At 31.6% G+C, this 60948-nt stretch overlaps 3 protein-coding genes across 3 annotated transcripts; 1 reads left to right on the top strand and 2 right to left on the bottom strand.

Annotated features, from left to right (window-relative positions):
- Nucleotides 1-3531: 3531 nt before the first annotated feature.
- LOC780543 (myb-related protein 306) lies at nucleotides 3532-5658 on the top strand. Its single transcript, XM_003534405.5, has 3 exons — nucleotides 3532-4082; nucleotides 4296-4425; nucleotides 4637-5658. Exons 1-3 carry the CDS (start codon nucleotides 3950-3952, stop codon nucleotides 5370-5372), a joined length of 999 nt encoding a protein of 332 aa, XP_003534453.1. The 5' UTR covers nucleotides 3532-3949; the 3' UTR covers nucleotides 5373-5658.
- Nucleotides 5659-37938: 32280 nt separating this feature from the next.
- Nucleotides 37939-39550, bottom strand: LOC100789447 (zinc-finger homeodomain protein 9). Its single transcript, XM_041005146.1, has 2 exons — nucleotides 39356-39550; nucleotides 37939-39240 (listed from the first exon to the last, which is right to left on the bottom strand). Exon 2 carries the CDS (start codon nucleotides 39227-39229, stop codon nucleotides 38231-38233), a length of 999 nt encoding a protein of 332 aa, XP_040861080.1. The 5' UTR covers nucleotides 39230-39240; nucleotides 39356-39550; the 3' UTR covers nucleotides 37939-38230.
- A 17015-nt stretch (nucleotides 39551-56565) lies between these two features.
- On the bottom strand, nucleotides 56566-59672 carry LOC102663767 (uncharacterized). Its single transcript, XM_006588258.1, has 3 exons — nucleotides 58898-59672; nucleotides 56850-58645; nucleotides 56566-56577 (listed from the first exon to the last, which is right to left on the bottom strand). Exons 1-3 carry the CDS (start codon nucleotides 59670-59672, stop codon nucleotides 56566-56568), a joined length of 2583 nt encoding a protein of 860 aa, XP_006588321.1.
- Between the last annotated feature and the right edge of the window lie 1276 nt (nucleotides 59673-60948).

Raw genomic sequence — 60948 nt, 5'->3', positions numbered from 1 at the left:
AAAAGGTTAATCAACATACAGCCGATAATTTAGAAAATAATAAAAAAGTCGACCGTAGTAGTTCTTTACAATTGTTTATAGTATATAATATAATAATAAATCAAATTGCAGGTTTGCAAATTTAAGTTTTCTCAACATATTTGAAGTAACATGTTTAAATCTGCATTTTGGAAGAATGGATCCGCATTTGCCTACTCTCAATAACTTCTGTGTCTACTTCTGTTTGACGTGACATTTTCACAATATGAGTTACGAGCAAGTCTCCAAACATGTACTAATAGTGGGTTGGTTATCATTTCATAATTAGAACTTATATGATTTTTCATTTAAGTCACTATTCGTGACTAGCTAGGATGAAAATAGGTTAAACTATTTAATAGGAGTTTATGACTTAGTCCATTTTGTTTTTGGAATTGAACGGGCCAAACTTGCGTAAGCCCAAAAGTAGAAACTACATAATAATGCGTCTGAAAAAGAAAATTCCCATGACATCAAACCGAATCAACTGGCTTAGAAAAGTTAGGGTTGATCATACATAAAAAATTATCCACTTACATCTCATGCGTCACATTAGCCAAAGAATCAACTCAGAAGTTTGCTTCGGAAAAAATGTGACTTAGCCTATATTAAGCTACTTCATGTTAGATTTTTTATTTATGAAATAAAATAGGTTACAAGTTTTATAAAAGGGTATTTAGTAAAAAGTGTCTATTAAAAAAGTTTATTATGTCTAATAGGACCATCTATTAATTAAATAAATATAAATATTAATTTTTTGTTAGCATTCTTATTATATCATTTTTAATAATATATTATAATTATATATTTATTTACTTTTTAAAATATTAAACATGTTAACATGCATAAAAAGTTAAGTCGATAAACTTGTTAAATGATAAAGTTATACTCTATTTAGAGGCCTTATTACAAAATGAATTTTTAAATAAAACTATAAAAGTCATATTAAACCTTAAAAATAAGTTTATACTATATGGATAAGTTAGATTCAACTCCTATAACGTTTAACCAACTCATTTTTCCCTTATCCCATGTTTTGAGTAGCAATAATTTTAATTCATAGTTTTTAGTTTATTTTACAAATAGTTTTTTCCCTTTAACTATTAGTCCATTAACATAATTCAAAATAAGTCATCTATTTTTAAAAAATTAATATGACTACCTATTTCTTGCATTCCAAAATAATAGTCCCCTAAGATTATGACACATTAATTTCATTTTATTACTATATTATTGGTATGACACTATTAGACTATTGGCAAGTTCATCAAATTATCCCAAGTAGTAAAAATAAAATGGAAGTCCGAATGTCTAATTCATATAAATTTTATTTATACTTAGGTAGGTGAATATATAATTTTCAGGCAATAAATAAATTGATTTGAAAAAATTGTGAAAAAAATAGTAAATTAAATTGACAAAAAATTAAATTAAAATAAACAAGACAAGAAATTAAGCATGAATTTAAATTAATTAATTAAAAACAGAAAAGATGAGAAAAACCAATATTATAGAAGTTAAACTTAGAAGATGAGAATATTGAGAACTTAGTCTATCAGAGTTACTCTTTTATGCAATATTAATGAATTTTCTCTATTTATAATTATTCCAATATATATTTGCATCTACTTATATACTCTAACCAAGATCCATCGAGTGAAAGAGCCTAATTTATCTATTTTTTCTCCAAAATCCTTTTGCAGAGATAAAATAGTAAATTGCATTAAGAATAGAGATGTGTAACAGGCTAATCAAAATCAACTTATCCCTAGTGATGACTTTATTTAGATACAATTTCCCAATTCTACTAGAGAATAACGTTTCTCAACGCTACTCTTAAAATTTATCATGCAAATGGGTGATCAAGCCATAAACAATAATATTAAGCACAAGAAAGAATAATGTAAAAGATAATAATATTAAATAGATAGGAAGAGAATTACATCAAAAGTAATTGGCTGTCAAGTTCCCAACAAAGAGGAGTTTAACTACTCATTGTCATAGGAGGTTTTATAATTGTAAGAGGGGAATGTTTAGTAAAGAGGGAAATTGAGGAAGGAAATGAAGGGGAGGAAGGACCTCTAATGCTTGCTTCTCTTTCTTCTAACCTTTACCTTCTATAAAAAATTGTATTCTCTTGAATTTTGTGTTAATTTTTTTTGTTCTATTTCTTTTATAGGTGCAGATCAACTTAGTTTTCATGTAACCTTCGCGTTAAGCGCGCTTGTACGTTTAGCAAGTATGATGGTATTCACGCTCAACGCGTGTCTCGTACTAAGCGCGCTTTCACTTTCTTGAATTAGTCTGCTTTCTTAAATTAGTCTTGTTTCCTAATGCTAAGCGTGCCATGCTTGCTGAGCCTATGCATCGCGCTGAGAGCTCGAGTCACACTAAGCGCGTGTATTCAGATTACCAATTTGTTCTTTTGGGCTTCACTTTATTTTTCTGCTTCAATTATTCACTAAGCATCATAAATTTATCAATTTTTAATATTTTCAGCACAAAAACTTAAATGATGTTATAATTCTAATTATTTGTACAAAAAGAAAGAAATAAGAGAGAAATATTACTAGTTCCTATATAATTTAATGCTAAAATATACCTATATATAGCAGTTATCAGACACACTGTTTAAGAAATATTATTTAATCGATGTAAGTTTAGAAAAAAAAATCCTATTATTCACTAATAAAAAATACATTCTATTTTTCATTAATTTTTATGATTGGTGTATATTTTGAATGCAAATATTAATTTATCTTAATCATATTTAGAAATATTGTTGGAAAAAATAACTTAAAAAGCTAAAAGAATTGAAAAAAAAAAACCCAAAAGACTACTATTATTTGAAATGAAGAGAATAAACATTTAAGCAAACTTACATATCAAACCCGATATAAGTTAGATGAAATCAGATTTTCAAAAAGGTCAAATCAGATATAAAAAAGGCTATAACAAATAATAGGTGAATCAATTCTTTAAATAAGTTAAACAAATTCTTATTCCATCCAACCTATATTTCCACCCTATTTGTGTAGCTTCTAGGTTTTTCACCGATTTGATGCGATTTTGTGGGTTGTCAACATGATTCAAAACATGCATTAAATTTCACAAACAAAATAATAAACGTAGTAACTTAACATCTAGTAGTACTAGCTTATAATGTTGATTGGCCAAACATAATCCCTTAGTACAAACTCACTTTTCTATCTAAGCAAAGAGATAGTAATATAGGAGTACATCTCTAGTTGGTTATGGTCGCTATCCAAAGTTATCATGGTATAATTGAAATATTAATGCAATCAATTAATTTATAGATAAGTTAGTAAAAGAGGGAAAGGGGTGGTTCATTGAGATCACCAGGAGGGGGAGGAGGCAAAGGAAGGCATACATAATGTCGATAGCTTATTAGGCTTTTGCAAAAGTCAGCTTTATCTCATATTTACATTTAATGATCTGCTGGGGTTTATAGACTTTTAAAGCTGAGAGAGATAATTGAGCTTTTCCCAGTTCAGCTACATTGAATGTCACGCGGTTTTGAGAGAGGTGAATAATTTTGGCCCCTACTCCTTCAGTTAATGCTCTTGCTGTCAACTTTTGACCTTGCTACCTCGTTTACTAGTTTAAGTCAGCTTCTCATCACACACCATACATACCCTTTACCCCTTTCATTTTTAGCTATAAATGTGCATCCAGCAAAGGTTAGGCTTGGACACATGCATTACAACCCTATCAAGTAAAGAGGGTTAGAGAAATAAAAAGAGAAGAAAGAAAACACGATAGTATCATCATATCACCACCACACACATAGATAGAGAGAGGAAAACGACCTATATTTTTTTTCCTTTGAGAGCTTCAGGGGCTAGGAAAATTAGAAGGACAGCCACAAGTATAAAGGCGGTGAAATAAAAGAGAAAGACAAGAAGGAGACATGGGAAGACCACCTTGTTGTGACAAAGAAGGGGTCAAGAAAGGGCCTTGGACTCCTGAAGAAGACATCATATTGGTGTCTTATATTCAGGAACATGGTCCTGGAAATTGGAGGGCAGTTCCTGCCAAAACAGGTTAATTAATTAGCCCTCCACTCACTTTGATGATTTTGTATATATATCAATATATATTAGTTCTTGTTCTTTGTTGTGCTTCTTAGATCATTATTTAGAAAAGTTTCTGATTGAAATAGCACTTTGATCTAAACATTGGTCATTTGGGTTTCATTGTTTTATCTTACTTAACACGGATCTGAATTGATTTTTCCATTTTGGGGTTGTTTTCAGGGTTGTCAAGATGCAGCAAGAGTTGCAGACTTAGATGGACGAATTACCTGAGGCCAGGAATCAAGCGTGGTAACTTCACAGAACAAGAGGAGAAGATGATAATCCATCTTCAAGATCTTTTAGGAAACAGGTACAAGTCAATCTTCCAAGCACCTACTTACTTGGAGTTTTGTGTTCAATTCAAGCAATTAAGTTACTAATGAAATCTTTTAGCTTATAAAAAAGAAAAAAACTTTGTTTTGAAGATTTATTTTTTATAACTGTTTTTGAGTATTTTGATTTGGGAAGTTCTATCTTTTGGATCCACATGCTTAACTGGATCACATTGGTTATTGGTACAGATGGGCTGCAATAGCTTCATACCTTCCACAAAGAACAGACAATGACATAAAGAACTATTGGAATACCCATTTGAGAAAGAAGCTGAAGAAGATGCAAGCAGGCGGTGAAGGTGGTAGCTTTGGAGAAGGGTTTTCAGCCTCAAGGCAAATCCCTAGAGGCCAGTGGGAAAGAAGGCTCCAAACTGATATCCAAATGGCAAAGAGAGCCCTCAGTGAAGCTCTTTCACCAGAGAAAAAGCCATCTTGTTTATCTGCCTCAAACTCAAACCCTTCAGATAGTAGCAGCTCCTTCTCTTCCACAAAACCAACAACAACACAATCTGTGTGCTATGCATCAAGTGCTGACAACATAGCTAGAATGCTCAAGGGTTGGATGAAGAACCCACCAAAGTCCTCAAGAACCAACTCGTCTATGACTCAGAACTCATTCAACAACTTAGCAGGTGCTGATACTGCTTGTAGTAGTGGAGCAAAGGGACCACTAAGCAGTGCCGAATTGTCTGAGAATAATTTTGAATCCTTGTTTGATTTTGATCAGTCTTTGGAGTCTTCAAACTCTGATCAATTCTCTCAGTCCTTGTCTCCTGAGGCCACTGTTTTGCAAGATGAAAGCAAGCCTGATATTAATATTGCTGCAGAAATTATGCCCTTCTCTTTGCTTGAGAAATGGCTCCTTGATGAGGCAGGTTGCCAAGAGAAATTAGTTGGTTGTTGTGGTGATGCCAAGTTTTTCTAAGTTGGGTTCATTTTGTGACATATGAGACTGTGGGATTTTTTTATTTTATTTTATTTTATTTCATAAGTTATAGGTAGGGCCTCATCAATTAATCTCGCTTCGGCCTTATTAGAGAGAGAAGTTTTCCAGCCTTTGGTGCTAGACGTGTATATGTTAATTATTATTGACATTATGATGATTATTATCATACTGTGTTAGTTGCCATACACTGGCAAACTTGCTTCTCTTATGTAAAGTTGATCTTGCGACGAGATCTTGCTTTATGAATTAATTGTTTTTAAAGTAATCTTCCTAGTAATTCAAGTTCTTCCAGTTGTTGAAATGAATAGGAATGGTACGTACCAAGGGACATTTTATTACTCTTTTCAGCAGCAAACTTAGTTATTATTGGGTGAACTTTTTATGTTATTTTTTTAAAATAATTTAAATTTATTCTGGCTCATATGGATTTTTATGTGATACTTTTAGTGTATTAAAAAAATTAAATATTTTCTAGAACATGGTTTTTACTTGTTTGTTCAATCCATCACTTAATGCACGTACGATATATTTTATTAATAAAAAGAATAAGCATTTTTTTTAATATAGTCGTATTTGGGAATTAAGTTAAAAATAATTATATTAAAAATAGACTATTCATATATTCTAATTTAAGCTGTATTCTTTTGCATTATATAGTTATTTAAAATTAATTTCTTCAAAATTATCGACTTTAAACAATAACATGCATATAGGGCTAGTTCAATATGTATAGTAAATTGATAATCATTATTCTTTTAAATTATCGACTTTAAACAATAACATTGCTAAAATTTAAATTTAATTTAAGTACATTATTCTTTTGTACCGTCTAGATCAATATGTATAGTAAATTATATATTGACAATCATAATAATTATGTTAATTATAATTTTTAATTGATTGACAGTGTAAAAAACAAAATTTTATATTTAAATAAGAAAATCATTTCTTAGATGAATTTAATTTATTATATTATTAATATAAAAGTTTTTCGCACAGATATTCAATAAGATTGAAAACATTTTACAGCATGATCATCTCATTCGTTAATATAATGTAACAATAAGTTGAATTCTTGAATATTTATATAAAAAAATTAGACTATCAATGTATATAAAATTAAATTCTTCTCATGCATAAAGAACAATTGTACAAAGGGAAAAAACAAAGAGGTGAAAAAAAAAAAACTAAACAAAAGAAAGTTTGTCCAATATTGATTGAGTTATGTTGGTCGCATCATACCATGCGTGTAGTATTTCTGTTATGTGTAAAAGAATCATCTCTTTTATCTCACAGATATATAAGGAAAGAACGCAGAAAACATCACAAGATACATTTGGGTATAAATGTTTGGGGTCCCTTTGTTTCTCGCTCCCTCTCCCACTCATTCTTGTATAAAAGTTGCAAGTTTTCGACTCCTCATAAATGCTCATTTAAGGCATTTTCTGACACTTTTTTTAAAAGTTATTTTAGAATTCTATGGTGGCATAGCAAGTAACATCCCCACTGTAAAGAGATAGAAAGTAACCTTAAGCCTCTCATGAGTTCCATAATGGCAAGCAAAAAATTGAAGCTGTCCAATTTTTTACTTTAAACTGAATGGGACCATATTGTGCCATTAATCAAATCATCTATACCTATCCTTTCTTACGATATGTTGTTGCCAAGCCTAGCTAAACTTTAGCAAGAGAGATTGGGGTAGGTATTATCAAATAATTTTTTTATGGATTAAAAGTCTTTCACGGAAGACAATTCTATTTGAATCTTATAGGATTACTAAATGTCATAAAAAATTTCTTTTGAGTATTTACACAACTCAATTCTCTATATTTAAACCTGACATTATTGATGAAGTTTAATCAATTTGGTATCAGTTGGTGTCATCATGCCTCTGCAATGTAAATTTCAAGCTTTATACATGGTATCCGGCCGTATCCTCTCACAAACCAAAGTCCAAGTATTAATGGATTTGACCACTGCAAAATAGATTTTTTCCAAACATAACTAGGTATTTGCACTCTGTTACTATAATAGTCACCGACTCTACGGATTGAAAAAGAAAAAATAAAGACAAAACAACTACCAAATCCTGTGCATATTTGCAAGTTGCCAACCTGAGCAAACTTCATAGAGAAGGAATCATGTGCCGACCAAGCATGATCACCCTTCTGAACCAAACTCATTATGCATTTAGTATAGCATGTGAATTCATATATTTCGTTGTCTAACAGCTTGCAATGTCATGCACGTATCTAGATGAAAAAGATATACTCTATCTCAATAGAAAATTTGTTCCACAACGTACATTTCCCGAGCACTAAGCTAGAGCTATAAGAAAGAAAATGTGTCAATTCGGTGGTTAGGCTATGCATGCAATCAACAGACAGTAGAGGCAAGTTTTGTTTGATAAATGTTAATAATTAAAGTAAAATATTGTTGCTAATGTTATTTAATTAATTAATTTTATTTTTTATTAATAGATAGTCAACACAAAGTTGTAATTACTCAAAAAATAAAAGTTACATTGCTAGTCTGTAGAGGTTACAGTTTTTGGCTACTGATTGGCAAATTTTATTTTGATAATTAAATTCAATACACATACCTTTGTCAGGAAAATCGGATTGAACTGGTTGATCCCATATCGGTTGATTTGGGACTGGTCAATTCTATTGGCTGATTTGATCCAATTTTCGAAATCGATAGGACCCAAAATTCTATCATTAACCTATAAAATCGATACAAACTGTTGAATAAGACATAGTTTCACTGGACACTGTTTAGCTTATAGCTCACCGTATTGCAAAGTGACATCACTACATCTTTTCTAACATATAGTTTTGTGCATTTTTTTTATTATATTAGTTCTGAAATTGCTGCATTATATTTTTATTAAAATTATTTGCTTATTAATATTTATTCATTAATTTAAATTTGATTATTATTTTTATATTAAAAAGTATATAATAAGATCTTTTATCCTGGTTTTTTGATGATAAAATTATTTTTTAATAATGAAAAATTTCACCATATGATTGGATTAAATTAAATTAATAATTTTCAAATTTAAACCAAATCTTTAAAAGTTCAATAGTTAGTATGATTTTAAAACTAAATTATATATGCAAACACTTTTAAGGAACTAATTAAACCTATATAACTTTTTGTGTGTACACTCATTTCACTACAAGAAAAGAGGTAATTTGGCGACAGTTTTACTGTTACGATTTTCATAAAACCCTATTAAGCCTAGCTGAATTTTTGCGAGTTTTAGTCAGTGAAGTCATTTTTTTACAAAATTAGCCTACAATCCAAAATAGTAGTGTTTTAAATTAAAGCTAATGTAGAAGAGAAATTAATCTCCATACTTAAATTCATTGTATGAACAATTTGCCTCGTGAACATGCACATCTGAAAGGAGATATCGAGAAAATATGAGTAACATATATAACCTCTAAACCTCTCCCAGACCCCTTCCTCTAATTGTAGTCCTTACATTTCATCTGCATAAGAGTGCTCTGGCCTTCCAAGTAAATAGGTATGGCCAGTATGAAAAATGGAGGTGCTTCCATTTCATAAATGTTGTTTTTATTTCTCCTTTTTTTGTATATATTTTTATTTTGACTTGTTTATATTAATGCATAGATGCTTCAACAGGATAATGCCAATTATTTTTTTTAATCAGAAAATAAAATTATTTATGTGGGTATAAGGGTACCCAAACCTATTACATAAAAGCACATTACATGTATAAACGCCCGTGTGCTTAGCCTATAGTGCGTTCTGCATCCCTCCACTTTGCAGCAAAGTAAAAATACCCATAGAAACTGTCCTTGCCTCACACTGACCGTCCAAAGTAATTGTAATTGACATATATATGTTTACTTGTCATGTGTCTTAAAGTATTTGTTATTAATTAGTTGTTACTTTATTTTGACTGCTGAAATAGTGTTGCAAAATAGTCATTTATGTGTTATATGTGCTATCTTCTGCTTGGAGAGTGCTCTTAATTTGTACGTATACTACGCACTAAGATTCGTTGCTTAACTTTGTGAACAACAGTTTTGTCTTGTATAGTATTACAATTTGCATACCATGTCATTCACCTTTAAATCTTAGCTAGATTAACTTCTATAATCTACATAGTAGTTTTGGACCTGCGAGCTTTAGTTTAATATATTTGGTTCACTTTCTGCTTTTGGAGATATTTTTCCCCACTATATATATGGTCAATTGTTTTAGGTCGTGCATCACTTTCTATTACAAACGAAGCTTTTGTAATAAAATTTTATACTATAGAAATAGTAAATTTATGTATCTATTTGTTCTCTCACTAATTTCATTCCATATATACACTAGTATATCTCATTATAGGGAATTCATTCTGCATGTTTTTTCTACACCTGTAATTCCATATACTTGCAATAAATATATGAATGAAATGTTATTGGTGTTAATCAGAAAGTTGTGACATCAAGCAATGAACAAAGAATAAGTCGTAAGCAGAAGTAGGATATATAGTGTTACAAGGTGTGGCGCCAAGCCCTCAAGGGGCCTACAGTATCGAATAATTAAAGTCTGAAATTCTTCCTTTCATCCATGTCGTCCAAGATGTAAAAGAAATATATATTCTGCATCGTTTCTTCTGAATCAAAAGTTCCACCCCTGAAGACGCATTCATTCCATAAGATCCATATATTCCAAACAACTGCAGCCTAAATCACCCTCCACATGATTAATGTGTAGTAGTGTGTGTTGCCAGAAATGCAATTGTGGATCTTGTCTTTCGTAAGTAACTTGTAAAGATGAATCTCCACAGAAGAAAATTCCCTTTTGGTTGAATTTTTATACTATAGCTTCCAAACTTGTTTCATCTCACCTCAATTTGAGAGGAACCCACTAGATCATCTGCATATACGCTGATTTAACAGTAAAAGCACATGAACTCCTTAACACTCTCCTTTTGATTTGGTGATAAAAGATATAATCTGGGAAATTTTTCAACATGACTAAAATCACCTAACCATGTGTCAAACCAAAAAACCTTGCTTGCTCACCGTCACTAATTTTAGCTACTATCAGACCACTCAGATTCATCATCTCCCCCACAAGACAATGATATATTGATCCCTCCACCAAATTGAGGCTTTTCTGTTCAAGCCTCCCCTTAGAAGACCTTCCCACCCCACATATTCAGATTGTAGCACCTCCACTCAAATTAAGAGCATCTTTTTCATTAAATAAAAGCCCATCTCCATAGCATTTAATTAGCCTATAGAATATGATTTTTTATGCCACCTTTTTTTGTGTGTATATGACAATATAATGATCTTTACTATGCTATTTGAAGTAGTTAGCATATAGAGAATTGTGAAGTTTCATGCTATGACTAATTTGATGGCTGGTTGTTTGGTTATGGTGTTAAAAGTGTTTTGTTGTTAATTATTTTTCATTTTTCTTTTGTAGTATTTAACTTTTATAGAAAAGATAGTGTCTTACTCTTTGCCCCCAACTTTTAGCTACTATTTTGATGTTAGGGATGATTGCAGACAATGCACCTGTAAAGCTCCAAATAAAAACTATTTCAACATTTACTCAAAATATTATTTTATTTATTTTCAGTATATTTAATTTCAGGTTACAAACTTAGGCCTACCAACTGAAGCAAGACCTTCCTCCTCTATACTTATAATGAACCTCAGAGTCATATGCTCCATAAAATTCTTTTTCTCTGACTTCAAAGTTCATGAATTCATGATGCAGTACTTAATTTGTAGCGAACTATGCTATTAAACTTTATATTTCATATAACTACTAATTTGTAAATCTTATTTTTAATGTAGTCTTTATTTGAATCCTCAATAGTAATTTGTGTGTGTGTGATAGTAGGATGAGAAATGCATCCACAAATCAATTGAGGATGAACCTCCCTCTTGTGGAAGTTCCCTGTGGCAGCCACATGCAGCAGAAATCATGGCTGCATCGGTTCCTTATAGTCCACTGGCTATGAACTCTGCAGCCATCCAAAGCATATATACCCTCCAACCTTACATGCATGATTCCTTTTGCACTCAAGGTATCTTACGCGCGTGCCTCACAATTGTCACTAATGAATTGTTTGAGCATCTTGGACGCCCCTCTCTTCTCAAAACCACTATCCTCTTCGTATGCTATCCTTCAAATTCTCTACCTTTCAAACCCTGAAAAGTTGTCAAATGTGATAACGGAGAATCAAAATTGTAGACTTTGTTTAAAAGAAATCATAAATATATAGATAGCGAGAAAGAGAAAAAGAGAGAGATTGAGAGAGGATAAATATATAGCGTAAGGCCATGAGAGAGTACAACTTTTTGTGTAACGGATACGAAGAGTCCTAACCTTGGAAGGTATATTTATAATGGTTAAATCTGATCTGAATCAATTTTGAATTGTAGATAAATGACAAAAGAGCAACTCAGAATCACATTTCAATTCCCACTTAACTCACTACATTTTATTTCTTTCTTTTCAATAACAAGGAAAGGATAAACAAAATCAAACGCATTACAACCCGAGGATACACGGTCCCAACAGAGTTAAACCAAAGAAGAATTTTACATTCTTCAGGAGGACTATAAAAAAAGACTGCAAATAAAGCTTGACCATAGTCATGAAGGTCTGAGAGGAATGAACCCCACGAATCATGAATTAAACATTCAATCATTCATTTTTTTTAAATATTTAATTTAAGATAATAATAATTAATATATATTTTGATTCAAATTATTTGATAAATTTGAATTATATTTTGAATCAAAGTTACAACATATTAAAATTAAGGTACTTAACAATTTTTAAGACATTAATCATAAATTTGAGCACTTAATAATCTTTTAATATTTATTATTATAATAATTTTTAGGAAAGAGTTTGCGAGAAGTTTTTCTTCTATTTGTTATGTGTCTTCTAATCACTGGTCAGGATTATTCATTTGTGTATATATATCTCTTATTAGAGAATTTTTTTAATTAATATTAATATAACATGCATATCAGTGACTACAAAGGGGACTTTGTTCAGATAAAATTCAATGTTTCCCTTTTGTGGATGAAGGTGAGGCTTGGGGACTTCGATCCACAATTGGTTGGCTTCGAAATCTGGATATAGAAGATATCACAATTGATATGGATTGTTAGCATGTTTTCAGCAGTTTACGCAGGCAGGAGTCGAATATGTCTGAGTTTGATGTGATTATTTTTCTCAGTGTCGTAAGCTGCTCATGAATTTACCAAACTTAAAAGTTTGTCTTGTAAAAAGACAAGCCAACTCAGATCCGCATAGCTTAGCTAAAGTTTGTCTTGCAAGCTGGTTTCTGTCATTTTGATAGTGTCCCTGTTCTTATTTTGAAGGAAATAATATAATTCCATTTCTATAAAAAATATTAATATCTTTTATTAAAATTTTGTATATATAAAAATAAGTTTTTACAACATGCATTTATATAAATTAAAATGATTTAAGATATGTGAGCATAACTTAATTGAATATACATTAATATTCATAAACATATAAATTCTGAACTTCTCTTTTGCAAACACATGAAATCAGATATCACACTAGATTTCAAGAACAATAGTCCATTACATCATAATTAAGATAAAATAGAAACCCATAACAACAAAACAAGCATAAGCATATCCATAGAAAACATATATCATAGGGTGGTTTACATATAGTTGTTCAGATATAAAACACATGATAGTCTTCAAGCTTCATTATTGCAACCACAAACTACGTGAGGTAGCTCTTCCCTCCTGTGAAAATTTTTGTGGCAGCCACATGTAGCACAAGTCATAGCAGCAGCTGTGCCCTCCGCACCACTTGCTACGAACTGCCTGCAGCCATCCAAAATATATCCTCCAACCCTACATGCATAATTCCTTCGGCACTCGCGATGTATTGTATTGTGTGGGCATCTCCTCGGCATTGTATCTTATCCTTCAAATTCTCTACCTTCAAACCCTGCAAAGTTGTTGCCAAAATTGTTAGGGGAGAATCAAAACTGCAGCCTGAGTTACAAACAAATCATAAATCATAAATAGACAGATAGAAAGAGAAAGAGATAAAGGCAATGTGTATGTAAAAAGAGAGAGAGAGAGAGAGACTACAGCTTATTGTGTACTTGGTATGAGGGGCCCCAACCCTAAAAGGAGTATTTATAATGACTGGATCCATTGTAAAATTTAAAAGTAACTGACAATTTTTATATTTTAGTCCTAGTCTAATATAATTCACCCATTTTCTTTTCATTCTTTTAACTTTTTAAATTGCAAAATTGTTAACTAAAGTTTAATAATCAAGCAAAAGTTTAATTCTATCAATCACTGTCTTGCATTATAGTTGATGAAATTGAATCTATAAAATTTAATTTTCAAAAATTTCTTTTGACACTGACAATAATTACAAATATTATTAATAATAATTTATAAGTATTACATGCATGTAAAAAATCAATTTTTTAATATTGTTTAATACGTCTAATATATAGGGAATTGAATTTTTTTATGTTAGTATTTTCTGTTAATTAAAGTATATAAATCAAGCAATTTCTTCATCTCACTTAATGGTTATTCATTCGATCACTGTCTTGCAACATAATTGATCTCAAAGTGATTCGAGGAATTTTTAATTTTTTTATACAATGAACACAATTGAATATATTATTAATGAAATTCTGTAAACATTACATGCATGCATGTAAAAAACAATAATTTTTCAAAAAAAAAAAATCACACTTCTAATAGGGCATTAATTTCTTTTGTTTCAAGATTAATCCAATAATATTTCTTTCAATTAGTTATCTTTTTAAATTCTGAAATATTGAGATTCAATATGTTAAAAATGTTCACATATGATGTGAATAGAAGAAAATAAATTGATATTTATTTATTTATAAATCACATTATTTTTATGAAATATAATCCCTATATTATTATTCATTCCAATGCTTTTTAAAAAAAAATTCAAAGTGCATACTAGTATAAAGTAACTTTCTATAACTTTAATTTTAAATGAGTAATAAACTAGCTTGCCTAATGATTTACAACAGTATAATATCTATGTATTTATAAAAAAAATTAAATTGTATAATTTTACCAACAAACTAACTACAAATAATATAATAAAATATCACCTGATAATTTAAATTTAAATTATTGTTTTATGATTTTATAATCAAAATTAAGAGTTCAAATTGGCCCTATGGAAGATGGCAGCCATAGCCACGGCCCTTTGATGTGTTATATATGCTGCCAGCTGCAAAACTGTTTTTTTTTTTTCCTAGCATGTCAGTATAAATACAATTACTGAACAAGTATTTAAATTTACTGGTAAATTGATCAGTTTTTACATAATAAAACGTCTATATGCAAAAGGTGGGAATCATTTTGAATTTGTTACATGCGTTTGGCAAATCTTAGCAGTTACTGTATGATGCTCCCTCACACCACGTTTTAGGTAAAGTTTTCGAACAACCACTTCGGTTTCCTCGGGAGCTACTTGACGGTTTGGCAAAGCTTAGCCGTGAAGCTCACGTTTTTGGTCACAAGACCTTCACATGAAGAGAATATCAGTTTACTTAGTAACTCCTAATATGAAATATATATTAAGTTATATATTTTCCAAAACACGCAAGCAATTGGACCTTACATAATAATCTGTCTATATTCAAGGGACTCATTTCGATGAATTTGTTACGTCGGTTACCTGGAACACTATGATGGTTTTGCAAAAGAAACTTACCAATGAGGCTCACGTTTTAAGGCAAAGAGCTTCACATATAGACAAATCCTCAGTGGCATCCGACGTTATATACGTGAACCCCACAAAAAACTACTATGTTTTACTACCAGTAACGTTTTAGTTCAAAAGCTTCACATACACACAATAGTTAGTGGAATTATATATTTGCACCCCACAGACTGTGTTCTACTACTATAAATTTAGTGTTATGATTAAATATGTGTTCAATTTCCAAGTTAATTCTATCATCACTATTGGCTGACAACCTAAGTCTGGTTTGGCTTATTTATTTCAAGCTAAAGATGAAATTTACTGTACCATTTTAATTTTACTGAGTCCTCTTAATGGATTAGTTTCTTTTTAAAAGTCAAAATTAATTTTTTTTAAAGAAGACTTAAACAAGCAGTAAAAAAGAGAGACTTACACAAGATTTTACTAGTACATGCTTTTGTTTTTATTTTTCAGACTGAAATGGGAAATGATTTAGTTCCGTTAAATTAAAGCACACCAAATTGGGGAGCACGAATATAAAAACTTAGACAAGTTATTCTTGTTATCATGTTTATTAGCATTCCCTATATATGAACATGAAATACTTCATTTTCCACACACACACACAAATAAAAAAACATGAAAAACTTGTTCGAAAATTGTCTTGTTTATCTTTAGTAATTGTATATATATTAATATGGTAGAAACAGTCTTGGTAATTGTATATACTGGGGGTGCTGAATCTTTGTAGCAAATTATAATAAATTATGTTTATTTGTTGTGAGGTCGAAATTTGTTATTAAATGATTTATATTTCTTCTTTGTTAGTAGTTTAATTAACCCCAAATTAATTACAAAAGAAATTTTTTAAAGATGAAACTCAAATTAAGGTGTTTACTTGCAGAAAGGGTAAAGTTTAAAAATAAATTGGAATGGAACTAAATTCCATGACGTCTATTTTGCCAAAAAAAAAATTAAATATCAATTATAATAAAATTAAATTTTAAGGTGTCTATTTGCAAAATAGGAAAAGTTTAAGGTAGCTAAATACTTATTTCTCTTAATTTTATGATTTCCTGCTATGAGTATATCTTGTTTTCACAGCAACAACAAAAGAATAAAATAACTTTCAAAAGCAAAAAAAAAGTTGGGCCAAACTAATGAGCCATTGTTATTAAGCTAATATTCTAAATTTGAACATTTATATCTTATGGAAGCAATTGTTTTGTTTGAAACCGATAAGGATCAACAATTATCGTTTGAAAACACCACACGACAAGTGTGAAGTTGATCAACAAATGCATAAAAAAAGCAACTAGGATCTCACATTCTCAAATATCATTTAGAGATAAATTGTTAGAAAATAAATAGGAGTCTCCATTGTGAGACAAGGAAAATATCATTGTTTAAAATCTTATGGCGACAATCGAACACGAATATGGAATTAGATTATCACAAAAGATATACTTGGATGAGAGTTTTCCAAGAGTTATATAGTAAAATATATACAACATTGATTAAATTACTTGTTACATTGTTTATGTGTAACACCTAGAGGCAAAATTAGAAAAAAAAACTCAAGTTTTATATTGGTTAGAGATAATCTCGAAATAGAAATTATAAGAAGAGGACAACTCTCATTCTATGAATTAACTTTTAAGGTTAAATTAGATCCAGATTTCTTCTGTCAAAAAACTAAATCTTTCATTGCCTAATTGTAACACCCTAAGGGTCATTACTTTAAACTATACATTTACATATCATAAGACTAATTCTCTATAACAAAAATCAGGGGCCCTGTACAAAAAAAATACATTTTTATATATAAAAAAAAACTAACCCGTGAAGATTCAATAACAAAACATAGGTATCTTTCGTCATATTTGTTCAATTTGGAATATGGAAACTAAACCAATATTAAAGCAATGTCTTAATGAGTGCTATAAGCCTGCAATCATGTATTTTTGAACGTAAATGCATAAATCCTTTGAAACTTGACATAAACATACGCATGGGTCATAAATTATAACTATGCATACTTATAATTATTCTTTCCACTTTTTGTTCATTGGCAAAATATTGAGTTCAATTTCATTAAAGATGATACTTGTGGGAAAGAAAAAAATGACACACAAGTATCGTGAATACTATTGTATTTGTAGATCGAATTGGATCCATTTTTTTTAAAAAAAATATTTCAATTATTTTAATTTTCTTAATTTACCATCCAATTGATTTAGTTCAAAATTTTAATTCGATCCAATCAAATTTAAATTTAAAGGGGATTTAATTAGATCAATTTTTAGTTTTAATCTTTTATTTTTTATGTCATCTCAACTAACACTTTTTATCCTATATGTTATTCTTCTTCTTCTTTTTTATCTTTGAGTTATATAATGTCATCTCAACTAATAACCTTTGAACACTCAACCATTTGAATAAGTGTCAAGGTTAATTACCTTAATTTAAATATTTTGTAACTTTGAATAGAAATATATATTGATGATAATTATATATTTTATAGATTAAAGTAAAAAAAATCAATCATATTTTGACAAAAAAAAACAATGAATAAGATGTTGACTTTAATTATTTGCCATAAATTACATTATTTTTCATTACATTTGGTTTAAGGTAATGTAATTAATATAATAATTATCAATATAAATATATTTTCTATAAATAATACATATTTATCATAAATATATTTTTTTTCATACAGCGGACTTAAGAATCCATGTAAATAAATTCTACCGTTCTCATGCCTAAAGAAATAAAATGTAATTCATTATTATAATATAAAACTAGAGTGAATGGAGTGAAAATTTTGTTCTAGGTCGTTCTTCTGCAGTTACTTTTCAATAAAAAAAAAATGGATGTAAATCAGATTTTCCCTTTATAAATATACCTTCAAGGGTTATGACTCTTGACACCCATTCCACAATAAGTCGTACTCTCTCTCTCTCTCTCTCTCTCTCTCTCTCTCTCTCTCTCTCTCTCTCTCTCTCTCTCTCTCTCTCCTCTCGCTATTTGTCTATTTCTGATTTCTATTTGAATTTCTTTGTAAGGCTACAATTTTAATTCTCCACTGACAATCTTGACAACAACTTTGCAGGGTAGAGAAATTGAAGGAGATCGAGCATACAATGAGGAGAGTTATTCTGCGAAGAGATGGAAGTAGAAGGTGCTCCAACAACTCGCCGGTGACGATTGTGAGGCAGGTGAAATATGGGAAGTGCTGCAGGAATCTTGCATGCAGAATTGGAGGACATGTTGTTGATGGTTGCACGGAGTTTGTGGCCAGTGGCGCTGAAGGTACCCGTGAAGCTATGACTTGTGCTACATGTGGCTGCCATAGGAATTTTCATATGAAGGAGGAGATAACTCAAGTCCTTTGTGCCTGCTCTTCTCACCCTACTACCCGTACCGTTGGAGATTGAACAAGACTTTCTATCATGTCTTCTATGTGTTTTCTGAACAATTAATCATCATATCTAGCTAAAACCACCCTTATGTTATTTGTTTACTTTCTTTTGGTTTTCCATTTTCGCTTTATGATATGATGTAATGGACTAGTGTTCTTTCAATCTAGTGTGATCGATGTATGGAATTTCATGAGTTTCAAAAGCTGTTTTTCATGTCATCTCAAATAACTCTTTTTTTATCCTCTATACAAGTTTTTTCCTTTTCGATCTTTCATTAAAATTCACATTTTCTAGATCTTTATCAAAATCTTTACTTTTGAACCTCTAAAAAAAATACCACTAATAAACTAACATCTATCAAAATCATTATTAAAAACAATGAAATCGAAATCAGAAGACACAACGATAGAAGAAAATTCTCGCAAGGTCTTTCCAATATTTTTTTTATAATAATAAATATTAAAAAAAAATGATTGAGTGTTAAAATGTATGCGGGATGTTCAAATAGAAAATATTGTTAATAACCTGCTTAACTTAAATATTTTGTAACTTTGATTCAAAATATATATATTAATGCTATTGATTAACCTGAAAACTAAAACCATTTAAGGTAAGATAGTATGTTGTTTATTTGGATGAAACTAAATTCAAATTTCTTAAATAAGATTTCTCAGACTTGTGAATAAGAAAAACAGAATTGATAAAATAGATCTTATTAAAAATATTAATAAAATTAGTCTTCACACCAATAACCTAATGAATAAAACAAAACATAACAATTCATAATTATTATTATTATAAGAATTTATCGTAATTTATTGTAAAATGATCATGATAATAACAAAAAATATTATCATATTTATAAAAAAATTAATGTTCAACAAAAATTAATAATTAACTACCATATTTTATAAAATTGAAATCTTTAGTTAATTATTTGATTCAGGAACTCTCTTACATTTATCCCATGAATGTTGAAAACTTAATTTATCTTTTCATTAAATGTATTTGATTTTTTTTACCTTTTAAAAAATTTCACACCAACTAAAAATAGATAAAGTTAATGTAGTTAATATTTGTTAGTAAAATTAATTTTACCATTTATTAAACTGTGTAGGTACAAATTAAATTTATTTAAATTCTTTAAATATATTCATGATGAGTTTGATCTTGAAATTCGTGTATGATTATGTTTATGTATTATCTTTAAAAAGTTTTTTTAACTATTCAATAAACAAGTCTTTTTGATAATTTTTATTATTTTTTTAAATCTTACTTCAAGTAGTATTTTTTTAAAATGTTAATTTATCGTTTTTAAATCTTACTTCAAGTAGTATTTTCTTATTATCTTTTTTAAATAAATTATGATTTTATTATTTTTTATCATTTGATATTTTTTAATTATTTCAATAATTATTTTTATTGAACACTTATAATTTAATAAGTTAATTTTTTAGTTGTTAACTTTTAGTATTTAGTTAATTTTGTTAAACATAATCTATATGAAGAAAAAAAAATCACCAAAAAGTTTTTTTTAGTGAATCAAGATATTTCCCACCAAAGCTAAAATGTAATTTCTTGGAATATTAAGATGTATTTTAAAGGTTAACCTGATTCAACTTTTTTTTTTTCATATGCGGACTTAAGAATCAATCCTCTGACTGGTCCAAATGTTTTAATGAAAAATATAAAATAAAAAAATCTGCCATTTCCATGTCCAAAGAAATAAAAATAAAATATAACATTACAGTGAATGATTCTGAGATGTTGTTTTGTCATTTACTTACAATTCAAAATTGACACAGATCAGACTTAACTCGATTTAAATATACCTTCTAGGGTTAGGGCTCTTCATACCCATTACACAATTAGCTGTACTCTCTCACTGTGTTTCTCTCTTAATCGTCTCTCTCTCTCTCTCTCTCTCTCTCTCTCTCTCTCTATCTATCTATCTATTTATGATTTCTCTGTAACTCAGGCTACAATTTTGATTCTCCACTAACAATTTTGACAACTTTGCAGGATTTGAAGGATAGCATACCATGAGGAGGATGACTCTCATGGGAAGAAATGGCCCTCAAAGATGCCCAAACAATGCATTGGTGACAATTGTGAGATATGTGAGATATCGCGACTGCCGAAGGAATCACGTGTGTCATCTTGGAGGACATACTGTGGATGGCTGCACGGAGTTCATACCAAGCGGATCAGAAGGTACTGATACAGCTCTGATTTGTGCTGCATGTGGCTGCCACAGAAACTTTCACCGAAGGGAGGAATATTCTCAATTAGTTTGTGGATGCACTTCTCACCCTTCTACCAGTGGTGCTTGAAGACTATATGATCGGGACAATCATATGTAAACCCCCTTCGATATGCATTTTCTATGTACCTGCTTTAATTTGCGTGTTTTGTTGTTATGGTTTTGGATTTTAGTTTAATGATATGATGTGATGGACTGGTATTCTGGCAATCTAATGTAATATATGGTTGCGTGAAAGATGTTTGAGAAAATCAAAGTTATTAAGATGTTTAGTTTGGTGATCGGAAGTGCAAAGTCGATGAATTATAATTAATTTCTTGTTCTCTTCATATATTTTTATATATATATAAACAATATTTTGAGTATATATATCTCTCCCTCTCCATTTTTTATTTTTTATAAGCAGAATTTTACTAAAAATAAAATAAAATACAATGTTAATTTAACCTGTTACATCAGTCTTACGAAGCCAAATCAAAGGGATAAATAAAGAAATTAATACTATACTTATTAGGAAAAGAAATTTCAACACCTTCCTTTTTTTCTCTTTTTCTCTTTATTTCTGTTTATAAATAATTATAAGTTTTTTTGTGAATTTACAAATTGGCTACTAGTTGACATGATTGTCGAATCTCCTTGTTGCTGCAAAGTGGTATTCTTTTCCTGATACAATGAATCCTTGGTTTCAAAATGGGTTTAATTAGGAGGCTCGTTGTTTTTCTCATGGAGTCTGTAGTTAAAGGAAACATTGATTTTGAGCTTGTGGGGGATGAGGAAGAGGTCTCATGACGGTTTCTTACTTTCTATATGAAACGTTTATTAACAAAGTGGGATCGAGAAAGTGAGTGGAGAGAGGCGACGGAGAGAAGAGAGAGAAAGTGAAGATATCTTTTACTTTCTAACGTATTGTACTTCGTGATTTTCTAATTAATATTTTCAAGTTCTTCATTTAAACCTTTCTTTAAAAAATTTAATAAATCAGACTTTAAGGCTGGGGATGAATTTATGTAATTATCTAAGCATAATATTCCTTTTATTTTTAATTTGGCAGCCGATGATATGCTTCTGTTCATGCTGAATTAATGGTTAATTTGAGAATTTTCGTTCCTACATATCAACAATTCCACTACTGAATTACCTTGCTTTAGAATTTATGAACCTTCTGCCTCCTCTATAAACCATTTCTTTCTGCACCCTTGCCTTAATTTTTAATATACTAATAACATTGTTCATGAGCTTTATCTTTTTTCTTAATAAAATAACATGTTATTTCATTATATAGTCCATTTTAGATCATAAATGTATTTTCTTATGGATCAGTAAAATCACTTACGGAGTGTTTCATTATTGATTCTATTGAGCAGGCTTTAAAGCAGTAACCTAGAGAAAAGATTCAGCTAGCCATGAAATTTGGCATTGCAAGAATGAATTTTCCTAACGTTGAAACTTATTATATACTTTATAGTATATATTCTGTTATCGTCTGCCTCATTTCATGCCATCTCATCTCTTTTGTTTCTATGTACTATTTTTGCTTCTGACTACATGTCCCAATTAATGTTCATGCATGCTTAATGCAGTTATGGTTCGAAAGGGAGGATTTATCTAAAATATGCCACACAATGGCAAGTCACTAAAATCTCTTTGGCACCCTTATGCTGAAGGGAGGAAAGAGGGAATATTCACTAATCAGAACAGCTATTACAGAAGCCTAATGTGGCAAAGGGAGAGAAAGGAAGGCATGAAAGGGGAAAGAGGTGGCCTGTGGGTGTAGAAGAGGAGGATGAGAGAAGTGACGGGCAAGTGAAGAGCTGCAATAACTAAGAGTATCAAGTATGATTGAATATTGTTAGGTTGCCATTCAAACGTAAAATTTTAAGATATCAGGAACTTATTTAAATATAGAATTTATAATTAAATCTTTTCTTCTTATTATTATTATTATAAACTTGTCGGGTTTGGTACGTGTGTGGGAATGAAAGTGGATACGGATTTTTGGCTTAATATAGTATGTTAAATTTAAAGCAACCTTCAAAGTTCATAATTTCATATGCATTTTTTTTTTGTGGCGATAAAGTATAAGCCACAGTATCGGTTTATTTTTTCTGACAAAAATATCAGTGTTTGTTAGGAAATTGCCACAAGCAGCTAGCTTCGGGCGTATGTGGTCCTGACTATTTGGTTTTGATTAACGCTAGGAATTACTTTTGTGGCGGTTTTTAGCCCCTCCAAATCCCATTTTCTTTTGTATTGAGACCAATTTAGTGACCAACTTTTTGTCCTTATAAATTGGGTCACTGAATTGATTTCAAGCTTTTCTGGGTATGATTCGAAGACCTATTTCCCTTGTCCTTGCTTTCTTCCTATTTTGGCCTGGATATTTCAGCTTTGCCGCACCTCTTGAGCCACCAACCATTCTCTCCCTCGATAACACTCTTTCAATTCTCTTCTTCACAGAATGTCATGCTTAATTGTCCCCACATGCAAACTGCAAACAGAAGCTACATAAACTCCCTTTGATCTTACAGACTTCACCAAACAACCACTCACATAACATAACACAGCACACACAAAACCTTTACACATTCTCCTCTCTTGAAATAGAACCAACAACCAGCACTCGCTTCACTCTCACATTCTTCATTTTTCCTTCATACTAAGAAACACCACCTTCCCTCTCGAATCACCAAACCATAACAACACATACCATTTTCTGATTCCCTCGCACACTTTCAGACCCTTTTTTTCTGGCAGAAAAATGGTAGTTATATTTGAACCTCCATGAAACCAGCAGTGACATTTTCTCATCATCTTCCATCACAAAACAAATCCGTGCATGCGTAGTAGTTTCCACCCAAACCAAAAATGGCACACCTCCATCATGCAAGTCATCTTCATGAATCCCTAACAGCAAGTCACCAAGCACACAAATCACAGTGACACACAGCCAACCACAGTGACGCACCATCAACGCGTATCTTGGGAGATATAAAAAGGGTTGGTCGGCTAAGGGAGAAGAGAAGATGGAAAAGATTACAGGTTAGATTTCTCTGCTAACAAAACTAACATTCTTACAGACTAATACATTTGCCATAAAAAAATTAAAAAAAAAGCTTATACCTCGCCACATCGGTTCTGTTTCTGTTTCCTTTTTGTTTTATCAAAATGTTATCGCCTAAACTTAAGAGTGTTGGTTTGTTGGTGATGTATGTTATGGTGCTTGCTGTTGCATATCCTGTTTACTTTTTAGTTCACTATTAGTGATGCATGTTATGGTGTTTACCGTTGCATTCTGGATTTTGGATTCATGTTAGTAAGGTGTATGGTACCACTTGCTGTTACATATTTTGGATTTTAGTGTTGACTGTTAATGTCTTAGTGATGTATATGGTAGTTTCAAGTGAGATAGAAATAAAGTGCAAATAAAAATTCTCATGGATCTTTTTGCCTGCTGCTCTACAAGACAGGCTTTTAATTTTGAGTTTGTGCGTCTGCTGTGGCTATAGCCTATAGGGAGTCTTTTTATATAGGCTAGCTGTCATTTTTTCTTCTTCTTTTTTAGTTTTCTATCTTTTTGTTTAGTTGAGTTATGCATTTTAATTTAAAGTAAATATGTCAAAGAATAAAAAAAAAAGGTGGTACGTTATTTTTAGTGTCATCTAAGACACTTTTTTTTAGTTGTTTTCTTTTATAGGTTATATACTTTATCAGATACTTCCTATTTAATAATAATTTTTTATCTTAATTGCTTTTAATTAATTGGATATGACATCTTCTTAATCATAAGTTGGCAACGGTCTGCATTATTGAGTTGGACTACAAACAAGTTGTGGATATAATTTCTACTTCTTGTGCAAACAATATACTGAATTGGGTCCTATCCTTTCACACGTTCAATACAAACATACAGTTGCTTAATCAGTGGTGCGTTTTATTAGGAAACAAGACAATTGTGTTGTTCACTCATTTGTGAGAACATCAAGATTCTATACTATTCATCATATTTTTAAATTTATTCCACCATGTATTGAATCATTACTTTTGAATGAAATGATATAAGTCACTTTTCTTAAAAAAAAATAAAAAAGTTGGTGACGGTTTCATGTTTTAAGACCTCTCTCTAAATTGATAATGTTAAACCCAAATTAAGTTTATTCAAAAATAAAAATATTAAATCAAAATTTATAATTGTTAAATCCGAACTTTATGCTTCAATATAATAAAACAATCCTAAATTTAAGTATTTTATAATTAGTTTATAATTTAATCAAAATAATTTGTTAATTATAACAAAAAATTTATTAGATAGAGGATTAATTAGATATGACATCTTCTACACCTGAGATTTTGGAACACAAGTCGGGACGGCTTGATGTTTTAAAATTCTCTCTAAATTAACACTATTAAATCAAATTAAATTGCTACAAAAATAAAAAAAAAACATAAATTTAGAAAACAGATAAAACCTAATAACAGAAAAAAAAACACCAACACACAAATATTTTGTATGAAAGAATTCTGTAACTTTAATTTTTCGTTGTACTTTGAGATACATAGGAGCATGAGAACACTGTCAAGCCAAAAATAATAATAAGAATACTAATCCTCTTTTCTTATAACAATTACATTTAATCTTCATCAGAATAAAATAAATACACATAATAAAATAAATCGCTGCATGTAATCACACGATTAACGATATTGTGCTTCAATATTACTATGTTCACTCGCTATCATTATGTACAAGAAATGACTAAGGAGAGTAGGAGGCTAAGAGAGTCAAGCAACCCTGCGGCTCTTGCTCCCTGCACTCCTTTCATGGCTTTCGAAATTGAAATGATTAATTCAAAAGGTAAAAAAATATTCTCCAAAGGGTGCAGAAAGCAGCTTGGGGTAAAGGAAGCAACAGCCCAACCTTGCTTTAAATGGGCTTACTATTACCACGCCACATTCTTGAACAGCCCATAGAAGCGCACAAGAGTTTTGATTTATTTTCAGTTTTTCTTTTATTTTACGTTAAATATTTTTTTTTTCTGACCGACCATAGTATTAATATAAAATAATCATTATGGGAAGATGTGACTAATCTTGGTAACTTTAAACACAAAGTATTCCCTTCCCAACACAATGTAGGAGATTATATGCATCTTTGCTTTAAATTATTGAAAAACTGAGATTCTAAAGATAAATAATTATTTCCTAGGAAAAAATAATTTCTAAACATGAGCTAACTTATCATCACTGTAATTATAATTAACAATTTTTATGATTAAGGTTAAAATATTTTATGATCTTTTATCTTATTCAAAAATTTTGTTTTATTCTTTCATCTTTTTAAAAAAAAATTATTTTAGTTCTTTAGCTTTAAATTTTAAGTTAATGGTATCCTTTTGAAACAATGAGAATTTCCAATGTCATCAAACCCCTAATTTCAGATCCTACAATATCCATATTTTTTTATTGAATTTACACTTTATAACTTGTTAACTTTTGAAATGATTCCCCTTTCAAAAAAAATTAAAATGATTTCATATATCAAATTTACTAAAAACTCTCAAATATTAAGATAGAAACTAAAAAATTGCATAATTTGGAAGAAGAATAACAACAGAGACCAAATTTACTTAATCTTTTTATATAAAAAAAACTTAATTAGATCCTCAAAATTAGAAGGAAAAAAAACTATAATCACAGTCTCACATAATATAAATTGAGAAAAAATAAAATTATACTTAAACCTTTTTTTAACACGAAAGTGAAAAATACTACCTTACAATTACAACACATTGATATTATTTTTGTCAAGTGACTACTACTTTTTCATTTTTAATTTAATATTTGACCAAATATAAATATTTTTAAACCAAATATAAATATGTTGGTTGTTGTACTAATTTTCTTTTGGCAGTTGCAAATTTTTAATTTAATATCTGAGGAAATATAAATATTTTTAAATTATATTGTACAAATGTTCTCTTCATACCTCAATTCTCTTTCGTAAAATTCAACAAAATAAAAAAGACCTTTTCGGATAGTGATTTAAAGAATTAAAAAAAATACCACAATGTTACTCGTACATCTTTATTATAATTTTAATAAAAAATTTATTTATTATTTCTTTAACCAATTTTTTTAAAGAAAATTTCTTTAACCAATATTCTTCAAATAGGAAAAAAAAAACAATATTTTCCGAATATAGGTCGAACGAATTTTTTTCATTAATTACAAATCTATATGTCATAATTTATTAACAACAATCTGCTTCTTTTTCTATAGGATGTGGTGGGTTAAATCGATGTTCATCTAAATAAAAATATATTTGATGACCATTAAAGCAGGACCAGACCTTTTCAATGAGTTTTATTTCTTTATGAATGTTCCTCCCTATACCTCTTTTAATCAGACTTTATTCCATTAACATAACTTTAATCAATATATCATGTGCAATAAAGAAGGTGAATGTATGAAATAAATAGTCTGCACTGTACAGTTAATTGGAGATTTATGCTAATCGCTATCTGAAATATTTGCAGGGACGGCCAGCATTTAGTTAAGTGCGAAACCAAAGGTCTACGAGGTGAAAATGAATATTAAAGATAAGGCCTCAAAAATATAATGGACCATCATAACAACGAGTCTCATAATCTTTATGCTGCAAATAATTGTGTGGTCCATTATTTGGTTTGCAATAACTGGTCCTATTTGTTGTTTTACATATTCATTTGTTTAGGGGGGAAACCAAAGGTTTAGAAGGGATGGATATTCTTCTTAATTATTTTACCATCTTCCTATATTAATTTATCGTGAAATTGCAAAATATATATATATATATATATATATATATATATATATATATATATAGTGGAGAATTAAAAAAATAATGGGGACAAAAATAGTTTATAATTAATATATTTACAGAAAAAAGTATAAGGATTTATAAAATGCACAATCTGATGATGAAAAAAAAAAGCATAATACCTAAGTTTTGGCAAATTACAATTTCATGTTATAACATTTATATTCATTAAAAAAATTATCTTAGGAAGAAACACTTTTTCTTTATGGAGAAATTAGGAAGAAACACTTTTTCTTTATGGAGAAAAAAATATTTTATTAATTATATTCAAGTAAAAAGATTTGGCAATTGCCCCCATTGGTTTATATGTGAGTTGAACCAGCAGCAAGCAGCAGTCCTTCAGTGTGTTCCTTTTTTATATATATCTTGTCCCATTTACCCTTTTTTAACTTGTGGACAAAGAAAATAAAAAGTTTGCAGATTTAAATTCTACGAAATCCAGAGGTAATTGCACTTTAGTGAAATTAATCAATAAGCTAATGATTAAAAATCATTCTTTCAGCGACTCTCCACTGGGTAACATGTTAGTTTCAAAGTCATTGCGAATTTGATTAAAAGATTTGATTTTGACTCACATCATGATGAAAAAATTAATAAATAATTCCAATGCTGGTGCCTTGATCTTTTATTCTGCGGTGTCATTTCTCATCAACCAAATGAAACGTTAGGTAACAGGGGAGGGATTCAAGTATTCAACCTCCATTCCATATGCAGGGGAGACATGTAAAAAGCTAGAGAGTTGCATTATCAACCACCACAAATTTCAAAGATTGCTTAATGGGTAGGATTTTAGGATTGGTAGTTATATTAGTAAACAAAATCTTATGATCTAGGTGTTGTTATAATGATGAATATATTAAATGGATCTGGTAGCTAGCCAACAATCATGTGCCAAGCTGAAGATAATAACGGCACCACTAATTAGTTGTTGCTTTCTTGAAAATAAGTCAATGTTACATACATAGTTGAGTCTCCAAAGTTGGGCCCAGAAAGTCACAGAGCATTTTACAAATTAGCAAGGCAAGTCACTTTGAGAATCCAAGGAAAATATACTTGCCATATTGTACGTAACTTAAGCCATGCACATTGACATTTTAGGCCCCCAAAAGTTGAGATTAGAAGCACATAAATCATATGTCTAAAATGTGATTTTGTCTACTACATTATACCAATTATGCTAATCTTTTTTTCTTTGAACAAGCTTTCAAGGGCAAATTGCAATGGTTTTTGAGGAAAGTTTCCCACTCCTCTTAAATAGTAGCACATGGGTCACGTTATATTGCTAATTCCAGTGATGGCACACCCTAGTACAGGATCATAATCTCAACCAGATGCGACATCACTTAAGGGAAATCAGGTTTATAAGGCAAATCGTACATGACACATATAACATGTTGGGCTGCGTTATGCATTTATAGCTGTTCATCTTTTTTCGTTTCCCACTTGGAATGAAAATTGCCGTTGCCTTGCTGAGTTGAAATCTAAGGAGTCAATTGTACATAAAATAGGAAATAAATATTGCAGTTGTTTTGGTAAGAGGTTCTTGAGTGAATTTAAGTGTTAAACTAAGGTGTGAGGTTTAGATTTAAGAGAGTAAGCCTATAAGTTAGGAATAAGGAATCATGAGTTGTTGTGTTTGCTGTTGTCTTTTTGTTTTTGAGTTTGTGTGTTGATTTTGTGAAGTCTGAGGTTTAACTTGGGTAAATTTAGTTTCTACAAGTAACAGTTAATCATAACAACTTCACTTACAAGTTACAACTGGTTTGACGAATGCCAAAAATTTGTACATGGTGTTCATCCTAGCCTCTATAGAATGATGTACCATACTATCACTTTATTTATTGTTAACTGATACACTTGCCAAATTAGCTAGGTTATGAACATTTGCTTTTCATACACATTCACTCCCCTTGAATCACTTCGTTCCCTTTCCTTGCAACTCATCATTCTTATCATTATAAACTAACATCTTGAGTGTAAAATTTGCATAATTATACATTCGCAAGTGATCCGATAACAAATTGTTCGATAGGCCAACAATAATAATTAAGATGACTTATGATATCAACTTAAGAAAGTGAATTTAAGTTTAATTCAATCTTATAAAACTAACTTATAAAATGAAATTACCTCTTCCTTATATATATTGTTTTGCATATTACTAGTGAATCAGTGTTGGATATCCAACCATAACAACGGAAAAGAACAAATATATCTCTACAATTATGTACACATTGTTTGGCCAAAATGCAACATATATTTTGTTTCCACTTAAGGCTCCCCACGTAAAAGACCCCATGTTCTATATTTGATATTTATGATGTTTTTGGTTCAATAACTGCTAGAACTCATGGAGGTGCAAAGTACTTTCTTACGTTTATTAATCACCACTCTAGGAAGGTTTTGGCATGCATATGTACTCAAAACAAAAGATCAAAAGTTTGTGGGATTCAAAAGTTTCATTCTAGTGCTGAGTGAGAAACTGATAGAAAGTTAAGTAATGATTGTTCACACTAATATTAACGAAGGAGAATATATGGGAACTTTCAGAATTACTACATGAGTAATGGAATGACATAAACAATTTATTTCAATCCTCCTCATTACAACAGAATGATTGAATATTGTTAAAAGCGTAAGAACAATGTTAATTACCGCATGCTAGGTTTTCCAAGAGTTTTTAAAGTGAAGCTTTCATGACCACAATTGATTTCATCAGCTTATCCCTTCAACTCCGTTGAATGGTGACGTTCTAAGCAAGTTTCAAATTGGAAAGATCCATACCATGCTAAATTTTCATCACATTCTGGTATTAGGATTGTGTGATTTATCCACAATTAAATCCTATAAAAATAAATCCCTTTGCACTACAACATATTAAGGGTGAAAAAATAGGTATAATCTGATGAGGTAGTTTGATTAACCCAAAATATTATTTTAATTTGAGTTGGTCCATGATGAACCAGATCAACATGTGTTGACCTTATTTATTTCTTGATTATTCTTTAATCATTAATAAAATAACATATGAGAAATTTTAATATTGAGGATTTTAATGTGTTTTTTTACACAAGATTTTAAGGTTAATATTTTATAGATTTTACTTATTGTTACAATTAATGCATTCTATTTTATTTACATTATTATGTATTATATTTTACTTTTTTATGATACAAATGAAACATATTTTTTATTTTAGTTTATAATTCGTGAGTTTCTGAACTATTTGTGAATTTTTAATTATATCTCTAAACTTTTTTTTCAATTAAGTCCTTACGTGTATTTATTTTTTCATTAGTCCTTTTCCTTTGATTGTCATTATAAAAAATTAATCGTTTGAGTTAATTGTGTGAATTTGCAGTGTAAAGTTGTTATAATGGTCATGAAACCCAGAGAAACTTATGAAAGAATACTTTGATTGAATGAACATGTAAATGTGAGAATATTAACTTAAAAACTTCTAGAGGTGAAATTATTGGTTTGAAAATGTGAGAATACTTAATGTAAAACTATAAAGATCCTTGTTATTAGTTTCTTGTTACTAGTTTTCCATAAGAATAATTAAACGGAAACACCCAATTAAAATATATATACATACTAGTTCAAAGACCCAATTGAAATTGAAAGAAAGAAAAAATAGTTCAAAAGACTTAACTAAAAATTGTCAAATAATAAGGAACCTAAATATTAATTGAACCTAGTTTATACTAATTAAACACCAACAACGATTTGGTCCAATGAAAGGAGTTAGTCTCCCACACCAATGTGATAAACTCCTGTTCAAATTTCTAGTATAAAAGATACCCACATTTAGACATTTTATTAACTTGTTATGTAAAAGTTATTTTATTTAATAATTTTAATTATTTATATTTTAAAAAAATGAGTATTGTCATGGTGTAGCCCATTTGGTTCGTTGCACACCAATGACAGGGCTAGACTAGCAAAAGCTCAATATATGTGTCATTAAATTGAATTGGTTGGGACCTAACCCAAAAATGTATTACATATGAAAAATCAACTTAAGTGAATCGAAGTGATCTAATTCGACAAATTTATTATATAAACATTTTTCACATATTATGATTTTTTTAAGTATTGACATACTCTTATTTTAATCACCAATCAGTGTCTCCATTACCTATTATAAAATTTGCTTTAACATAATCAATGATGTTCGATTTAAGTCCTAATTGATATATAATCACGTTAGATGCTCAGAAAAATGATTACCTATAATAATTTTACTTAATTTAAGTAATATTATTTTCTATAAAAAAAATATACGTGGTCTTTAAAAATATTATCATTTATACACAAAGTTAAATGTTAAAGTGCCTTACTCATGTCCGGTTAGCATGAAAATAGAAAGAAAAGAAAGTATTTTCTAATTTGTTTTGTTTTCGTATAAATAAGGTAGAAAAGAAAAATTTTGTGGGTTCCATGCCAAAAATTGTTTCTTTCCAATTTGGAAAGGAAGGGAGTGTGTGTGAATTGGAATTAAAAAGATAATAATATGTTCAAGTTAATTTATATTGCTAATTTTGTTTGTTTTATTATAACTGTTAATATATTTATTTATTTATTTTCCTTTCAATATATCTTGCATCTTGACTAGTTTTTTTTATTATAGAGAGCATATTTTATTTTTTATTTATTTATAAATATCCATATCATTTTACAAATATATATTTTCTTTTCCACTCATTTTTTACTCAATAGAGAATATACAATACCCCAAATCTAATGGACCTACAACTACAAGTGATATGGATTCAAATAATTCAAAATTAGAATGTTTTATTAAAAATAATAATTAAAATGATATCAAATTCAAATATACAATTCTTTATTATTATGCATGCATGCGTATCTCGAGAAATAATATTATGCTTATTTAATACTGTAAATCCTTAAATAAAAAATATTGTCGTTAATCAGTTTCATACAAAATGAGTAATTTAACTTTTTTAAAAGTATATAATACTTTTAATATGCCAATTTATTTAATATTATAACTAAAAATATTGAATTAAATAATGCCATAGAAATAATAAAAAAGTTTAATACATAAAAAAATACGTATAAAAGGTACAAATATAGTTACTAATTTTTTTTATTGAAAAATATAGTTATTATTTATTAACTTATTATAAGAATTTGATATAAAAAAGAATGGCACGAGAAATGATGGTTGAATTTGTACGGAGTTACTTACCGAAGTGGCGCCCGATTGAAATGCTGGCGCAGTAGCCTGCAGAGGTACAGAAGTCCAATTACGTGAAAAAGAAAATAATAAATGAACATTTTAAGGAGAAAGATTGGTGACAGTAAAATATAAAATAAACATTTAATTAATATTTATATAAACATTTTTTGTTAATTAAATTATTAATAATAATATTTTAAATAAAAACTTCTTAAATTAGAGTATAAGTGTTAATGCATGGATACGTGAGAGTAGCTACTTTTTCAATACAAACTACAACTGTATATTTCGTAACATTTTTACTTTTTAGTTTCATTTTGATTACTAAATTTGGTTAAAAATAAAATTAAAATTAAAGTTATTCACTCTTTTAGTAAAACTTAATTATAAGAGTTCTAACTCAATTGATCAAGAAAGAAGTATAAATATTATAAATTTTATATTTAATTCCTATGGATAAAAAAAATAGTAAAACTCAATTATAATAAATAAATACTGTTAAATTTCTTTATCATGATGTTTTTAAAGAAATCATGAATATCATGATACTATGTACGTTTAGTTTTTTTAATTTTAAAAGAAATCACAATTAATAATAAAAAAAGAATAAAATATGTTTTAATCTTTAAATTTTAAAGTATAAAAATAATAATATATTATTAATTTCTAAATATATGATAAACGTCATATCTCTATATACAAAACATCTGATAAAAATAATTCTTTAATTAATTGTAAATGTGTGAATTAAGTTATTCCAAATCCAATTGCCTAGTCTATTTGGCAAATAAATATGAATGTTTCAAATTTGAAAAGAGCACTGTGTGGGCACGTGCAAGCTGGAATATAATATGGCCCAAAAGGGTAGTAGATTACTGGTGAGCGTTAGAATTAAAATAATAATGATAAAGTTTATATAGCAGTTAGAAGAAGAAAGTTCATATATCAAAATCTAATCATGTAATTGAGGAATTAGAGGGTCACATCATTTTGGCACAGTGTAATCTTTTAGGTAGGGACAGAAAGTTGCCTATCAACTCACACTGTTCAGGGAGTTAACCTAGGCTCCATTTTATTATTGAACCAAAAGAAGTTTAACTCCCATATTAAGTAACACTGCATTATTAAGATAAGTGCATTGCACCATATATGATTTGATAATATGCATTATCTTCTTAATCCTCAACCAAAAGCAAAAGGAGACAATTATCCTATGATAGGGATGTCTCAATATGCCAATTTTGAAAGTGATGGACAAATTAAACTCCACTACTATTATTATAAAGAAAAATGTGCTCCGAAATGACAGCTTTTAAATTTAGTTCAAAGGGAATGTTAATAGTTTTATTGACCCAGGTGGAAGTGCATGCCAACGTTTCTAAGAATACTATAATATGAATAAAGACAAGGAGCATAAGGAACGGACTTGCACACCATCAATCTTATCAATGATCTTGGAGTTTAAATCAAGGGAGAATTATAACAACATTATATTCACGTTTTCATCCAATCATCTATATAGTACATATATAGAAAGTTTACTTACACAAATTAACCCGAATAAATTATAGTAATTAATTAAAAACTTCGTATCCCATTGTCCAGAGGCTCTTCGCTATGCGAAGATATGGGGGAGGGATAATGTACGCAGTCTTACCCTTGCATATGCAAAGAGGCTGTTTCCGGATTCAAACCCATGACCAATAAATCACCAAGGCACAACTTTACCGCTGCAACAGGACTAAATTTAATAAAGATAATCGATAGTACAAAAAGATATTCTGCCATCTAAATTTTAATACTTTTATACAATCATAATTTTAATACTCTTTAAAGTTTTTCAAATGTGTAAAACCTTTTTCACAGATAATAAGATGAACAAAATGATCAAAATACTCATATGTCACATCACTTCTCACCATTTATTTATTTTAGTATTAAATAAAAGTTGATGCATGCATGCGTGTAAACATAAAATTATTATTATTATTATTATTTATTATTTACATATTTTGAGTATGTGACATACACAAAATCTTTTTTGTGCTCAAGAGGTACTATATAAACAACCATAAGATGAATAAAATGACTGAATTATTTATTCAATCATGTGATCTCACTTCTCTCCATTTGTTTGTTTCCACAATAAACCAGAGTTGACACACATCAATATGTAAAGTAAGTATATTACTTTCTTCTACATATTTTAAGTCTCTAACATGATGAGAGAGAATCACTAATCCATTTTACTTGTTTGGACTTCTATACACACACTTCAAATATAGATCACAAAAACAACTTTTAAACCATTTTAATGTAAAAATTTGATTAAATTAACGTGAGTGACATATGCTAATCGAAACATGCTGGATATTTTTTTCCAAACCTACACTTTATATATACTCCTCCCAAACATTTTTAGCAGATATATATTATCTCCATTATAATACTAAAACTCTTGTAATTCTCACTAACTTGAACGCTAAATTAAGTATTTGCAGTTAAACATCACCATAGATGATGGTCTCTCTACCGTAACAACATCACCTCTACATTATCAACATCCTAACATCAACGTGCTCAGTTCGATCCCCGAAGAACATATGTTTGTGTGCTCGTATAAAAAAAATGCCATCATATTCCTATACCTGTTAATAGCATGATTAGTCTTTTATATATTGGATAAGAAAAGATTTTAAGAAACAAGAAGAAAAAAAATCACAAACTATTGAATGATATCGTTTGTAAGAGAATTAAATGATTTTTTTATGTGGAACATATAAAGCATGCCGTTTTAATTAAAGTTTTTTTATAAATTAAATGTATTGATTTAAAAAGTTTTTATTTTTATTTTAAGTAGATATATTTTTATTGATAATTATAAAAATCATAATTTATTTTCAACATATTAAGAAGAAATAATAAAAAGAAAATAATTTTTAATCACGATTTCATTCTCAAAATATTAAAAAGTAAAAGTAGAATGAAAACAACATAATGATTTTATACTTATTAATAAAGATATATCAACAAAGAAAGAAAAAAAAAAAAGAGTCAAATTCTTCTCAATTTCTTATAAGGTATTCATCCACATTCAACTAAAGAAAATAGATACAAGAATTCGGCACAACATCGTTTGTCCAACCAATCGAAACAAATATCGTGTCTTTGAGTGCTCTTAAAGAAAGCCAATTAGGTCAGGTTCATGTCAATGCAAAAATCTCAATCACCTGCAAATTAACTGGAGGTATAGTTAGGTTTATTTATGCAATACTTCCTTCTGCTTTTCTGGAGAAAAAAAAACTATACGTGCTTTTATATTTGATAAAATTCTTAGACTGACCAAAGAAAGTATCTTTACAAGTTTACTGCAGTTGATTCATATCCAATGCAATGAATGCTCCTCACAAGGACCAAATCAGCGTCAACATTCAACAGTGTTTGCAGTAAATAATACTAGTTAGAAGAAACCCCTCTTGTTCAGTTATGAAAAGTTTTTGGGTCTAAAACCTAACTTAATTTTAAGATATGGAAATTTATTTAAACTAGTGACTACATATCTAAGGAACTAATTTTCTGAGATATGGAAATTTATTTATTTCAGATTAAATTTAAAAGAGTTTAAAAAAATTATTTTGAAAGTAATAATTTTTTTCTTCTCAATCACACATTGAAAGGCACAATTTTATATTAAAATTTAGAAATGTATTTTTATAACTTTAAACTAAACATAGACATGGTTCTCTGTGCATGTGAGTGTGACTATACATTAGCAGTTATAAAAACTTAAAAGAGTTTTACTAACCAAGGTTCTAAGAAATTAAAAAAAATATATTTATTGTAATAATCTGGTGTTGAACTGATTTGGATTGAATGATGTGATAGAAAGTAATTTCCCACAGTAGATAACTGTTTATGTTTAGCTGGGAAAATTGACAAAACCCCTCAACTCATACATACTTTGCACCAGGCTCCCTGTTTTTAAGGGGCAATTAAGGGGTCCAGAACCTGCCCATAACTTGCTGGTTAGCAGCACCAAGGGCTGCCCCTCAAGGGCCCCACCCCCACCAAAACAAGATTACTGACTTCATCACTGATCAAAAACCAAAACAAACCACGAAGTGGGCCCCCCACACACAAAAATAATAAATTAATAAGATGGTCAGTGATGTAAAACAAACACACCCATTGCGTAAAAGTGTGGAAGACAAGACACACAGTAGTAGTACTTCACCTCTCTTTTCTCTTTCTCTCGTCACTAGTCAGCCTCTTTATTATTATTATTTCAATATTTTACTAAACACCATTTTTTTAATATTGAAGAGATCTACTTTCCTTTAAAAGGAAAGTACCCCCCAAATATTTCCCAACCAACAAAATCTTTTTGGCTAAACAATAGTAACAATACCATAGACAGTAATTAAATTACACGAGATTAATTAATTATCATTAAAAATTAACATTGAAGTCTTGCACGAGGAATGCATGTAACATGTTAGATAAGACGCAATAATTAAAATCATAATTAAGGTTTCTTTTGGATTGTCTCCCATGATAAATATAATATTATTTTTCCCTAACCTAATAAACTATACCATTATCTAAAGACACTCAGATTATCAAAAGCTTACCGTTTTAATAACCCTCTAATAGAATATGATTATGATTTTATCTACCCTTTACGCCTGTTCTATCAGAGATACAATTTTTCGTGAATAAAGCGCATGGCAGCACACACACAGCAGCACAGGACCATAGGAATAGAACAGAACCAGCATTTCACCACCTCCCATAATTTAATAAACCCCATAAACAGCAACACTTTCTGCCTCTTTCTCTCGAACACGAGATACAAAAGAAAAAGAAAAACCATTATTATTAATTATTCCATGTCTTACGGGGGAGAAAGTGAGAAATCACAAAAATTAAGAACCAAAATTAACAAGACACTGCATGCCAAGTCCACTGTTCACAATACTCAAGCAAACCGTGCAAGAAGAAGCAGAGTAAAAAGAAAATCACGCTAAAGATAAACATAATATACATTCATAACAAGTGGTAACAACTAAAAGCTAACTTAATTCAGCATAAAACCATTAAAAGCAAAATAAATTCTCTTCCGGATATAACATTCTCTCCCATTAAACTGATTGATCATCATGCTCTCATTAACAATATAAAAACTAAACAATTAAAAACAAAAATAGAAAAGAAAAGAAATTAAAAACAGCTGATTAATTAACCTTGTAGCATCATCATCATCATCATAATCATCATTAACCTATCTAATACATTATTATTTTCTTCCCCCTTAGATCAAGAACTAGAAGATCCATTAGCACCAACAACGTTCACCCCATCATAGTGATTACTACTCGGATCTTCAGCGCGATCTTCACCACCATCATTGTTAGGGTTTTCAAAAACCTTGACATCACTCCCATTTGCATCATTATCAGTAGAAATATTATTTTTAGTAGTAATATTAATATCATTACTAGTAACAATATTATTGTTATCCTTTTTGGCAAAGGTGTTTTTGTTGTTATGCATCCAAACCTTGAGAACGCTTCTATCAACGCCAACTTCGTTGCAAATTTCGTGAATCAAATCCTCGTCGCGCTTCTGAATCTTCCACCCTACTTTCTCCGCGAACTTGTGCATCTTCTCCTTCTGCTCTTGGCTGAACTTCGTGCGGAACCGCTTTCTCGTGGGCGCGGCGGCAGGCGCGGCGGTGCTCTCCGGCGGAGCCGCCAGTCCGGCGGAGAGGGCGAGGAGCATGTGCGGCGCGGAGGGGTAGTACGACGAGGAGATCGGCGGTGGGGAAGCAGAATTGGGGCTGCGGGTGGCTACCGCCGCCGCGTGCAGCGGCGGGGGAGGGTGGTGGCGGTGGTGGGGCTGATACTCGATGACGTGCGTGGTGGTGGAGGCGATGGGGGGCTCCTCCGGCTCGCGGCGGTGGAAGTTGCGGTGGCAGCCGCAGGCGGCGCATTTTATGGAGCTGGGGTCGGCAGCGGTGGCGGTCGGAGAGGGCATGAACTCGCCGCAGCCATCTAAGGCGTGGCCACCCAAGTTGGCGGCGTGATTTTTGAGGCATTCTTTGTAGGTAACCACCGGAGGGATAGGGTGGTGGAGGTGGTGGTGGTGGTGGGTGCGTTTGAGGACACCATTCGAGAAAGATGAGGTTTTTGTCGTTGTGGGAGTGATGGGGGTGGTGATCCTGGTCGGTGTTTCTGTTTCATTTTCTGGGGATTTTGTTGTTGCACTGGGAGTAGTGTTGTTGTTGTTGATCGTTGTTGTTGGGGTTATGTCCATGGCTCTAACATCTAGGGTAAGTAAAAAAAGAAACAATATTTAAAAAAAAAAAAAAAAGGGTTAGCTTTTTAGGGTTAGGTTTGTTGTGGAGATTAGAATCACACTTCCATGAATTGAAGTTTGAACCTGCTGCTTCTGTTGTTGTTGTTGTGGTGGTGGGTGACACTATTATATATGATGGAAATTAATTTGAGGGGGAAATGGAAAGAAAGAGAGAAAAAAAAAAAAAAAAAAGGTTGCTTTGTTGGAGGAGGGAGGAGAAGGAAGAGTGTTGAATGTTGATGATGGTGTTGAGAGAGTGATGACTGTTGATAATAAAAATCTGGGTTTGGGTTATGTGGTTGAGCTTCTTAACCACTTGTTTTTTAACCCTGGTTCTAATCTATGGTTAAGTTATTGACCCCACTTGAGGTTAGATGTGAGTAATAAATATAAATGCGCGCTTGGCCTCATCGGTTGAGGGTAGTGTGACCCTACAGTTTATTACCACTATTATGAGTTATTAAGACACTAGTCTCGAATAGTAATGTAATTGTAACGTAATGGGGGTTTATTTAATTTTGGGAATTTGATTTTGACTCACTTTGGTTGAAGGCTTTTGGGGGGAAATGATGACTCGGTTGAGTGGTACCGAGTTGACCCGGTTTAGCATGAAAATGGTATGGCCTGCAATTCTGAGGCCATTGACTGTAACCCATCTTAATTTGTCAAGTTGGCAGGGGAAGGACGGGACGGGACAGGCTTTCACAGTAAAATCATTGAGGTTTTTCATTTTAGGGTTGCAAACCACTTCCCTTTACTTTTTCTCTTCACTTTTTTTTCTCTTTTCCTTAATGGATGCTCCAAAACATAAAAACATTTCCAACTACTTCACCTCTCTCTCTCTCTGCATTTCACAGGACAAAATTACCCTCTTCAAGCAAAGTTCTAAAGTAGTGGCAAATTCCGTAGTTTCAACAAAAAGGAGGTGCTTGTAAATATACAATTCGATGTGGAACTACGGAAATGGGAAACTATCTTTTTTTTTTACATAATAATTTTAAATTATGCACAATGTGAATTTTGAAGAAATAATTTACGACATCAAATTAATACATGTTCATGAAACAAAAAGGTTTTTTTTTTTATCTTTTTCATTTTTATATGTTGTTTCTTAGAATATCTCTAATGGAATGAGTTGTTTTTTGAGATTCTTAAAGATAAGCAACACGAAAGAACAAATCAATTTTATAGTTTTTTTTTTCTCATCCAGCAATGCTAGTTTTTTTTTTGTTGACACAAGAGCAATGCTAGTTGTTAGTTACTACTATTAACTTTTATGCGTGAGACAAATTCTCACTCATGATTTTTTTTTTCGTTTATCATCAACCCAATCATATTCAGAAATTTTTTTTATTGATGTTGCTACATAAATAAGCACAAATTTTTTTTTTAACCATTGAAAAAGAAATTTCTAACTCAAAATAAAGATTCTTGTATAAGTAGATAGATGTAATGGGACTAACTAAAAATAAATTAGGAACCTAAATTGTGTTCTCAGATTAATAATTAATGTTCTTAAATCTTACGTGATAATAAAGGATTCACTAAAAAGTATTTTTTTTACACACACTAAAAAGTAGTACTTAAGAGTTAAGAACTTAAATTAAGTTCTTGTGTAGAAATGCACTTAGTTTATAATTTTAATAAAAAAAAATAAAACTTATTTTATCAAATTGGTTTATTTTTTGAAGTTTCTGAAATTGATTTAGCCATATTAAATATAACATCTAAAATAGTAAATTAAAGTGAAAAACGATAGTATATACTATATAGGAGTAATAGGTATTACATCTCCTCAATTTGTTCCGAAGGGACTTGGGGGTATCATTGTCGGCATCACGGACAATAAAACTGTATCATGGCAAGGGAAACGGCGTCGCATTAAGCAACTGCTCGATTGGCCCCGACAAGAGAAACATGTCCTGAAACCGTACCGGGGAACTAGATGGTACATTTTTTGTATCAGGACTAAAAGGCCCTCCATAGTTTGAGAATATTACAATTCAAGGACTTAAAAGAGCAACCAAATCGGACGTCACGTGGCAAACACGTGTGAATCAGCCTTTGGGTTTCTTCAAGCTCTTCACGTAAATTTAATGTACAACATTACTATATAGATTCCTTGTTCTGAGTTTAAGATTTTGAGGGCCTTTCAAACAACTTTATATTAATAAAATTTATTCATAAGATAAACTTTTCGTTATTAAATAAATATTAAATTAAACTAGTTACCAAATTGGATCCGTTGTATCTTCTGTTGGTGAATGAAGGATCAAAGATAAATGAATTTAATTAATGAGGGAGTACTTTACGGAACACAGTAAAAAAGAGAGGGGGTTAGGGGGCACTGAATAAAGAGAGAATATTTTTTATGTTATTGTGACGTAAGCGGACTAAAGACAGAAGAGCTAAAGTTTAATCATGGAATGGCGTGTAGGCAAACGTTGAAACGATGCTTTGAAACTCACAAATCACAAAATACTAGTACTATTTATAAGCTAGTGTTCGGTAAGAAGAATGAAAAACAATCAAAAGAAAATAAAAAGTAACTATGGATATTTGAATAAAAAATATTTTTAATACATAACATTAAAATATAAAGTAACTAAGGATATTTGAATAAAAAATAATTAATGCAAAGAAAATATGAAAAAAAAATCTTATAAAAGAGACAAATAAAATTAAAATATATATAAAAATGAAGATAGTATTAAATATCACCCAACAACTAGGAAAGTAGGATGTGAGAATGGGGCGTGAGAGTGTATATAAAGTAAAAAAGTTATCTTTTTATTAATAAATATTATTTTTTAATTTTTGTTAATGAGAAGAATTAAAATATTTTTCTTCTTGTTTATCAATTAGAGTTGGTCATATAGATAATTTCACTCGTGAAATTTACATTTTAAATGTTCTCATTATGTACTTGCCTCACGTACATTGCCCGTGAGTTTAGCAAACCAGCTCACATTTGATAATTAAAAAAAGTAAATTTTAAAACGTATTTCTTTTCATTTTAAACTATTTTAAAATTATTATGAAAATGATAACATAATTTACATCTTAAGTTATCTTAAAAAATATTTTTTGATATCATGTTGACTTAATCTATAATTTTATATTTGATTTGCTTATATTTATATATTACCAAAAAAGAAAGACACAAAAATATAAGAAAAAATAAAAAATTTATAAATAAATTTTAGAAAATAAAAAAACATTTTTATTTTAATATTTTAAAATTCATTCATTAGAAAAAAAATTATAATAGAGGGCACATAATCCTCTACAAATAGTAAACAAATTTAAACAATTTAAAGAATGATCAAATATAATTCGGAACTATTAAATAATTTAAATATGAAAATAATTACTCTTTTTGGCGACATGAAGATAATCAATTTAATCATAATATATGACTAATGGAGGAAATTATAATTATATATTGAAATTCGTTTTTATTTTTTTAAGTATAATAGCAACAATAAAATTTAAATCTAAAATTTTATGCAAACTATTTAAACTCCTACATGTGGGTAAATACTAATTAAGGAGTTGGACATTCATTTTAAATGGCCCATTATAAGTTAGACTATTCTTATAATTTTGTTGATACGTTTCTATCATAATCTATAAGACTATAAATATGGGTTTCTCATTTAAAAAAATTGTATATAAATACCCTATCTATATTTTTTTTGGTATTGAATACCCTAGCTATATTAGTTCAAAAGGAAAAAACACCCTAGCTATTGGGGCACAGTTATCATCGCATTCTGTATTGCTTCTCCGTTCCTTTACAAAGATAGACTGAGATGAAATTCCCTTTAATGCAAACAATCATTAATTCTATTTCGAATTTGTTATTATGCAATTAAAAAACAAATTACATATAGTTGAATTATTGATCTAAGTTTATAATTTAAAAATCCTTTAAGATATACTGCATAGATTTTGTATATATACGTAAAAGAAAATAAACGACTTTTAAAAATGGATAAAAGGAAAAACTTCAAATTCCTCTTCTTTTGCGATAAAGGTGAGTAGCTATGTACATTATCGGGATAATATATATATATATATATATATATAATCACTAGGTTTAAATTTAAGATTTCATGCATATTACTCTAAATCCCTTAATATCTTTTTATCCTAAATTTAACATCTCATGCATATTACGTTGTATATTAAATATTTCCTAGCTTCAAATTATTAGCAGAAATTTGAAAAAAATTAAAAGTTTTCTCCCTCTAAATTTTAAGACAAGTTTGATAAGAATGTTTTTAATTAAAAACGTGTTTAAATTTTATATTACATAAGTATTTTTTATATAAAAAAATCAAAATCTTTTAAAATTTGTGTTAATTATTTTATATTATAAAATATTTATATATACTTTTTAAAAAAAATTATCGAAACAGAATCTAATCCAGGAAGTACGAACACTTCTAATAAAATTAACAATTTAATATTTTTAACCAAACTAATAAATTAATATTTGTCGATGATAAAAAAAAATATAATCCATGAGTATTGTTGTTAATTTAATTATTGAATTAGCGAGTCGCTTAAGTATATTTTGAATTAAGATGAGAGACTTCCATCTAATTGCTACACATGACCCTTTGAGAGCAATGTTGCATCTGTTTTAATCGCGTTAATTTGGAAACATTCTTAATTAGTTCTCTCACGAAACTAACTTGTCTTCAAAATTCTCTGAACTAACTTAGGCTCTAACATGATATATTATGAGATACATTGTGAAAACGTAAGATATGAGATGAATTAATACATCATGTAATTGTGTATTGATTGACAATATTAATTTTACTTGAACTCAATATCAACAATTGATGTATGTTGCATGCCTAAAATTAACTTATTTTACACTCAACGTGAAGGTGAGTTAATTTGAGTGAAAGGGGTTAACTTGAATCTGTTAAAAATATATGATCCTGAGAGTTTGACTTCATGATTTATATATGAACATAATTATAAGTTGTAGTCCACACCTTCTCGCTTAATTGTCAGCATTTTAAAATTTTAGCTTCTCGATTATAGATTATGAGAATATTATGAAAAAAAAAATCCTTTTGAAAACATTAATCGATCATTAACAATGCTTGATGTGCACCATCTAAAGTGCAGCATGCTTCTTTAATTTGTGCGATGCCTGTTTATCTTAATGAGAGACCATCTTCCCTATTCTTCTCCGCGGAAAAAAATGATTGATGTTTAAAGTGGTCCAAAAATAAATTTTTATCATCTTTCTACTTTCAGCTTGTATCTCCCATTACAATGAAATTAATCTTAAAGAAAAAGAAAACAAAAAGAACTTGATCTTCTACATTCTTAAAAAATTAAATGCAATCCAGTTAATTTAAACTTTTTCTATGTACAAACTTGACATCATGAGCATTTTCTAGAATTCTTTAGGAATTCAAAAGAGAAAAATGGAAAGTTCAAGTTTCCCAATTAGAGAAATAAAGAAAGAAAGAAAGTGCAGTCTCTGATGTTAATGATAGCAGGTATGCATATTGGGGAGAGAAGTCCTGTTGTATGCAACAATAGAGGATAATGACCCATTTGAAGAGGACATTGGGGGTATATTATAACACTTTTGGTCTCCCTCAAGAGTAATTGTCAAGCAACAACCAACATATATAATCTTTATATGTACACCAGTTGTGTGATCTTTCCTCCACGTTGCTATGCCCTACTAGTACTAGTACTACCATCCTATCTATCTTGGGCTCTTTTAACTTGGACAATGATCTCAAACTCCATCTCAATTGAATTTAAATGTGGGTCATCTTTCAAAGAAACAATAATTTTCAACCTTGTATGGCCCAAACACCAGCAGTGCAATGGCCACACATAGGATAAAGAGTTTGCCATAGAAAGTCTCTTCTTAATTTATTAATTTGTCCATTTTCAGTTATTTATATATAGCTTTAATCCACTAGGCCTTTTTTTATATAAAAAATATAATATGAACATAAGAAAATTTATTGCATAAATAAGTTGAAAATAATCCTAATGTAAAACTTGCTAACTGTATATGGTCCACCATAATGCACCACTATTAATGTATAATACACTCAACTCAATATATGACAAGGATTAGTAAAAAATATCTCTGACATGGTTCATGGTTACGTGTATTACATTTTCAAAACAAAAAATCATATCGGATTTTGCAATAAAAAATTACCCAAAAACGAATTTTAATAACAAATTAATGACTCAACAATACTACTTCTTGCAATATAACACAGAAAGCTTTAGTCGAAGAGAATGAATTTGTACCACTTCTTGCTTAAGTAATTTACGGATAAAATCGTCCCCATCTTTTTGTTTTCGCACTCCTGCGCCTTTTATAAAAAAAAAATTACGGATAAAATCTGTATTACTTGTCAAAACTCAAATGTGATCATTGTTATTATGAAATACTCCATGAATATACAACTGAAACATTTACATTTTTTTCTTGTGTGTAAATTCGCACAATATATCACTATTCTTGCACCTGCAGCAAAATCAGTTAGAGGTTAGGTGATTTTTTTTGTCAGCTCTGCATAATACTTTTTGAGTTATTGTATATAAGTTGTACAGTCTTTTTATTATTATTCAAACGACAGTACGATATTTTCATCTTTCTTAACTCAATGAAGTTTCATGGTAATGGAAATTGTCTAGAAAGCCTCAATGTTTTTTTCTTCTTACAAGATGGATAACTCCTCTATATTTACTGCATTAATGAAATTTCAGGTTTAAAGCTCACATAGAATAAGAAATTGAGCTTAAAATCCAAAAAATTACGTACGACAAAGCTCCCTTTTTCACTAAGCAACAAAAAAAATCCCATGGTAGATACACATGAAGATCTTGCCTTTCTTCAAAATTTATATATTTATTCGGTTTAAGCATATAAACCAAAGATGTTTTCAAATCTACCACTAGGAATATCAAACAAACTTTGAATGTGTTCTTGTTTTAGGTGTAAAAATTGGAAATAAATGCCTCCTTGACTAAGACTTTTAGAAAGGAACTGACTAAACCTTTGTATTTGGAAGGAACAAAATTGGTCCTTGCTATATTATTTTACACTAAATGACAAAATAATAACAATATCTTTTAATTTATTGCGTTCACTCTTAGTGATTTTACTACTTTACTCTTTTAGAAAAACTAAGTTGGAGTATGAAGCAAAAAGGCAGCGAATATATATGAATGAATGTCTGTGCTAAATATGATATAGGTGAAAGCAAAAAAGCCCTTTCGAAAGCGAAGCATCACGCCAAGTTCCATAAAAGCCAGCTTTGCAACTTAAAAACAAAATGCTATTACCCTTTACGAGATAAGGTTTTATGTGGCCTGTTTTAATTGTTGTGCATAGCAAGATGATTCCAATTATAATCATGAGTGCATTTTTATGGGGTTCAATTACGGAAAAGTTTGTCATAACAAGTGCTTCATCATCATAATGGTGCACATTTCATGCACATGGGAGAAAGCTCTCAATGGGGTTTCCCACATATTTGCTTGCTAATCCTTAGGAAGTTGAACAAGGAGCAATCTTTTCATCTTTTTTTTTTTTTTTGAGTAACAGTGTGTTCGGATAACACAACACATAATTAATTATATCCTACAAAATTATGATGAAACGATGAAAAAGTAAAAATAATCATTAGTTGCTTCACCTTTAATAAGAAAAATTAATTAATTATTTTTCACCGTGTATTTATTTTAAACACATGCAGTATATATAATATATATGTATATTGATAGTGTATAATTTTTTTAGGTTATCATTCGATTACAAATTATTATATATGTATGATAAATTTAAAAGTTATTCATATTAATAATATTTTTCATTGGTTGATAATCTAATATAATAATATATAAAAATTAAACTCTTTCTATATTTGTTCCATCATTGTAAATTTGATATGAGGTTATTGGTCGCATGTGCTAAGCACATATTGAAGGAATATGACATCATTTAATTTACACTGCGAAGCTTTAATTGCTTGGCTAATTAAGAGGGAGAGAGAAATATGCAATTGAATCATAACCTTTCAATTTTGCATGCATAGTGGACAATACGCAGTACCCACACGAACCCATTTAATTATGGTCAGTGAATGGTCATTCTCTTCGCGTATTAGTAGATTAGGAGGGTTCATGAAACAAATAGTAGATATACAACAGTATACTGGTAAAAAAAATCCAAAGTGAAAGGTTAATTTCATTCTTCTCTTCTATATATTCTTCTCATTAGACGTGGAATGCTTCAATAAATTATTAACAGAAAGTAGTTGTCTCACTTTACTAGAAATAATAGGAGTGGAATTTCTGCATCTTATCTTTTTCCTCTCCATGGATTACAATGCAAGTTTATTAGGTTCGCCATTATCATCATGTGCAATGTCCCCCTCTCTTACAAACTCATTAACGAGCATCCCATAGTCTTTATCCATGCCAACCCCACTACCCCATTTCTGTGTAGGCATTTTCTAGTTCTTAGAGAACTAGCTAGTACATGAACTTTGCTAACGTTAACCCAACTAACACCAACATTCTAATTTCTAGTCATAATTAGTGTCGTTACACTCTGACGTTCTCCTTTGGGTCCTCTTCTTTTCCTCCCACAAAGATCCAAAATCTTGTGTAACTTCCTACAAAATTCAAACAAAATTGGAGAATTGTAGTATAGTATTTTTTTTATAAAAAAAAAATATTTGATGATTTTTTTCTTCTATTATGGTTGAATAAATATTCGTGTAAAAAAAGCAATAAATTAAAACTTTCTATAATAAAATAATGGACAAAAAGCACAATTAGTATTATAAAAGAAATAAAAAAATAATATAATCTCTTTTATTCAATTTTATATTTAGGTCTGTTTGGATAAATTTCTTATCAAGTACTTATAAGAAGAAGAAAAAAAAGATAAAATAAATTGAAATTATTTTATAATTTTAGATTAACTTATGTATAAGATAATTTATAGAAATTTTTCCTTTAACTTTTGTAGAAGATGATTTTAATTCATACATAAACTAATTTTACCTACACTATTTAGAAATTTATTTAAATATGTCCTTAAAATATTCTAAAAAGAAGGAGAACAATTTAAAGGAAACAAACAAATAAAATCATGCACATTGCCTAATTTAATCAGCTCTAAAGTCTAATTTGTTACATGATAAATTTCCCAATATATTCCAAAAGGCGACAAAGACCAAATTAGTGATATATGGGTTGGTAAAAGTGAGGGAGGTTAAAATGCAAGGAACATGGAATAGGTGGCCCATGATTTGTAAGTGGTCTATTCAAATAGGGCCACGATGAGGTAAATTGGGTTGTAGCACCTTGTAATAGTCCACATACCCTTATTTTGGTTCTGACATATCTACGTAATTGTCACTTTCGACTGCGCAAGTTTCAGAAAGTTGGAGTTAAAACCAGCTCAATATGAAAGGTTGTGCTTTGAGAGATCACAGCTATTGAAACAAGCATTAGCAAGTTTTCCGTGGCCCTACATGCCTCTTTCGGCCACTGCACACCATAGTAAAAACAAATGCCACAGGATCAAAGTTTAGAGAAAGGTTTTCAATCAACACAAAGAAAGTACACAAACTAATCAATATTGAATAAATTAGAGTGTATATATAATGTCATAATTGATAATGTAATGTCACTTCCACAACTGGCAATTTTGTTCTCGTGCTTCCAATCAATAATACAACAGGGATGCTTATTAAAAGATGCTACACTTATGATTGTTGTGCCTTAACCACCTGAATTATTAATTTCCCCCCAATAGAACATCACCCTTGTAAATTATCAATCAAGATCGCACTGAAAGAGAATATACAATGAAGAAAAAAACATTTCATCTCCGAATTGTACGTACCATGAAGGAAATCTTTTCACTTGTACTCCTTTATCTTCTCCACATAATGCGTGTTCCTTTATAGATCATAGTTAAAGCACTAAACTTACAGCCAAAAGCCATTGTTAATAACAGAAAGTTATTAATAAATATTAATTTATGATGGCTAATATACGACCCAAATCTCAAAAATCAAGTGCATTGGAAAAAAAAAATCTAACAACTAGAGTGAAGTTCGTAAATTGGTCGATACTAGATTATTAATGGTTAGATTATGGTGACAATTGTCAAAATTTTAACTATTTTTACAAATGACTAAGTTTATATATTTTTTATAATAATAGTTAATTTTAATTATATTTGTTTAACTTATATTATATCATGTTTTATAAAATAAATAAAATAATATGAAGAAAAAACTAAAAGCCTAAATGCTTGTCATAATCCTCTTATGAAATCTATCAAACTTTTGATCATGACGAGGTAGTAGTGGCAAACCTTTGCATCTTCTATCGGATAACTGAGTGCATTTACGTTTAATATATGGATTTCTTGTCTTCTTTCATTAATATATAATTACTTTGATTCTTGCATGATTGACAAATTGCTCAACCCTGTCCACTAATTTTTGCCTATATAAGCCTACATCTATCATGCATATCCAACTATGATTTGAAGGATAATAATTAATCTTCTTCCAATAAACATTCATATAAAATTATCAAAGCTAGTTAAATATATTTTTTTCTATAAACATATATTCATAAATCCACGCACAATTTAACGTGATTTTAGTTAACATCTTAATAATCATGTATAATAAAAGTTCTTATTAAATTACAGCAAATAGTTTTAATATACTTTTTTTACGCTTATAAAAAAGGGAGACATATGACAAATGTAGCTTTTGTAAACAAATATTTACGTGCAAACTTGGATTAGACGAATTTATAAAATTAATTTTACTTGAACTTGATTTTACAAAGTTCATAATTGGTTTTATATTTATAATAATGAATTGTTGGAGATTTTATTCCTTTAAAAAAATTATCCTCTAAAGTAATCTTTACCCAAAACACACCTCGCTCTATTTTTCATACGTTAAACAATTACCTATAATTATTTATGATTTTATAATCTATGTACAAGGCAAACAACAACCCCTTCACCTATTTTGATAATACTTACAATTCAAGAGAGTATATAACTATATATACTGCAAACTGCATAGAAACATAACAATAATTACTAAAAACTTGAATCAAACAAAAGAAAAATACTCTAGAGCAATGCTTTTTATATTCTGGTCCAACCCAAGCATATGCAGTGGCCGAAAGTGTAAGTGTTTATTTGTCTTCTTGAGTTGGTCAATACTTCTCAATAATATGTTTATCCTTTTTGGTCTTGGGATTGTCAAATTATCATTGGGGTGAAAAATTGTTGGGCTCTTATTTACGAGGATAAGGACCAGTATCCAGCCCAATTGTAAAAGTGCCTAACCATGTAAGCAGATAGGTAAAGGCTGCTCCATTAATAATTGGGATGAGAATCAAGAGTTTTTTTCCTTACCTGAAGCAGCTCTTTTTGCTCACCAGGCTTCTATTTTTTGTTTAATCTAAGGCCCAAGTGACTTTTGAAATATAATATGATCATCTAACAAAATAAAAAAGATATGATTCAAATTTGAACCCACGTTTTACCAACATGTATTGGTATGTGTAAAATGAAATTCGCATCTCTTAAATAATATTCTGAATTTGAGTTTTGTGAATAAAAAAATTTGATTAAAAGAAAAAATTTCATAAAATATAATCAAATTTCTTTTTCCTTATTAATAAAGTTGATAGATATTTTATATCAATAACATAATTGTTTACACTGGAATTTGGTAAACAACCGCTAGTCTAAGTTAATTGCTTGCGAGATCAACTAGTGAATCTCAGGAGCATGTCATTTGTGTGTTTGCTTTAAATGTAAAACCGTTAATGTTCATCATTGCAATAAACATTTACTGGTTCGAAATTTGCAAAAAGGAAGATTCTTTGACAGAATCGAAATGCTGAAAGTAACTTGACAAGGGAAGATAAATTGCAGAATGTAAAGGAGCAGTGAGTTCATTCGATCGAATGAACCATTTAAAAGGCAGAAATTATAAAGTGAAACGTAAATTGCATTCGAAATGTAAAGTTTACAGGAACTTAAAATGGTTCACAAACATACATTCTCCTTGCGTACTCGTTTCTCTCTGCGCCGGGTACTTTGAGCATATAAGGATTTGTATAAATGATTTGCGACCCCGAAATCTGACTAAAAAACTGCTATATATAGATTTTCGAAAATAAACTGCCCTAACGGTCGAACGCTATCCTAATGCCAAGTGTCCTGCTACGTACACCTTGCATGCACATATAACTGCTCCCTAAAACGGTTATCCACATTACTCGAAATCGAACTGATTTGGTGAAGATTTGTTCAGAAATTATGCTAAGTCCAGAACTCTTGCTGCCTCGACTTCGACTCGTCCATACACCAGTTCGAATTGCCCAATGGCTCGAAGTCCTCTTTCTTGTCTTAGCTTTGTACTTCGTAAATACTTCTTTGAACCTGGGAGTTCCTTCTCAAAGATTCTCCTCTCTTTTCGATTCGAGCAGGTCCTAACCAGACTCTTGCTCTGTAATACGCTTCGAAACTCGAGACGACATCTAATGCATACTTAGAGCATATTTTAGCTCGTCGAAAATATGGGCTAACAAATTGCCCCCAAAAAATGTCCCCTTCGATTCGAGATCGAAGGAAGATGAGAAGTTGACATTTTTTCTCTTCTTCTACCAGCTTTCCTGAAACGGCGACACGATGACACGTTTACTGGTAACCGTCGCCTCGATCTCCCACTACCCATCATTAATTCCACCTTTCTAGGCAGAGTGGGACACGTGTCACGCTGGGGAGTAAAAAGGGAAATCTGATGTGATTGATTTCTGACCCTTGATTCTTATTATATTATTTTCCCTTTTTTAAAGTAAAACCTCCATAAATAGCGCCAAAAAACCTCAGAGAAACCCCTTCATCTTCTTTGCTTCCGAAACCCCGAAACCTTTCTTCTTCTTTGCTTCTGAAACCCTTCTTCCTCTCTGCTTCATATTTCCGGCGAAACCATCTACTTTCAGATCTTCCTATTAACTTGTTACTCCTTTCATCATCAACCTCACCGCATTTCCGAACTTCGCCACTGTTCTTCGTGAACCCAAGCTCTCACTCACTGATTCTATCAGCTACCCAACCCTTCACGAGAAAATCATCCCTTTTCAGATTTCTCACAATGTCGCAAGGTCAAGCAGTTCCGTTTGCTGGGAAATGGCACCGTTTTACAGTCAGGAACGACGGAGAGAAGGTGGTTCCAGAACCACAAGGTGACGCCGAACACACAGAAACCTGGGAATCGGAGGTGATGATCCCTTTCGCAGTGGAAAGAACAGTTTACGCTTTCGGTGGACCTCTGCCAGACCAAGAGTCACTTTCGAGCTCAATGAACAAGGTATTTCCCTGCTACCCAACTTGCGAACCTAGGATTTTTGATAGTGAGCCTTACAACTTCAATTGTTTAAGCAAACCCCATAAACTCTTTCGATCCGCCCCGTCAATAGCCCATAAGGATTACCTACCTTGGCTTGATCGAGTCGAACAAGCGTATGAGGATTTCTGGAAGACATATGGCATATTTGACTTGATACAATTCTCTCGATTTGGTCCTGAATATCGACCAGAAATGCTGATAGCAGCTATGCATTTTTTCGAGTCTTCTACCAACACCTTCCAGTTTAAATGTGGTATGATGACCCCCACTCTCTTAGACGTAGCCGCCCTCACAGGCCTTAGGCCTAGCGGAGAAACTTATGATCCCACTAAATCTAGTGATAATATCAAGCTAGTATACAAGGAGAACACCTTTTCCAAATATATAGCTGAACACAAAGGATCGGTCGAAGAGGAAGTCTCTGATGAAGAGCATGTAGCCTTCTTGACCTTATGGCTATCTCACTATGTCTTTTGCACAAAATCCTTGCAAGTAGCCAAAAGATTTATTCCAATGGCAATACAAATTCATGAAGGTCAGAACTTTGGATTTGGACGCCTCTTGTTAGCAGTGCTATACGAATCGCTTGGTGAGGCATGTGATGATCTGAAGAAATCGAAGGATGGGTCTTCCTTCTTAGTGTCTGGGCCTATGTGGCTTCTCCAATTGTGGCTTAATGCCACTTTCGAACAAGAAATGGGATTAATAATCCCACAAGATTATGCTGAAGAAGTTGCAAATCGCTCGATCGAAGGCCAGAGAGCACTTCGATTAACACCCAAGACCTTCGATCAAAACCCACAAAAGCTGTTCCTAAAGTACATGAGGATTTTTCTGAGCTTTGACAAGTTTCTTCCCCAACATGCTCCATTCATTAGTCGAGAGGTCGGCCCGGCCTGGTTCACTGATGATTTCCCTGCTGTCGATCCGGACAATGAAGAAGAAGTGAACGAAATATGGTCATTTTACTTGAATCCACAGATCCTGTCTTGTCGTACAGGTGTTCAATCGAACTATTTAGGCTTGGTTGGATACCAGCCTAATTTGGTTTCAAGACAATTTGGCCTCTCGCAAATCCGTCCTAAAAGCTTGTTCGAAGATCCTCAAGATGTTATAAGAGGAGCCAATCTTTCAGAAAAAACTTTCAAGAAGTTTTTGAAGATTTCTCTAGATGAAAACTATAACCTGCATCCTTTTGAGTTCAACCATTCCCACTTCTGCACCATAGGGTTTGTTACCTGGTGGGAGAAATATTATTCGGGCCGTTCAGTTGGAGACACTACTATCATGATCTCCAGACTTGAGAGTGGTTTTACACAACCAACGGTCGAGAATATCCGCTCAAACCTTCAAGCTCGAGGTACTAACTTTTGATTTTCTAAATTGATATGTATTTTTGCCTTTTCTAATATTCTTACTTTCAGGCAAAACAATCATGACAAAGAAAATTGCTGAAACGTCTCGAGCTGATGTGAGACCCAAGAAACCCACTGGGGTGAAGATCCAAGAATGGAAACAAGAAGAGAAGGTAACTCTTCTGAACTTATCTTTTACTCTTAACGTCTTTGCCTCATATTTCTTTATTTTTCAGAGTAAAAAGAAAGATGATAGCACTGAGACTACCACGACCTCAAAACGCTCGAAGCGTGTGGTCATCGAATTCAACGAAGAAAAAGATGCAAGTTTTATTTCTAATGTCAATATTATAACTCTCTTTCAAGTCTATATTCTGACATTTCTTTACCCTCATAACACAGGAAGAAGAGGAAAGACCTCTTATAAGAAAAAGAAAATCACCTGAGACTTCGACCAAATCTGCTGACCAAACAGAGGCAGGCAATTCCCAGGCTCAAATGCCTAAGAAGAAAAAGAAAGTGAAGCAGGTCGAGCCTGAACCTTCTGTGACTGTCGAGGGTGGCGAGCCAGCCAGGAAGAAAAAGAAAAAGACCAAGTCTTCAAAAGAACAAGGTGAGAATCAACCTGTTGACGTCCAACCACCTTCGACTGATGTTGACGGCACTGAAGCAGAAACTACTCCCTCTATTGCTGAGATGGGCAACCCTGTTGAGCAACCGGACTTACCACAAGAACAACCTACCGTCGAGGTATCATTCTTAATGTAATTTTAATCATAGCTTATACGAAACTATTTGTTAACCTTTTCCATGACAATTCGAATCAGGTACAACAAAATGTTTCTGTAGAAGAAATACCCTCATGTGCTCGAACCTCTCCTGCTCCTGAGACGGATGCAGTGAATGTTGAGGAACAGGGTGAAGGTCAAGGTATTCGATCCAGCAGTCCTCATGGATCGAGTCAGAAAAGTTCATCTGAAGAAAACTTCTCCGATGAAGAGGCCATACAAGAGGCTGAAGCTGGAGGTTCAGACATTTTCCCGGCGTCTTCGACATCTAAGCTTTCCGCTAGCATAGGGATCGCAGAAGATACATTCATTAAAATGCAAGACGAAGACCCAGCTGCAGCCCTTCGACTCCTGCTAAACACCAGTCAAGCCAACACCTCAAGTGAAAAGATTCCTGGTGCTTCGTCCTCATCTGATGCTGACATGACCTCTTCAGTACGCCAAGATTGCCTGCTTTTGAAGTTATCAATGGAATACGCACGGGCAGACGTACTTAAATCCATTGAAGAGAACCCCTCTGCTGCTTTTGGGCACTTGAACTTTTTGAAGAAATTGCACAACCCTTTCACTTCTGACGAGATTCTAGGCAAAGTTATCCAAATCGAGTCCATTATCGATCAATTTGCAAGTACTGTGCAGAAAAAACGCGAAAATGGCGCCAGACTGGATGCCCAGAAACAGGCACATATCCTTCTGCTCGAAAAAGCCCAAGCTGCTCAACATGAAGTCGAGCATCTCACCAAAGAGGCGAAAGAAGGATCTTCTGAGATCAAAGCCTGTGATGATAATATCTTCTCCTGGGAGGCCACTATTACGAACTTGCTGTCTCAGGTCGATGATCTAAGGCAAAAAATTGTGACAGAGCAGGCCAAACGCAAGGAACTCCAGGAGAAGGCCTCTAACTCGATTCAGAAGCTGATTGCTGAAAAAGGGAGGGAAGGCCTGAAGGCCTTTAGCGCATCTCAAGCGGTAGCAGATGAGGCGAGAGCTATGGAGAGTGCTGACCAGGTCTTGAGCAAAGAGATGGCCACCCTGAAGAAACTATATGAGGACTTAGTCATGCATTAGTAGAACTGATTTTTTTTTTATTTCGAATTCTGTATTTCGATTCTACTCTTAATGTAATATTGACACATGCCCTTTCGTGGCAATTTTACTGTTATCGCCATTTTTATGTTTCCATTACTTCTGTCTATTCTATGCTTATTTTAACTTCGAGCAATGTTGGTTTATATTTTTTCAAATATTTACCATTTATGCTCAAAGTACGTTTCTGAGGGGTTAGCTCCTCTAACTTATAAGCACCATTCGAATAGATCTGACTTATTTTGAACGGTCCTTCCCAATTTGGGGACCATTTGCCCAAGGCTCGATCCTTACTATCCATGGGCAGGATAACCTTCCAAACTAAATCTCCAATATTAAAAGTTTTTGACTTCACTTTCTTATTATAAGCTTTAGCAACTCTTTCTTTTTGTTTAGTCAAAACTTCTAATGCTCTTAATCTCTCTTCATCTAAATCAACTAACTCATCCGACATCATCTTCCAATAATGATCGATTGGAATATCCATTTGTTTTTGTACCCTGGCTGATTGCAAATGTATTTCGACCGGAAGTACAGCATCGTGCCCATAAGTCAGTCGAAATGGGGTAGTATTAGTTGATTCCTTAGGAGAATTTCTACATGCCCATAAAACTTGATCTAACGTTTTATTCCAATTTCTTGGCTTTTGGGCAATGTGTTTTTTAATCAAGTTAATTATAATCTTATTGGCTGCTTCGACCTGACCATTTGCTTGTGCGTAATATGGTGTTGAGGTTAATAATCGAAAGCCAGTTTTTTGGGCAAATTCTTTCATTTTTCGTCCAGTAAAAACTGAACCCTGATCAGTGGTAATTGTTTCGGGAATACCAAACCTATAAATAATATAATTTTGAATGAAACTAATTACTGCTTCCTGATCAACATTTGGCAAAGGGACTGCTTCGATCCATTTTGTAAAGTAATCGATACCAACTATAATATAACGCTGGTTCTTAGAAGAGGCAGGCTTGATTTCACCAATTAAGTCCAAAGCCCATCCTCTGAAAGGCCAAGGTTTGATTATGGAGTGTAACTCACTAGCAGGTAAATGCTGTATCCCTGCATGCTTTTGGCATTCTTGACAGCCTTTAGCAAATTCTATACAGTCTTTTAACATCGAAGGCCAATACAAACCTTGTCGAAATAAAAGCCATTTCATTTTATGGCCTGCTTGATGTGATCCACAAGCCCCACTGTGAACATGGGAAACTGCCAAGTATGCTTCTGATTCACTTAGACATTTTAGCAACACTCCTTCTGCAGTCTTTTTAAACAAATCATTTCCCACAATCACGTAATTTAAAGCCCTATATTTGATCTTTCGAGCCACATTGCCTATTGGATTTTCCAAATATTCAATAATGGACTTTCTCCAATCATTATCTAACATATCGTCAATGGCCAAAATTTGAATCTTTTCCTGAAGATCATTCATACTTTCATCTTCATTATTTTGTGGTATACTTGCCCCCACAAGTTTTGGCATTGGCAATTTAGTGCTTAATGGCTCTGGTAACACCAGTTTATTTTTTATTTCGATCAACTGAGTTAACTTTTCCTTCGACATTTTGTACCCTGAAGCTATTTGGGCTAAATCATTTGCTTCTCGGTTTTCTTGTCGAGGTACATGCTCAATGTTAATATAATCGAAATGATTCAGAAGAGAACTTGCTATAACAAAATATTTTGCTAAATGTTCATTAACACATTTGTATTCTTGTGTTAATTGCCTCAACACTAATTCTGAATCACCTCTTATATTAACATTTCTTGCCCCCAGGCTAATTAAAATTTCAAGGCCTGTAATTAGAGCTTCATACTCAGCCTCATTATTAGAACAAAGCCCTTTAATTTTATATTTGAACTTAGTTGGAACTTTATTGGGGGATATTATTAAAACTCCAATTCCAGTTCCATGTTTGTGTTTCGATCCATCGAAATACAAAATCCAAGGCTCTGTATCGACATAATCTTGCGGCATCTCGATCAATGAATGATCTACAATAAAATCAGCCACAATCTGACCCTTAACAGATTTCAAAGGCTTGTACGTTAAAGAATATTCTGTTAATGCTAAAGCCCATTTTCCAATTCTACTGTGTAAAATCGGTTTTGACAACATGTGCTTAATAATATCATAATGAGAATACACATAAACATCAACAGGCTTTATATATTGCTTAAGTTTTGCACAAGAGAAATACAGACAAAGACAAAGTTTTTCTATGGCAGTATATCTAGTTTCTGCATCATTTAGTACACGACTAAGATAATAAATTGCATGTTCTATGCCATCATCATCTTCCTGAGCCAACATGCTACCAATGGTCTTGTCAGACGCAGCAATATACAACTTCATAGACTTGTTTCGACTAGGAGGCATTAACACAGGAGGCTTGATCAGATATTCTTTAATTTCATCGAAAGCCTTTTGATGCTCTTCATTCCATTTGAATGGTTCATCTTTCTTGAGTCGAAGTAATGGCGAAAAAATCTGAGCTTTGCCACTTAGATTCGAAATGAATCGCCTCAAGAAGTTGATTTTTCCTAGCAAAGACTGAAGCTGTTTTTTGGTCGAAGGAGGCTTCGTCTCAAGAATAGCCTTTGTCTTATTTTGATTTATCTCAATGCCTTTTTTATGCACCACAAAACCAAGGAAATCTCCTGCACGCACACAAAAAGCACACTTTAATGGATTCATTTTTAATCCATGTTTCCTCATTCGTTCGAAAGATTGCCTAAGATAATCCAAATGGCTATCTTCTGAGGAGGATTTGATGATTATATCATCAATATAAATTTGCATAAATGTGTCAATAAAATCATGAAACATGGAATTCATGGCCCTTTGATAAGTGGCCCCAGCATTTTTCAACCCAAAGGGCATAACCACCCATTCATAAGTGCCTAAAGCACCAGGGCATCGAAATGCTGTTTTCGACACATCATTTTCAGCAATAAATATTTGGTTATAACCAGAATAACCATCTAACATGCTCAAAAATTCGAAACCAGCTGCCGAATCTACCAACATTTCCGCTACTGGCATAGCATATTCATCTTTAGGTGTAGCATTATTTAAATCCCTAAAATCTATGCATACTCTAAGAGTTCCATTCTTTTTAATGACAGGGACTATATTTGCTAACCATTCGACATACCTGGCAGCCCTGATGAATTTACACCTCAGCAGCCTTTCGATCTCTTCCTTAATCTTGGACATGATTTCCGGTGCGAATCTTCTTGGTAGTTGTTTTACTGGTCTTTTTCCCTCCTTAATAGGTAACTTCATTTCGACCATTTCTCTGCTTAACCCAGGCATTTCGTGGTAATCCCAAGCAAAACAATCTTTAAACTCTCTAAGAAGAGGTACCAGCTTTTCTTTTAAACTTGAGGTGATATTGGCACTGATATAAGTTGGCCTATTAATCGAGCCATCTCCAATATCGACCTCTTCCAAAGGATCTTGAGCCTGCATCTTTGGCGCCTCACTTATGGGATTTTTCTCAAAACCCAGCGGCTCATCATCATAAATACAATCCAGTCTTCGATCCTTTGTTTCTTTGTTTTCATGATCTTCGATCTTGGCTTCAACTGCCATATTTTGTTGAGATTCAGCCTCAAAGGCCGTATTTAGTCTATTTTCGGCCATATAAGCCGTAATTCTGGCCCATGCAGTGGCCTCAGTCATATTAATCTTCATATGTATTCCACCCAGTTGGTGGAATGACTCCATCTTCAGAGGGAACAACATCAATTTCCTCCCTCTCCCATATAAACCCATAGGTAGGATGGAGTTTGACAGAGTGGACAACATTGTCACTCGATTCGACAACAGCCTCCTTGTCACCACAAGGTGCTATGTTAGCCAACTTTTTGTCAAAGGTTTGTGCAGTAACATTATCGACCTCTGACTTATAGAAGCTTTGATCCGCCTCTATATTTTCCACAATCCCATCCTCCCTCCAGATAATGAGCTTCTGGTGAAGGGTAGATGGCACAGCCCCAACTCCATGAATCCATTCTCTTCCTAATAGCAAGTTAAAATTAGCCTTGGACTGAATCACCAGGAATAGAGTTGGTCGAACTATACTGCCTACAGCAACATCTACTTGAATGGCTCCCAAAGAATAGCCAGTTTTACCTTCATAATTCGAAAGCACAATGTTGTGGGCAGATAGATCAGTGTCATGTTTCCCGATCTTGTAGAGCATAGATCGAGGCATTAAGTTGACAGCCGCTCCTCCATCAATGAGCACTTTGTTGATTCCAACATTCTCAACTTTTGCTCTGATGAAAAGAGGTTTGAGATGACTTTTCATCTGAAAATCTGGCTTTTCGAAATAAGCTAATTGCTCTTCCACACAGCCATTATTCATAACATAGTAACATACTGGCTTTGGGTCAGCCATATCAAAATGATCGAACTCACTTTCGATCTCAGTAACTTCAGATTGGACATCATATTCAGATGGCAAGATAGATACCACACAGATGACATCGAAATCTGGCTCAGAATCCAGTAGATCCTCATCCTCCATCTTATCTTCATCCACCGGAGGCAAGAGCCTCTCTTTCACTGGCCTCCTAGATACTTCTCTATACTGGCCCGTTTGCAGATTCTGTTGGGCCAATTTCTTCTGACGCTGGAACCTACGCCATTGGGTCCTCGTCATAGGATTCTTTCCTTTGTAATTGTTCCTATAAGAGTACTTATTAGCCTCTTGTGGGCCAATTTGCTTCGTTCCACTCGAACCACCTACTTCCATGATCCCTTTGTTGAACCTTATGAGTCCCTGGTGCATCCATTTTTCGACCGGAACTGAACCCGGGGGAGCGAAAGTATTCCTTCGACCAGACTTCTGATTAGTATTCGACTGCACCATAACTCTTTTGCCTTTATCGAAACGTTGGTTCTGCTTTGCCCCCTTGTTAACAACTTGGTATTTCTTGAGGCCCTCAGTAGC

Source organism: Glycine max, chromosome 9, assembly GCF_000004515.6.
Source record: "Glycine max cultivar Williams 82 chromosome 9, Glycine_max_v4.0, whole genome shotgun sequence".
NCBI lineage: Eukaryota > Viridiplantae > Streptophyta > Magnoliopsida > Fabales > Fabaceae > Glycine > Glycine max.
The sequence above is the reverse complement of the archived record's forward strand: the minus strand, read 5'-3'. Positions and strand labels throughout refer to the sequence as shown.

What these genes read in the sequence shown, in the direction of transcription:
- LOC780543 (XM_003534405.5), top strand. Translation starts at nt 3,950, where the DNA reads ATGGGAAGACCACCTTGTTGTGACAAAGAAGGGGTCAAGAAAGGGCCT. An exon ending in GGCAGTTCCTGCCAAAACAG is followed by an intron (nt 4,083 to 4,295) that starts GTTAATTAATTA and finishes GGTTGTTTTCAG; the next exon opens with GGTTGTCAAGATGCAGCAAG. An exon ending in CAAGATCTTTTAGGAAACAG is followed by an intron (nt 4,426 to 4,636) that starts GTACAAGTCAAT and finishes TTATTGGTACAG; the next exon opens with ATGGGCTGCAATAGCTTCAT.
- LOC100789447 (XM_041005146.1), bottom strand. Translation starts at nt 39,229, where the DNA reads ATGGACATAACCCCAACAACAACGATCAACAACAACAACACTACTCCC.
- LOC102663767 (XM_006588258.1), bottom strand. Translation starts at nt 59,672, where the DNA reads ATGACTGAGGCCACTGCATGGGCCAGAATTACGGCTTATATGGCCGAA. An exon ending in AACAGCATTTCGATGCCCTG is followed by an intron (nt 58,646 to 58,897) that starts GTGCTTTAGGCA and finishes GTGTGCGTGCAG; the next exon opens with GAGATTTCCTTGGTTTTGTG.